At 42.3% G+C, this 72,089-nt stretch overlaps 1 protein-coding gene across 1 annotated transcript; it reads left to right on the top strand.

Annotated features, from left to right (window-relative positions):
• The first annotated feature begins 13,107 nt into the window (after positions 1–13,107).
• LOC126298049 (uncharacterized) lies at positions 13,108–54,538 on the top strand. Its single transcript, XM_049989370.1, has 6 exons — positions 13,108–13,243; positions 30,074–30,170; positions 31,351–31,431; positions 36,391–36,480; positions 36,600–36,701; positions 54,271–54,538. Exons 1-6 carry the CDS (start codon positions 13,137–13,139, stop codon positions 54,454–54,456), a joined length of 663 nt encoding a protein of 220 aa, XP_049845327.1. The 5' UTR covers positions 13,108–13,136; the 3' UTR covers positions 54,457–54,538.
• Positions 54,539–72,089: the final 17,551 nt, after the last annotated feature.

Below are 72,089 nucleotides of genomic sequence, written 5' to 3'. Positions count from 1 at the left end.
AGACGACTGACACGAGTGGCTCTGCTAGCAGTTTGAAATCGCCTGTAGCGCATCTCCTAGGCTCGTGACCATATCGGTTGGGCCCTAGACGACTGGTAAACCGTGTAGTGGTCAGGTGAGTCCCAATTTAAGTGGGTAAGAGCTGATGGTAGGGTTTTAGTGTGGAGCAGACTACACAAAGCCATGGATCTAACTTGTCAACAAGGCACTGTGCAAATTCCAAAATGGTGTGAGCTGTGTTTACATCGAAAGGACTGGGTCCTCTGGTCTATCAGAATCGATCTTTCACTGGAAATGGTTACGTTCGGCACTTGGAGACCATATGCAGCCTTTCATGGACTTCATGTTCCTGAACAACGATCGAATTGCCACTGGGCCCCAATTGTTGGTAATTGGTTTGAAGAACATTATGGACAATTTGAACGAATGATTTAGCCACCCAGATCGCCCGATATGAATCCCGTCGAACATTTTTGATATATTCGAGAGGTCAGTTTTTGCACAAATTAATCCACCAGCATCCCTTTCGCAGATATGGATGAGTATAGCGGCAGTATGGATTACTGTTTCTGCAGGGGATTGTCAACGACTTACTGAGTCCATGCCACTTCGAGCTGTTGCACTAAGCCTCGCGAAAAGAGGCCAGACACGATATTAGAAGGTATTCCATGACCTTTGTCATCTCATAGTTTCTCCTTGTTTGTTAAAAATAGGATTTTGATGACCTTTGTGCTATAATTGGGACAGTTTGGAGTCACCCATATAAGACCACATATCCTCTAATCAGAGTACAGTACTTAAATATTAGATCGCCTTTATAGGAAGTATTAGCACTCGTCTAATAAGTTCATTAAACTTGACAATTCTGTATGTATAAAACCAGCTGGTTTAACTTATTCGGGACCAGTACTGGTATTGTCATGACTCTCGGCTCATTTTAAAGACTCTTTTTCAGCGGAGAATGCACACTTTGTACTGCCACTCATTGGTCATGTCTTAAGTAACATATTCAGCCCCTCGGTAGGTATTAGTGTTGCTGTTTGGAGCTGAATACAGTTCTGCAGTAAATCAGTCCTCAATGTAATTGCGTCAATAATTATTAAGGTTTATTAGTGTTGTGCCACGAATAAGTACATGCATGGATTTGATGAATTCCTGTAAATTTCGTGGAGCTATCGCTGGAAGATAATACACTGCTGGCCATTAAAATTGATACACCAAAAAGAAATGCAGATGACAAGCGGGTATTCGTTGGACAAATATATTATACTAGAACTGACATGTGATTACATTTTCAAGCAATTTGGGTGCATAGATCCTGAGTAATCAGTACCCGGAACAACCACATCTGGCCATAATAACGGTCTTGATACGCCTGGGCATTAGGTCAAACAGAGCTTGGATAACATGTACAGGTGGAGCTGCCCATGTAGCTTCAACACGATACCACAGTTCATCAAGAGTAGTCACAGGCGTATTGTGACGAGCCAGTTGCTCAGCCACCATTGACCAGACGTTTTCAACTGATGAGAGATCTGGAGAATGTTCTGGCCAGGGCAGCAGTCGAACATTTTCTGTATCCAGAAAAGCCCGTACAGGACATGCAACATGCGGTCGTGCATAAAAAAAAATGGTTCAAATGACTCTGAGCACTATGGGACTTAACATCTGAGCTCATCAGTCCCCTACAACTTAGAACTACTTAAACCTAACTAACCTAAGGACATCACACACACCCATGCCCGAGGCAGGATTCGAACCTGCGACCGTAACGATCAAGCAGTTCCAGACTGTAGCGCCTAGAACCGCACGGGCACCCCAGCCGGCTACAGTACAAGGTTATTTCACATTTTAGAACGTGGCGGTTCCAGTGCGGTTCCAGACTAAAGTGCCTACAACCACACGGCCACACAGGCCGGCTCGTGAATTATCCTGCTGAAATGTAGGTTTTCGCAGGGATCGAATGAAGGGTATAGCCACGGGTCGTAACACATCTGAAATGTAACGTCCACTGTTCAGAGTGCCGTCAATGCGAACAAGAGGTGACCGAGACGTGTAACCAATGGCACCCCATGCCATCACGCCGGATGATACGCATGTATAAGGATGACGAATACACGCTTCCAATGTGCGTTCACCGCGATGTCGCCAAACACGGATGCGACCATCATGTTGCTGTAAACAGAAGCCGCATTCATCCGAAAAAATGACGTTTTGCCATTCGTGCACCCAGGTTCGTCGTTGAGTACACTATCGCAGGCGCTCCTGTCTGTGATGCAGCGTCAAGGGTAACCGCAGGCATGGTCTCCGAGCTGATAGTCCATGCTGCTGCAAACGTCGTCCAACTGTTCGTGCAGATGGTTTTTGTCCTGCAAACGTCCCCATCTGTTGACTCAGGGATAGAGACGTGGGTGCACGATCCGATATAGCCATGCGGATAAGATGCCTGATCACTGCTAGTGATACGAGGCCGTTGGGATCCAGCACGGCGTTCCGTATTAGCCCTCCTAAACGCACGGATTCCATATTCTGCTAACAGTCATTGTGTCTCGACCAACGCGAGCAGCAATGTCGCGATCGATAAACCGCAATCGTGATAGGCTACAATCCGACCATTATCAAAGTCGGAAACGTGACGGTACGCATTTCTCCTCCTTACACGAGGCACCACAACAACGTTTGACCAGGCTACGCCTGTCAGCTGCTGTTTGTGTATGAGAAATCGGTTGAAAACTTTCCTCATGTCAGCACGTTGTAGGTGTTGCCATGGGAGCCAACCTTGTGTGAATGCTCTGAAAAACTAATCATTTGCATATCACAGCATTTTCTTCCAGTCGGTTAGATTTCACGTCTGTAGCACGTCATCTTCGTGGCGTAGAAATTTTAACGGCCATTAGTGTAGTTAAGGGACCGATTGTCACATCGGACCGCAGGCACGGAAAATGCCGATATTTAGCAAAGTAATCTGCAAGTCAGGTTTACGACACCACTCGCAGGCGAGAAGGCATGGCCCAGCGGGCATTGTATACCAGTGTGATGAGGACAGCACAGGGCACTGACATGCGGTGAAGAACTCATATGGTTCCAATGGCTCTGAGCACTATGGGACTTAACATCTATGGCCATCAGTCCCCTAGAACTTAGACCTACTTAAACCTAACTAACCTAAGGACATCACACAACACCCAGCCATCACGAGGCAGAGAAAATCCCTGACCCCGCCGGGAATCGAACTCGGGAACCCGGGCATGGGAAGCGAGAACGCTACCGCGCCTCCACGAGATGCGGGCGAACTCATATGTTGCAGTTACAACAGTGCCTAGTGACTTGTGTGTAGGAGCCGAAAGCAGGCTGATAAAAGCTGACGTAATTATTAAATAGCACTCCACTTATCCCCTCCAGAGGAACTACGTCACAGGCTGAGGAAAACACGTATAAATAAGGGAGCCTGCAGACTCAAATGGAGGACAGTCGTGACTCCATTCTGTGTGCGTCTAGAACCGGAGAGATTGTGACCATTGTTTAACTTGCAAGCCAACCACTACGATATTTTGATGATGGATATCGGCTGCCAACTGGCCCTCTGAAACTACGACCAACCACAGCTGCATGGACGCGCCTTAGATTTGGTGGGGCGAGCCGCACCTCGGTGCAGCACCGGCGCGATGAGCGAGAGGGCTACTAGCCTCCGCTCTCTGCGTGATATCGTCTGGAGGGCAGCAAGCTCACGTCTGCAAGGCAGGGTTGGAGCGCGAACTCTTGGCCTCCCGGGTACAGAACTGTCTGCGGCCACTGACCGATATGCCCAAGGCGGACGGCCGGAGCTCCTAAGGCTCACAACGACGGCGGTCGGCTGTTGCCCTTCGGCACTCTCATGGGGTCCGGAAATTGCGCTTGTGGGCGCAGCCAGCCATGTCCCGGGCTACCGGCGCAGCCAACACGTGCGGGGCCGATTAGCCGTGGGGTGAGTAGGAGCTCTATGTCTGCAAGGCTGGGCGGACGGACGCCGACATAGCAGATTTCAGCATTGGCACTGGCACTGACCCCTGCACGCACGCCATGCTGCTCCATCAACGGGATCATCGGAAGGCCAGCTGTGTACCCCCGATACAATAGTGAGAGACACACTTGCCGGTGTTTCTCTGCACTCTTCAACGTGAGTCACCCCTCTCTCCCAAACCATAACTCTTGGTCGTTCCGACATATTAAAACCCCTGGGCTGAGAGGTTTGTGACAATTTGTCAGGAAGTGGTCGTTTCGCTTTCCAACACAATACATGGTGTCAGCAAGTGTTCATAAACGTCTAATACTAGGTTTTGGGGAGAGAGTTGGTTTTGGTGAGTGGTGAGTGAGGCAGTGGCACTTGCTGCAGATACCAGCTCAGCACAACGTGGTGTGTTTTATTTATATTATTCTTGAAGTTTGGTCTCATTGTCAGAGTTAGATGTGTGAGCTGAGGCACTCCATGTTTAGAGTTACTTTTGTGAAGCCACAGGAGCCCGTGGAGTTTTCTTTGTTTAGAGGTTATGGTGGACGTGTTAATTTAGTGCCAGTTTGCATTCTCCTGGGCACGAGTTACCGTGACCAGAGCTTGCAGCAGCTGTTTGTCCTATATGTAGGCTTACTGGTCATGTGTTAATTCGCTGGAGGAATTAATTTGTGATTACATTTTTGTGTGTAGGGTTAAATGGAAATTTGTGTTTTGCCTTTTAAAAAAATCAGTTGAATTAAAGCGGAAGCAGAGTACGCAAAATGGTAGCAACACGTGCTTCTACTTCAGATGAAATTGCTGCTTTAACTCAGCAAGTGCAAACGTTATCAGAGCAGTTTTAAGAAATGAAACAGAGAAATTTCGAACTTAATGGTGAGTTAAAGTTTCATAAAGTGTCACTATCAATCGCAATCAGTTTGAGGAAAGTAAGTCTGGGCTGACAGTGCCTTCTGTTCCTTATGATCAGGCGATGGACGCACTGATTAATTCCTTCTCGGGCAAGGCAACACAAGACGTGACAATTTTCATTAAGGATGTCAGAGACGCTACAGACGCACATAGGTGGTCAGATAAAGAAACCTTATTTGTTGCTAATATATTTTTGACGGGGGACGCCGAATTATATGTTGTCTACCACGGGCCAAGGAGTAAAGCTCATGCGCTCCAGAAGTGTGTCGCTGAAACGCGCCAGCGGTACCGAAAGCACAACAGCGCGTGAGTTTTTCGGGAGAACTTAAGTTCGCAACGTAACTGTGGAACGTATCTGTTGAAGCATTCATGGATAGTATACGTAAGCTAAATGTAAAGACATTTATACAGACCCAGAATGCAGAAGCTAATAGGGTACTGTTACAGGAGGCAGTAATAGAGCGGTGGATGTTTTTTGGATGGTATACCCTCTGAAATGTCACGAAGGGCACGGATGGAGAACCTGGAGGACCTTGAGTTAGCTCTTAGGAACGCAACGCTTACAGCAGAGGTGGATACGCCCACAAAGCAGAGAGTGGAGCACCGCTTCTCGCTTTTGAAGTCAAGAGTTATCGACGTGGTTGGGAGGGGCATGTAAGGAAGCAGTGTGCGCAACCAGAGTTACCTGTCTATTCAGAGGATTTACCGAGGCATGTCAGACGTTTGGAGGATTCTTTACTACATTACGATCGGTAAATTTGACTTTAAGTGTGAACATCTGCCATTTTGCACAAAACCAGGTAAACTGGTTCCCGGGTTCGATTCCCGAGGGGTCAGGGATTTTCTCTGCGTCGTGATGGCTGGGTGTTGTGTGATGTCCTTAAGTTAGTTAGATTTAAGTAGTTCTAACTTCGAGGGGACTGATGACCATAGCTGCTAAGTCCCATAGTGCTCAGAGCCATTGAACCAGGTAAACTATCTGGAGCACATGGTTAATGAGTGTGGTATACAGACTGATTCTCGTTTTGCAGATGCATTTCAAAATTATCCAATACCACAAACAACTAAGCAGGTAGTTATTCGTTGGCCGCTGTAAGAAATATAGGCGGTTCGTGAGGGACTTTGCGAGAACAGTCGGATTCTTGAACAGGCTACTGAAGAAGGGAACGAATTTCCACTGGTTGCAGGAATTTCAGGAGGTATTTGAAAATTTGAAAGAAATATTGGTTGCACATCCAGTTTAGTTTTTTTCCTGATTTCTAGAAAGAGCTGACCCTTTCGTGTGATGCTTCAAATGAGGTAGTCAGTTGTGTTTTGGGACATATGGTAGGTGGTCAGAAGAATCCGGTAGCTTATGCTTCATGGTAGTTTAACAAGACGGGGCATAACTATTCAAGAATGGTGAAAGAGATGTTGACAGCCACATATGGTATTACGCATTTTCGATGTTATCTGTATGGTACGAAGTCTAGGGTCGTGGCAGACCATGCCTCACTTAAATGGTTGCTTGGTTTGAAAGATCCATCTAGTAGATTAACTAGGTGGTCACTTAAGCTTTGTGAGTTTGAGTATGAGATAATTCATGAACCAAGGAAATCACATGCAAATACAGATTCATTAAGCCTCGGGGTAGCGATGTTAAGTACGCTAGAGAAGAACTTTGAAGAGCGACAGCTTCATTTTCATTTTCACTCCAACGTGAAAATTTACTGCACATACAGTTGCGATGATAATTTCACAAAATCCTACTGTCCTTAGATCGGCATTTTAAAGTAGAATCGACCAAAGAGTGCAATAAATTCTGTTGGATACGCACATTTATTAGCGCTGTATAGGTATGAGGTACTTTCCTCTGAAAATAGACTAATGAAGATGATGATGTTTGGTTTGTGGGGCGCTCAACTGCGTGGTTATCAGGGCCCGTACATTTCCCAATCTTTACTCAGACCAATCTCGCTTTTCAGGAATGAGGATGAAATGATGAGGGCAACACAAACACCCAGTCCCCGAGCAGAGAAAATCCTCAACCGGGCTGGTAATCGAACCCGGGACCCCAGGACCCAGAGGCAACAACATCAATCACTAGACCACGAGCTGTGGACAACATAGACTAAGACTTAACGATCGGAAGTATACACTTGTTTTCCTCTCGCTAAAGTATCGTTACTTGAGGTCTAAGACCATCGGTCAAACCATTTATCATTTGTACTGAAATGCGAAAACATGCGAGACTTACTGTCAGTTCTACAAAATAGCAATTACTGCTTAATAGTCTGTTTGCATGCATCACAGCGCCGATTCTGTACTTCACAGTACGAGGATCTTGATCACGACACCACAATGTCTCAAATTTGACACAAAATGGAGAATCAATCCTGTAATACAAGTCGAACAACAATTGCTCTATAAGTTTGAAAGATTTTCATGATCATAATCATAGCGGTTTGATATGTTTAACGCAATTTTACATATTAAATCGAACTTCATCTCTTAAGTAAATTATGCTTGCGCATCTAGCTGGTGATATGTAAGGAGCGATGAAAAAGTTTCAGTTCGAAGGCTGCACAGTTCAGAAACGGTATGCCAATCAGACAAAATAGCCGTGTGCATTGAGTCAACCATTCTGATGCTTAAGTATCTCCCACTTGAGTTGCGTGATTTCTGCATTACGACATTTGTCATATCGGGTCATGCTTCATCATGAAGCAGCAGGATCCCTTGACGCACCAGTTCTAGTTTTCAACAGACATGCTGTCCCATAAACAATCTTTATTCTCTGATGGATGCCTACCGGTGTTTGTCCTTCGTCAACCAAGAAAACAATAACAACACGTTGGTTCTATTTGGACGCATCTGGTAATAACGTCGCCATACTTCACGATACCGTCTTTACTACACGCTTGTCAGAAACATACGAATGCCACACTGCGAATAATTCCTTGCGTCCATGTCGGTGGTTGTACATCCGCATGAGAGTCGCGCTACTTTGACTGTATGATGCAGCAACCCCCTCAAACGGGAACCTTTGGATCGCCCTATATGTTTCAGTTCTCTGGAAGCCTTGAGAATTATTTCTGTGGGTACATGGATTGGACAAACATCTGATTGGTTGAAAGATACTGAAACGTGTCATTTTTAAAGCGCTATACAAAAATGTTTTGATCCTAGGAAGCCGTCTTTCATTTCGCTCGATATCTGTTGTCATTCGCCAGAAACAATATTCTAGAATTGTTCGTCTAGCGTCTTCTATGCCATTTTACTTTACAGTTCTAAAATTGTTCATCTGTCGTCTTCTATACCATTTTACTTTACAGTACATGGCATTTTCCGCGAACCATTCCACAAAACTGTCTTACATCCGCTTCTCCATTACTTAATGAACGCTAAGAACGATTTCACCGTATCTACAAAATGTTTTCATAATCACAATCGTAACGGTTTAATGTTTTTTGCGTAAATACACATGTTTAGCCGTACTATATTTCTCAAGTACATTATGTTTACGTAGATATATAACAGGTGATACAGTATCTCACAGCTGGGCATTCCCTGCATTTCATCTATACATGTAATTTATCCCAGAATAGGTTCACCAAACGTTGTAAGACCTTACTTAGTATTTATGCTTTGCTAACAACTCTGAATAAAAATGTTCAAATGTCAGGAATACTAGCCATTCCTGATAATAATCTTGTTGTTGTTGCTGCGGATTCAAGAACCGGGGTGGAAACAAAGGCATGTGATGTGCTTGCTCAAATACAAATGTGACGCTCAGATAATAAATCAGAAATCAAAAGGCCGTTTACACTATATATAAATTGATGAGAAATTTTATACCTTGGCAGGAAATTAAAAAACTGCGGGAGGTGCTTGTGAACAACGCTCATTGATTCATCTCAGTACTCAACTGGATGTTGAGCCCCATGTTACAGCGCTCAATTCACAGTCCTCTAGGAAACTGTGACACAAACATTATGTGGCCGTGCGGTTCTAGGCGATACACTCTGGAGCCGAGCGACCGCTGCGGTCGCAGGTTCGAATCTGCCTCAGGCATGGATGTGTGTGATATCCTTAGGTTAGTTAGGTTTAATTAGTTCTAAGTTCTAGACGACTGATGACCTCAGAAGTTAAGCCGCACAGTGCTCAGAGCTATTTGAACCAGAAACATTATGGGACCCGTTGTTGTCTCAGGCGTCAAACATTCCGGGCCACCACAGATTATCAAATGCGCCCGCAATGTCAGCTATAATCCCTACTACATACTTAATGCTACAGTTATCGACATTACTGAGAGCACAGTTAATTGCGTAGCCTATGAGTCTGCCCTTTCAGAAGTCGAAATGGCTATGGTTGAGGCCGTGTAGCTCCATATTAGACTGAAGTCTGCTATACAGCAAGCGCTTCTCTACTTTACTCAAGGCGCTAAGAAGACAGATTGGTCTGTAAGTCTTTGGAACCACTGAATCCTTACCCATGCTCTATTTAGTTTCACAGCATCTGCAGACTTCCACACTACTCGAATGCTAGCTTATCTTAGTGATTCCTTGAGTAGGTGTATGGCGTATGGAACAATTTTATTCTTTTCTTTCTATTATTCTTTGCTTTGTTTCATGAATTCACGCTGCAACTAAATTACTGAACGCACAGCAGCACCATTTCAGCGTCTTTTCTACACCACTGCTGTACACTATGCAGTTAAGTTGAAGACCAAAATCTTGAACCGCCTTTGTAATGTATTGACACCCTTGTTGAGTTTCTTAACGATTTGTGGAACATCGATTTATCACCATACCTGAAATATCCTCTGACTTCGACATGCCACAGGGCATAAAATATCAGTTTATAAACAGGGGTTTCCGTCGAAAAATGATCAGTATACCGACCTACTCCACGTATTAGAGTTGTGTTTGATGTCGGTAAACTGCAAGGTAATGAGCTCAACGCTTCACATACCAAACGTTCCGCCGGAGCAGTCCGTGAATCCACTTTACACTGACGGCACATGAGTTACATAACTGATTATGATACTAAACAAAATCTGGAGAAGCTTTCACACCAAACTGATAACCATTACAGTTCACTAGTTTCTCGACATCTTACGAAGTGTTTCGAACCTGGCGAAATTTTCTAGTAGGAAATTGACACGAACAGCCAGAGACAATGGGCTCAGCTGAATGAATTGGTTTCTCGTTTTACAATGTAGACATGCAAGCATGGATTGATAAGCGCAGTGTCAGATGCCATCTTGGGAGAAATCGTACCACGCTATGTTTAACTGTTGTTGCAGCTGACCTAGGCGTGTAGTCAATAACACAGAAAGAATTAGACGCTGTATCGTAAGACGTCACACCATACATAAAATTAAACAGTCCCAGGAGACATGACGCTAATATCATGTCACAAGTAGTATAGCCCTAATAGTGGCTTCAATTCGGCAAGAAATACCATAAGATTTTTCAGGTATGCCAATGGAGGTGAAGCCATTTATTGCTGAGTATATCAACTACAGGTAGCAACCTACAGTGACGTTTCATTCACTGTTCCAAATTATACGAAACATATTTTCAAGGGATTGAGATCGGGTGATTTGGCGGGCCAGTCGTGGTATAGTAGGGTATCTATGTATTTGTCAAAGAAGGGACATATGGGTGCAATCCTTTGATCACGGCTGCCGTTATCTTGGTATGTGGTAGAGTCCACAGCTACTGATCATCAGGACGTAGAAGAAAGAACAGTTGTCATCTCGCAAAATCGGGTGTACTCTCGTTGGTCTGTCTTTTTCCAACACGATATTTCAACGTCGTAGTTCCGCTTCTTCATTAGCTGTTTCCAGAAACTGGAGGATTCATACGTTCCTGCTTTGACAAATACTCAGGCATCCTATTGTACCGTGATGGCCCGATAATTTACCCGATCTTAATCCCTTGAAAAATGTTTGGTATAATTTGGAACAGCGAATGACACGTAGCCACAGTCTTAGGAAACATCTCATGAAGACGCCGAGCTACAATGTCGAAATATCGTGTTGGGAAGACGACGAACACCGGTAGTACACCCGAATCTACGAGATGATAACGAATCGCTGGAAAGTCTAAGAAATTGTGGCAACACTTGGTCACTGAAAGAGTTGAAACAAACATCCAAGTTCAGGATAACCTCAGTGAACCCAACTCACGGTACGAAAATCATCCCCAAGAAACCACAGAACAACATCCGGCCTGAACTACTCCAACCACACACAAGGCTGCCAGCGCACTCGAGAATCGCGACTCGTCGGACCACACTATACGTCTCTAGTAAACTACCGTCCACTTTCTGTATTGTTTAGCCCCCTGAAGATGTGCCGATTAATGTGCCACTATGATTAATAACCTTTTGCGAGATATCGGACTCGAGACGTCTACTCTATGAAGCTTTCTTCAGAGTTCACTACGGAAGTGACTGAAATGTATGTGTAATCTTATGCGACTTAACTGCTAAGGGCATCAGTTCCTAAGCTTACACACAACTTAACCTAAATTATCCTACGGACAAACACACACACCCATGCCCGAGGGAGGATTCGAACCTCCGCCCGGACCAGCTACACAGTCCATGACTGCAGCGCCCTAAGACCGCTCGGCTAATCCCGCGCGGCTACTGCGCGTATGAAACCGACAGTAATTGACAAGGCGTCACACTCGTCTCTCGTCTCTGCATTTTTACGACCACTGGGCCCACAGTGTGCGACATGGTAGAGAGAGATACAACATTCACTGCAGATACTTTGGCCAGTCCACGTTGATATACCAACAAATCGGGCAACTTCATTCACAGGATGGTTATCGGCCCAAACACGATAGCGCCTTCGTTCTACTATGTCACGTCTCCAGGTCGATCTATCTTACTGCGGCAATCGATGAAATCGACCGACATATGCACACTACTTCAGTGCCATGACCGGCGTGAGCGGTGTAGGGTCGCGTGACCGCCCGCTTCCAGTTCTAAACCATTTACAAACCTCCAAAGCGACCATAGCTCTCATTTGAGAATGCGAGGGCATGCTGAAAAGTAATGCCTCCGAATTTTTTATGTGAAAAATCTTAAAGCTTTTAAAATAAAACAGACGTTAGTAACATTCCTCATGTCTTCATGTCTACATATTTGCAGCCTTCTGCCGTTAGAGGGCTCCAAATTGTAGCGTATAACGGGTTGGTGTGTATGGGACTATGACGGTGTATGAGAAACAGCATGCTTTAATCGAGTTTCGAAATCGGAAAGTTCGTCCACACATGGAGCACCCTCTCCTTTAGCATGACAATGCCAGACCAGATACGAGCGTTGCGACCTCTTGAACAATCCGACGTGTTGGGTTCACTGTCATCGATAACCCTAGTCCACACAGTCCCTACTTGGACACATCCGATTTTCATCTGTTTAAAAAAAACTGAAAGAACACCTTCGAGGCCTTCACTTTGATAGTGATTAAGCGGTTCAATCAGAGATGAAGTTGTGGCTCCGTCGAAAAAATCGACTACAGTGACGGTATCATCAAAAATGGTTCAAATGGCTCTGAGCACTGTGGGACTTAACTTCTAAGGTCATAAGTCCCCTAGAACTTAGAACTACTTACACCTAACTAACCTAAGGACATCACACACATCCGTGCCCGAGGCGGGATGCGAACCTGCGACCGTAGCGGTCGCTCGATTCCAGACTGTAGCGCCCAGAACCTCTCGATCACCCTGGCCGACTGACGGTATCATCAAACTGGTCTTTTGTTGGGAGAAATGTGTTCGTCGCCAGGGTGACTCTGTTGAGAAATAAACATTTTGCCATGAAGAATAGAGTTATAGAATGTTAAAAGCGTTAGTTTATTTTAAAAAAAAAGCCATAAGAAATTCACTAGCATCGCTTTTCAGCACGCCCTGGTATTTTGCCCGGTGAGCTATGAGCATCGAAAATTTCACATGAGGAGGGTAGGATCCCAAGTGGTTCCTTAACCACTGCGCATTCTCGCTCCGTGTGAAAAATTGTCGTGAAGCGACAGGTAAGCGCAACGCAGAAGAACTGCGAGCGGCGTGGGAAATCCCTAGGCTCAAGGCTGTTGTAAGTGCAGGTAACGATGCGCGCGTGGTTTTTTCTGCGAACGCCGTGACGTCAGAGCGGAAGCTCTAGGCTATGCATCCGTGAGTGTGTGTGTGTGGCGGTATATAGCGGCAGCCGCTGGCGCGCGCGGCACCACACCGACCCAGCCATGGCCGTCGCACCTGTTCTGCTCGCCGTTGCCGTTGCGCTGCTCGCCGCTACCGACAGCGTTGCTGTGCCCCCCCACAGGCCTCCAGTCAACGCCTACACAACCAGGTATATACACGCCGAGGCTCCTCGAAGTCGCTACCTTTACATGGCAAACTCCGTAAACTGACTTCGCAAGTCCGCGGCTAGTTCCTCGTAGAAACGCTCCAGAATCATATTGTCTGTTCGATTCCGTCTCTGGACCATCGGCAGACATTTGCTTAATGATTTTGCTGACGTTTCGTCAGCACTACTGGATGGCATTGCAGTGCCAGACAATGGAGTGTGGCCTAACGTCAGAAAAATCGTTATAAAAACTTTGGGCGAAGATTCCGAAATGAAAGCAAACAGGCAATATGTAAGCAAGTGATCATCAAAGCTTCAACAGTTTTGCATTCCAAAAAGGATTCTGCAGATAGAATTTCGGTGACCAGATTTCCGTTTCCACAATCTGTGTTTGTCTCCGTGTCAGCGCCCTACTGAGTTTCAGTCGTGATTCTGATTAAATGGCTCTGAGCACTATTGGACTTAACATCTGTGGTTATCAGTCCCCTAGAACTTAGAACTACTTAAACCTAACTAACCTAAGGACATCACACACATCCATGCCCGAGGCAGGATTCGAACCTGCGACCGTAGCACTCGCGCGGCTCCGGACTGAGCGCCTAGAACCGCGAGACCACCGCGGCCGGTGTGATTCTGATGTCAGATTGCTATTTACCTGTTAAAGTGTCGCTTTAAGTACTGACCTAAAGAGGTCAGTTTCTTTTATTTAACTGCCTACTGTTTTTATACTTGTTCAGTAAAATAACTGATGGTGCCCGAAGTAGAGAGGATATAAAATACAGACTGTCAATTGCAAAAAAAAAAAAGTTTTTGAAAAAGAGAAACTTGTTGAAATTGTAAGAGTACAAATATCGATCCTATAACTGAAAGATCGAATCTACACCTTAGCTACAATGCAGCAGCATCGCTGACAGGGATGCCCCATCGTTCTAGAAAGAAAAGACTGGTTCCTGGAAATCTTTCGGTGCGAAGTAGGGAGGAAGCAGTAGAGCCTGAAAGCTGTAGGCCAGGTCCCGGCAGCTCGAGGTACGCGCATCGCATGTAAAAAGAAGTGAATTAGTTTTGTGGTATTGCGGAATATTGTTAGTAGACCCGGAACATGATTGCAGAGCAGATCGCTAGTGTATCAAAGAGATAACTTTGAAATCAGATTTAAATTTGGTATCGAGGGAATTGTTACGTAATGAAAAAACGATCGTGCAGTAATGAGTCACAATGGTAAACTCATACAGTTTCGTGATAAATAAGTAACTGCATTTGAAGAGTGAGTGGAATCAGAACCAATGTGGGCGTGTTATATGAATTCTAAGTGGAATAAAAGTAACTGTGTGGTACAATAGTTTTACAACCTCTTCGTTATTAATAATTTATTTTGTATGGTATGGAATCAGAGAACTGTGTGGGATAATACATAAGTTGTAAGTCAACTCAATGAGCAGAAGACAAACGACATTTAAACACTTTACTAAACATTTAACTCCGTGTCCCATGTCACATCATGTTTCGTTCTTCTGATTCTTCAGGAAGTCGGGATTGTACGTATTCTCAATAGCCTATGAATATCTTCATTGTCATTCGTTACTAAATCCTTTACTAATTAATACTGGACACACGTTCACAGATTAGCTACAATGGAATTGTTTGGATGTTGCGGCAGACAACAGCTGCAAACCATCATAGTTACCAAGACTACGACTTGTGCCGTTATTTATCGAACAAAACTAGGGAGCAAAGGAGCACTGAAACGGAGATAAACGGTAGTTATAGGTTTTATCGCAAATTTTCAAATATCGTAACTTGTGATTTTTTAAGGCTAAGTGAGGGGCTGGGATGGGGGGGGGGGGGGTGGCGGTTGGGGTAAGGATTGTATGGTGAAAGAGGTGCGTTCTAGAACCTAAAATTTATGTCAAACGTGAACCATAAACAATTCACACAAGAAGAGAATAGAAGCTTTTCAATTGTGTTGACACAGAAGAAGCTGAAGATTAGATGGACAGATGGAATAACTAACTAATTAGTAGTCGGCCGTTGTGGCCGAGCGGTTCTAGGCGCTTCAGTTTGGAACCGCTCAACCGCTACGGTCACAGGTTCGAATCCTGCCTCGGGCGTGGATGTGTGTGATGTCCTTAAGTTAGTTAGGTTTAAGTAGTTCTATGTTGTAGGGGACTGATGACCTCTGATGTCAAGTCCCATAGTGCTCAGAGCCATTTGAACTAATGAGGAGCTACTGCACCTAATTGGCGGGAAAAGAAATTTATGACACAACCGGACAAAAGTTGGGTTGGTTGACAGGACACATCCAGACGATCAAGGAATTGTTAATACGGTAAAAAGTGGAAGTGTGTGGGGTAAAAATTGTACAGGAAGCCAAAGGCTTCAGTACTGTTAGTACACTATATGATTAAAAGTACCCGGCTATCTGGCTGAAAATGACTTAAAAGTTCGTGGCGCTCTCCATCGGCAATGCTGGAATTCAGTATGGTGTTGGCCCACCCTTAGCCTTGATGACAGCTTCCACTCTCGCAGGCATACGTTCAGTCAGGTGCTGGAAGGTTTCTTGGGGAATGTCAACCAATTCTTCACGGAGTGCTGCACTGAGCAGATATACCGATGACAGCCGGTGAGGCCTGGCCCGAAGTCGGCTTTCTAAAACATCTTAAAGGTGTTTTATAGGATTGAGGTCAGGATTCTGTGCAGGCCAGTCCATTACAGGGATGTTACTGTCGTGTAACCACTCCGTCACAGTCCGTACATTATGAACAGGTGCTCGATCGTGTTGAAAGATGCAATCTCCATCCCCGAATTGCTATTCAACAGTGAGAAGCAAGAAGGTGCTTAAAACATCAATGTAGGCCTGTGCTGCGATAGTGCCACGCAAAACAACAAGGGGTGCAAGCCCCTCCACAAAAAACACGGGCACACCATAACACAACCGCATCCGAATTTTACTGTTGGCACTACATACGCTGGCAGATGACGTTCACCGGGCATTCGTCATACCCACACCCTGCCATCGGATCGCCACATTGTGTACCGTGATTCGTCACTCCACACAACGCTCTTCCACTGTTCAATCGTCCAACGTTTACGCTCCTTACACCAAGCGAGCCGAAGTTTGGCATTTACCGCCACGATGTGTGGCTTATGAGTAGCCGCTCGAGAAAGAAATCCAAGTTTTCTCAACTCACGTCTAACTGTCATAGTACTTGCAGTGGATCTTGATGTAGTTTGGAATTCCTGTGTGATGGTCTGGATAGATATCTGCCTGTTACATATTACGGCCTCATCAACTGTCAGAGGTTTCTGTCAGTCAACAGACGAGGTCGGCCCGTACTCTTTTGTGCTGTACGCGTTCCTTCGCGTTTCCACTTCACTGTCACATCGTAAACAGTGCATCTAAGGATGTTTAGGAGTGTGGAACTCTCGTGTACACACGTATGACACAAGTAACACCTAATCACCTGACCACGTACGAAGTCCGTGTGGCTCTCTCGCGATGTCCAATGACTACTGAGGCCACTGATACGGAATACCTGGCAGTAGATGACAGCACAGTGCACCTATTGTGACATACGTATGTTTTTGGGGGTGTCCGGATACTCTTGATCACATAGTGTAGGTTCAAATGGATGTACAGTAGGTGGGCAAAATTACGAAAACATGTTTCAACGTGAACGCAGATGATAGCCTAGCTCGAAAATTGCGCTGTTATATTTGACCACGAACAACACCTGTGCAATGCCCTCAATACGTTTCAAGTGTCAGTCGTGTTTGGAATAGTGGCCTGTGTAGTTGTGAGTGCATTCTATTGGAGCTAAGTGACTTCCAACTTGGCCAAATTGTTGATGCTCGTATGGTGGGCGCTTCTGTAGCTAAGCTAGCTGAAATATTTGATGTTTCAAAAGGCATCATATCGAAGATTTTTAAGGCGTACAGGGAAAGAGGAAAAACATCATCCGCTATGTCACAACGTGGACGAAATTATTTTTAGAATAGTCGTGACAGACGGTCATTGAAGAGGATTATTACGAAAAACAAGACGATGACAGCTGCGAAAGTCGCTGCAGAACTGAGTGTTGCACTCGCGAATCTTGTCAGAAGCAAAATAACACGAAGTGAGCTCAATAAGCAGGAAATTGCAGGGTGACTTGGAATTCTAAAACCAGTCATTACTGATACAAATGCCCGTAACAGGAAAATGTGGTGTCCAAGCAATAAAATCTGGCTATAGAGCAATGGAAGAATGTTATTTGGACGGGTGACTGTTGTTTTACACTATTTCGAACTTCTCGCCGAGTTTACGTACCAAGAATCAATCATGGTGGGATTAAGTGAAGATTTGGGTGGACATATCATAATATTTCATCTGCCCCATGGTTACTCTGCAAAGTCACACTACTACCAAGGTTTACCGGTGTGACCATTTTTGCTGGTCAGGTCCGTCCCATGGTACGATGTTTGTTACCCAATGGTGATGTTACAGGGGCCCTGTTCACACAGCTCGTATCGTCCAGGACTGGTTTTGTGAACACGTTAATGAATTTTCGTGTCTACCCTGACCGTCACAGTCACCTGATCTCAATATTATTGAGCCTTTGTGGTCTACTTTGGATAGAAGTGTGAATGATCGCTATCCATCACTATCTTTGTTGCCTGAACTTGACACTGTTTTTCGAGAAGAATATTATAACATTCCCTTGAAAACCATACAGGACCTGTATTTATGTATTCTGAGACGACTAGAAGGTGTTTTGAATGCCAACGGGTTTCTAACGCCGTATTAAAGATGGCAGTGTGTTCTTTTTGGTTTTACCATATTTTTCTCCAACACCCTGTAGGTTGCGGCACTTCAGCAAAGATGGAGAGGCTTGTATAAGATAGATTAGACTAGAGTGCTACATGAAACCAGTCTTAGAATTGAAGACCACAACAAAAATTGTCAAGAAGCACATTATTCTCTTTATGAGATGGAGATACACGAAACCTGGTAATCAACTGGCAGAAAATGTGGTGGCATACCCACCATTTACATGAATTTTCAATACGTTCATCCTGTGGTTGAAACTGATTTTCTGTCTGTGTTTACTTTCAAATCCACTATCGTGGAAATAGGGTTCTGCTTCGAAGAAACATAAGTTGTTCCTTAACACCTCTACATGTTTCGGTGAAGTTTCATCATCATCAGTGGTTCATTTTATTTTCTGTCAAATAATATATAAAAATATTACATGATAATATATGCAGTTTTGGGATAATGGGAATGGTATTCATAACATTTTTAATAAAACATATACTTTACTATTACTTATTGATGTTTGTGCAGCTCTCTTTTGTTTGCGGTGGTGGAGAGCGTTGTAGCTTGAGGATAATGTACTTAGCAACACATGCTTCTTGGTCGATGTTTCAATCTAATGACCGATTTCAGAATCAGCTGAATGAACAGGCACTAGTTACTGTGGAAGTTTCCAGCAAATTCTACTGTTTTTGTTATTGTGAGACTTAAGGTCGTGTTTCGTGCATCATCTATAAATATTCTGAAATCTGTACATGTAAGTGCTGTGTAATACATGGCGGTTCAAACACATTGTGCATGTCACTGGATAGACGAAAGTTCGAAGTTTTATATTCACACAGACACTATACCGTGCACTCAACATGAGCACCAAGCGTTGCTCGAGAAACATCAAAGCGATAGACCATTTCATTTTACACACAAATCAACGGGTCCCTGTTTAGAAAATCGACAGCTTCAACAATTGATTTCTTAGTCCTTGAAGGAAAGCTGCCATAGGTGGGACAAATTCTGTCTTACTTTCACAGCAAAAATCTCAAGGTGGGAGGTACGGTGACGTGGGAGCCCAAAAACAATGACCAAGATTTTGTCACTTCTTCAAATCCAACGGTTAGGCATGGCGTTGTTAAGATAACGCCTTGCACCAAGGTGAAAATGAAATCTTTATAATCTTCGCGAAGTTGAGGAAACACTCAGTTTTGCAGCATGTCGAGGCATGACTTTCGTGTCAAAGTTTCCTTCGCAAAAAGAAAGGTCCGTAAAATTTGTGAACAGAAACGGCACAAAATGCATCCAGTTCGGTGAGTGTCTCTGATGTTCGACGACGACACCAGGATTTTGTAACCCCGAATTCTTACATTATGGTGATTTACTTTATCCTATAGATGAAAACTTCGTTTTTTCCAAAAAGATGACTTGTTCGGAAAAAAGTGTCTTCTGTCATATCGTAGAGACTTGAAATGCAAAATTCGTACCTTCTGTTACGGTCGCTGGGACGCAATTGATGAGTTAACTGCAACTTGTAAGGCTTCATATACAGGTGTCGTTCCAGAACACGCCACACCGTTGTTTGGGAAAGTTCGTGTTTCTAGGCTGCCCGTCTTGTAGATATATGAGGGTTCCTTGAGAACGCATCTCGGATACACTCGACTTTTTCATCAGACGTGCGTGGCCTGCAAGCACTCTTCCCTTTACATGTGCAATCAGCTTCTAAGAATTTTTTATGCCAGTCATAAATCTGCTCATGCAGAGGCGGCTTCTTGCTGAATCGACGGCGGAATGTCCGTTGCACGTGAACAATGGACTGACTTCGCGAAAATTCCAACACACAAAATGATTTCTCTTGTGGTGTAGTCGTCATGTTGCTACAAACAAACAATAGTGCAGCTGTGTCGAAACTTTGAACTTTCCTCTATCCAGTGACATGCACAATGTGTTTCTATCTTTTGTAGTTTTCTGCAATAAACAACTGAAATCCGTTTTTCTTAATCGCCCGATAAATTAAAGATATTTGGAGACTAGTTTTAATTCTTCAGTTACAGAATTTTATAGTGAGTAAAATTATGTATCTTTTTAAAATTGTCCGTATTACGTGTGGGTGGACAAATTCTGCTTCATCGATCGTGCACCTTCCTGTGTCTTGAAACGGATGGACTTCCCCCATAAATCATGTAGTATTTGTAAATGAACTAAGACCCTTTAATTTCTTATCGCCATTATCAGTCTTGAAAATGAAAATGTATATTAATTTGCAGTAGCCTCTATTTCAAAATGTATTTAACTTGTATCTAGGTTTTGAGGATACTATACTTAATTTGAATTCACATATTGATTATTAATGTGCAGTAGAGCAGATAGACAGTTAAAAACTGTACTGACAATGTTTTTTCAGTTGCAACACACTAAAATTTCAGTGACACGTTTGTTCCTAGGTACATCATCACGTTGTACTGTGGAACATTTTTTTCACATTTGGGAAAACCTTACATTTCTGGGGTAATTTCTGTAATTTCAGAGCCGGCCGCGGTGGTCGTGCGGTTCTGGCGCTGCAGTCCGGAACCGCGGGACTGCTACGGTCGCAGGTTCGAATCCTGCCTCGGGCATGGTTGTGTGTGATGTCCTTAGGTTAGTTAGGTTTAAGTAGTTCTAAGTTCTAGGGGACTTACGACCTAAGATGTTTAGTCCCATAGTGCTCAGAGCCATTTGAACCATTTTTTGTAATTTCAGAAAAAAACTGCAAAGATTTTGACAAAGAGGATCGGGTTCTTGTAATAGGTAGAGCAGGGAACAGCCTAAAAAGGACAGAAATTACAGATTGACGGCTGAGGGTGACCTGGACGCGATAGGAGCAGTAACTACATAGACAAATGAGAGTTTCGTGGACGTCCTGTAGCGCCATGACGAGTCCTGGGTTAACTCTGCAATGAGCCATGTGAACACTGAGTTGACAAGCTGCTGCTGACTGAAATGAAAACTAAAATGAGTGCAGTGCCTGTTGCTACAGTTGTGACTGAGATATACAGACACGGCCTACACCGGAACAGGAGAGGAAAGATAGATTGGTTGGCTTCTTGCAGAAAATGTATGGGAGGCCACCATCACAAAACGCAAGATCCCTGTGGCTGTTGGTTTCAGCGAGGTATATTTCTCAGGTTAGAATCAGGTATCAGTAACCCTGTTTTTAACGACGTCAAAATCTCGCAAAAGAGCCCAAGAAATTGTGTAATAATGCATAGAAAAGTGAGGTTAGCTTTTTTTATCAAAACATTAGAGTGTGGATTAATAAGGCAGAAGAGCTTCTTGCCTGTTTGGAAAATTAGGGGGCTCTGAAAAGATCGACATCCTGTACATATCTGAGTAGCACATAACCACAAGGTTAGATAAGTTACGAATAAAAGATTACATTATTAGGATCCTTCTCATTCAGAACAAGTGTGGGAAAAAGGAGGAGTTGTTACACATACTTAAAACAGAACACAAGTTCAAAAACATTGAGACTGGGAGATTTTGTAATGATCAGGGCATAGAATTGGGTTCTTGTGAATTAATACTGAAAAATTGTTTTTTAACTATAACTGTGTACATATCCCACTGGGACATTTTGAACTGTCCATGAAGAATGTGGATTCCTTACTGTGTTATCTATCGGACAACAACAATCAGTTAATACTCTGTGGTTACATCAGCGTAGATTGTCTAAAGGATCCTGAAAGGAAATATAATTTAGAAATCTTATTTTGATCCAAAAATTTGATCTCAGCAATTGACTTTCCAGCACAGTGGGTAAAGCATTAGGACCATAATTGGTAACTTATCCTTGGTGAAGCCCAAAGAAGAAAATAGCAGTTTACCCACTAACAGATGCTCTGTCTGATCATGATGCACACTAGTTAGAATAAATAACATAGTGTCTTACAGTATGGATATTCCTCCATAAGAAACCTACTGGACAGATGTCAATAACTACCGATCAGCTTCACTGCTGACATATTTTTTCAACATTTTTGAAAAGATGGTGTGTTCTGGAATAGTATTGCACCTGAGCAACAATAATTTCCTCAGAAAATCACGGTTTTGATTGCAGAAGAACTGTTCTAATGAGAGTGGCATTTACATGTTCACTCACCACATTCAGCAACCATTAAATAGTAAAATAACACTGGCTGGTATTTTCTGCAACCTATCTGAAGAATTTGACTGCGTGAATCACAAAAGTCTCCTAGATAAATTGAAGCCTTGTAGGGTTGGTGCTATAGGCATCTAATGGATGTCGTATCTAACCAAAAGGATGGAAAAAGTAATTCAACCAGTGTAGTCCAGGGATATTGTCCTGATGGGAGAAATCACGTATGGGGTTCCCCAAGGCTCAGTGTTACGTCTCCTATTGTTTCCCTTATATGTAAACGATCTTCAGTCTCGTGATCAACAAACTGAATTAGTTCTTTTTGCGAATGACACTACTATTTTAATCAGTCCAAGCATCATATAGATACAGAAGAAACAGTAAACAGTGTTCTTAATTCTACAATGGTCGGGCAGGGTCTGTGAGACCCACTAGTCTTGTTTCACTAAATTTCTGTTTTTATAGTTGCTGATTTGACTGGAGCGCTCTGCTAGCTTCCTGAAACATCCGAGAGAAAGCGTTCACGTCGTGAATGAGGTTTTCCTTCGTTTATTCATTGCTTAGTTGGGCAGTCTTCTAAAAAGTGGGCGGATCTGTCAGACCCAGCCCGACCGTTTACGTTACTAATTTCTGCCAGTGCGATCCCATTTTTATATTGGTGTAGATCTATCATTTTTTACTTTGCGAACTATTTGTGATGTCCTAAAACCGGTTTACCGTTCTGAATAAATTACAATATAAAATGGCAAGAGAAAGTCTTTCAAACAATAAAATTTATAGGATCTTATATCATGATGAGAGCGAAGGAAGGCGATTGCGACGCCGGCCCAGACTTCGACCGCGATCAGGACGTTAATAGTGAAACAACTGGTGGTGAAGAGAGAGATTTTTTGCCTTCTGCCAGCACCGATACTCCTACTGTTGTTGACTCAAGTACAGCTCTGGCAACCTACTCAGGTACGTCAAATATGCACTTTTATAAAGGAAGGAACGGAGCACCTAAATGGATAAAAACTTGTTTCACACAAAGCGTTCGAACAATATGTCACGACATAGTTACTATGCAACTGCCTGGAAGTATTCGAGCACCGATGGATATACATCCTCCAGCAGGATCATGGCATTTATTTTTTAGCAATCCATTGATTGATTTAGTTCCCGAATGAACCAATATTCATATTGATTCAGTTACAAAAAGTATACAAGTGACCGAAATATGGCTAGGCCTACAAGCTTTGATGAACTAAAGCATATTATGACCTGCTTTACTTAGTTGAACATTGCATGGCGGTAAAACGAATATTGAAGACTTTTGGAATGAAGACGGGACCAGGATAGAAGTTTTTCGATCAAGTAAGTGATTGAAAAGGTTCAGGTTTTTGACTCGTTTCACCAGGTTTGACAACATCCATACTAGAGAAGAAAGAAACGCATAAGATAGTCTTGCTGCCATAATATCCATTCTTGATATGTTTGTCTCAAGCTGCATTGCATATTTTGCTCCATCAGAAAACGTTACTTTGCACGAAATGCTCCTTGCATACAGAGGCAGGAGCAAGTTCAGGATGTATATCCCAAATAAACCTGTCAAGTATGGGATCAGGGTTTTCAACCTTGCTTGTTCTAAAATGTACTACGTAAAACATTTCGAAGTCTATGGAGGTGCATAACCACATGGATCGTACTAAGTCAGTAATAAAACAGACGCTGTTGTCTTGCATCTTTTGGACCCAGCAAATGGGCCTGGAAGAAGTCTGACCACAGACTGTTTATTTCTTACCCAATCGTCAAAAAAGTACTACAAGAAAACAATTTTACTGTTGTCGGTAATTTAAAAAAGCATGAAATTCCATTTGAGCTAATACGCAAAAAATCTAAAAAGAGTAGTCATGTATGTCTGGATTTCAGGAAAACGTCACATTACTTTCATATGTACCAAAACGAAGCAAATCAGTACTGCTTGTGTCGTCAATTCAACGTGATGATGAAATTGATAGTGACAGGGGCGAAAAGAACAAAAACATGTATAGTAACGTACTACAACAAAACAACACATATAAAAACATAGCAGTATTGATGTCGTTGATGCTATGTGTGGTGAATATAATGTTGCTAGGGGCCTCTCTGTCTCTCGTTTCAGTTGTTGAAAACTGCAATTCTCAATGGCTACATTGTATTTAAAGGAAACAAAAACGTTTCAGTTAGAAGACAATACCTCAGAACAATAGGAAACTCTCTCACACACCATATTGGACGTCGTGTGCAACCCAGTCAGACTTCCCTCTCGAAGTTGTCAGGCTTGTTTGTAACCTCTCCGGCACCCAAGAAGGAAGAATAATTGAAGGTAAACAACCAGGGAAGAGGGGAAGAGCTACAAATTTAAGGACAGCAAAATTAAATATTTTTGCAGAGTTTGCAAGATGTGGTTATGCTTGGCGCACGCTGAATAGGTTTCCGGCGACTCTTTTGAAAAATGTTGAGAGGAAACGTTATTTGTCGCAAACTATTTTATATTCTGGGCAACCACAGCTCTTGAAAGCCATGATCTTTGGAAGAACTTCGCTGATAGCGGAGTTTTTCCTGACACTACACGTTATTTGTGATGGGCTTTGTAAACTTCTGAATGTGGAGAGCGAGGGATGTTTTGTAACTTGTATGCACATTCAAATTTTTCCAATTTGGGGAGTGAAGCTACATCTTGGTCTCCCTCCGGCCAATAGTATAGGGTGTCCAGCGAAGGAGTCCTTGATTTCAAAATTAAACCTCTCGAAAACTAAGATCGATCCACGAGTGCAACAAACGATGCGGCTACTGTGGAAGATGTAAGAATTTTATACAGAAGGTAAACAGAAGTTTCGGAGTAGAAAAGTTCTTCATTGTGCAGGTCTTATAGTAGCGGCGTGCATACTGAAATTCGCCCTGTGCAAGCAGTCTCTGTAACCAAATTACAATCTCTTCTAAATGACCATCACTTCCAGTACGGATATGGCGCAAACGAACAATGAAATTTGCCATCACATCCTATAGTATCTCAGCGAAAATGGATTCAGACGTCACCAAGGTCGCCGATTCAAGCTCGTCTAGCGTGATGGGATGTTACCAGTAGACAGTGGCTTTCAGTGTGCCCCACAAAAAGTAATAACAAGGAGTTATATGGGACGAATTGGAGGCCAATCCATCCATTCACCAGAAAATTTGCAATAATCCAATGTGGTGCTCGGTGCGATGTGGTCTAGTCCATCTTGTATGATACACGTAATACATGTTCGATCCTCCAACGCTAGCTGTGTGCCATAAATTGTTCTAAAATTGCAACTTACCTTTCACTAGTGATAAATTTTTGCATACAAAAAGGGCCAGTAATGTCTCTGCTGCATACCGCAGCCCATACGGTAACTTTGGGAGAATACAAGAATTTCGCTTCACTCATATGGGGATTTTTCGGAACCTCAGAATCACCAGTTTTCTTTATTCACCACTCCATTCAGGTGCAAGTGTGCTTCATCTGTGAACCAGATGCAGCCAACATCAAATCATTGTGATAATCTGATTCGCAAAGTCAGCCAACTATATCGCAGCTCGTACAGGTATCGCCTGGTGTCTTCGGTTTTTTTGAATAAAAACATTTGTAGGCTCTGTCTTAGTATTTTCTGCTTGCTGGAACGCTTCAAACCAATGTCTGCTACAGTTCTTCGGATTATAATGAATTATTCCAGAAACCATGGCGACTGTTTCAGAAATAGCTATTGTTAGCCGCGCTGTCTGTCCGTTGGAATTTGGCGCAGAGCTTGCGAATGGTTTTCGCGTCAAGTCCTTCTGGAACATCTAGCTGTGTTTGAAAACTGGGTGTTTGTGCTGTAGGTCTATGATCTATATCAACCAGATTAACACGTTGTTCAGTGGAATACTTGATACCAATCTCCTTTCAACGGAGGAACTGATAGCTCTTAGCTGCGGCGCAGTATTTATAAAAAAAATTGTGTGAAATCGTATGGGACTTAACTGCTAAGATCATCAGTCCCTAAGCTTACACACTACTTAACCTAAATTATTCTAAGGACTAACACACACACACACACATTCATGCCCGAGGGAGGACTCGAACATCCGCCGGGACCAGCCACACAGTCCATGACTGCAGCGCCTAAGACCCTCGGCTAACCCCGCGCGGCGGCGCAGTATTTACAGGAATTGTGTGTTTCGATTACAGCTTCATCTGTTAGCAGCTTTTCTCACTATTTCGAAATTTCTGTATAACTACCCAAGATGCTTCTCCAGGCGGGTGTAAAATGAATGTGCGCAACGGAAAATACTGAATGCGAAAATGAAGATTTGGCCCTGTGTGACTAACCCCTGCAGCAGAGCTGAGGACCTCTGACTGATGATATTATCTCCTCCTTCTTGCCCTTTAACATATAAATTACAACATAAACATAAATGAATAATTAAGGGCACAAGTAACTACAAATGATAAATGTTATTTCTGCTTATATATTTATTGTGGATTAATACTCCTTTATATATAACAATTGTTTATATATCAATGACCAATGGACATAAAGAGATACAAATGAATATCCTAACTAATATGATTGATCGACTGCCCAAATCTGACCCTTTTTATGGCTACGCGATCTAATATAAATAACGCGAAATGACTGGAATCACCTACGTACCAAACACTAGAAGACACTACTTTCAAAGATGACCTACAGTGGTGTGCAACCTCATTGGAAATAAAATTTACGTGATCACAGCTGTTTAGCTTTATAGCCCTAATAAGCCGGAGCAATTAAGCCATATCACCGTATGTACTGCGTCCGGTGCGTCGGAGTGATGGTTCTCACATACGTCTGCGACGGTGGAAGAAATCCAGCAAAAAAAAAAAAAAAAAAAAAAAAACCTCTTTCAAACACAAGGACGGCAGAAGGCGGTTCTCTGACTATTATGATCAAATACTGTCTTCTCCTCTCTGTGTTGTACAGAGAAGAAACGCGAGCTCCCAGTCACAAGGACGGAATTCAGATAACGTCTCTACGCGAGTATAAACAGAGGATGTGGTCTCAATCACTGAACGTTGCGTACTCAATGACGACTCCCTACCTGGAGGCGAGGTCCAAAATCGTATAAGTTCGCAACAGTACAGTGCCTAACCCTTCTAACTATAAAATCTCCTAAGAGCAAAGTCCGTCTGTGCCAATAAAAGCTGATCCTAAACGACCGTCAAACACAGGAGCTCAAACCGAAAGACCTCTTTCTTTCCACCGCTGGCTTCCCAGAAAAGCTCGGCTCCCCCCCCCCCCCCTCCCCCACCCCTCGTAAATGCTGAAGGTGAATCATATTCTCAAAACCACGGAATATTCTCCCTCTCTACAGATTCTTCTGAACGCCGACCAACCATATTTTAGTCTTTTGTCGTCCAGCGCGGAAATTTTGCGAGGAAATACCTATCCCTGTTAATTAGGAATTCATACAATGGCATGCTTCTCAGAGTAAAAACCCTCGGAAATAACTCCGCCTGAGTGATTTCCAAAGTAACGCTTCCTTGTTCCTCTGTGCTGGATCCAAGACTTTCAGAGTTTCCGGTTATCCTTCCGACATAGCTACAATAACGGCCAGCCGCCACTCTGTTGTGCTTCAGCGCTCAGGTGACCGACCGTCCGGCTTGGGCTACTTCCTCTGTTAAGCAGGACCAACACACCTGTGCGAGCTTTTCCACCCATGGACTGAGTTACGTCTGTCGTTTCATTTCCACTGGGGTTCCAACCTCTACTAGTATAGGCAATCATTCATTACGCCGTTTTGATAATAAAGTCACTCCATTACCTTTCATGCAATAAACGTTATCAACTATTTACAAGGTGTACGTGACAATGACATTGTTCTTTAAATATTAATATATACGATGGACAACCTATTACATGGTACCTAATTCTGTGTGTAAATCACGGCAAAGTATGTACATGAGTGCTTGTGAGGTACGAAATTATAGCCACCTTACAACTTCCTACACCTTTTACAATAAACATACCGTTTGTTGCAGACGTCTATCGATCTTAGTCTTGGAGATATTTAACTCTGAAAGCAGGGACTTCTTCGCTGTGTACTCTGTAGGCACAACTGGCTGTCTTTTTTGGGGGCGTTTCTATGATTAGCACCTATTTTCATTTATGCTTATTAGTCTGAAAGAAGACTGCTTCATTCTGATATGAGCTCATCAAACAAAAGGTTAGTCACATACTTAAAAAAAACACGTTTGGAGAACTGTAGATGGCGTACCCTTGGTGGCAGGTGGTCAAAAAAATGGCTCTGAGCACTATGCGACTTAACTTCTGAGGTCATCGGTCGCCTAGAACTTAGAACTAATTAAACCTAACTAACCTAAGGACATCACACTCATCGATGCCCGAGGCAGGATTCGAACCTGCGCTCGGCTCCAGACTGTAGCGCCTTAACCGCACGGCCGCTCCGGTCGGCAATTATTTGTTACTGTATTCACTTTCATGAGAATGTTATCAATAACTTTTTGTGACCAAACGTGTTTTTAAATTTATGTTTGTTGGTATTTCAAGTGCAGCTATTTTCTTGTATTGGTAAATTCTTTGAGTTTTGAAATTATCATGCATCATCTGATATGACTAGTCCGTTTTACCACTTATCTGGATGCGCATGTTCATACATACATATACTGCACAAGCTACTGTAAAGTGTGTGGCAGAGGGCTCTACCAGTTGGATTCCTCTCACACATGGATCAAGGAAAATGTGCTGTCGGCATACCTCCACACCATTACTTAATCTTAAATATATCCAGAGAAATTAAGAGCTTCTTTTACCAAATTAGTGGTTTTAAATAAAAGAGAACAACATGTCCGTTATTTTTGTACTGTTTCGTTATGGCTATTAATTTCTGTGAGATCAGGTGGATTGGATTTTTTGCAGAAACGTACTTTTTTCTCCAATTTTCTTTGACTACGAATATTTAAGGCTGCTGAAGACTGCTGGTGTTCATAAACATTTATCTTCAATAAAATACTATTTTTACCGTGGATTTCTTTGCCAAAGCGCAGTCACACTCCCAAAGCATCCAGCATGTGCTATATCTTCTCCACTATGTATTTTTCTTACTGACTGCACATTAGAAAGCAGGAAGTTAAAATCTCCATTAGACTATTTGCAGAAAGTTTCATATTTTCAAAGTGCTTCTGTTAGTAAGTCTGCTAATCAGTTTCTGTCACTACACACATCAACAACAAATTTCAACAGGAATCTCAAACACCTATAAAAAGTAAACTGAGCAACAAATTCATCTAAAAAAATAGGTTGTGAAGAGAAATTTACTTCTAACTGATTAATGCTTACATTGCTCTGCTTTTAGTAACACCACCTATTATCTTCGTCTCAGTTTCTTCAACTTCCTTAAAATACTGCCACACGACAGGTTTACAAAAGAAACTGCAGTAATTACAAATTTTGAATCGTTTTACGGTCTGCAGATCTACTGAATGACTCGATGGACAGCAGCGATCGCATATGTAGTGAAGGCTCTCACTATCCGGAGTTTGCTCCTCAATCCCACGGCGAATATCTCGTCTATCCTGCATTGGTGAGCAGTTGGTCTGTGGATCGTCGAACGCCGCTTGACAGGCATTTGTTGCAGACAGATTAGGGAATTACCACAGAGTTAGGTTTTAGCTTGTAGGTATTTTTCCTGTGTTTATGTGGAATTAGTTATCGCGTATATAAAATGTGTCACATAAGACCCGCTTTACCGTCTTGATGATTGTCAGTGATCAGCACAATAATTTTGTACCTCCTTTCCTGATAATAATGTATTTAATCTCTACAGGTGGTGTGCTCCTACCGGTGTGGCCAACAAAGTGCGTGATGTTAGTGATGCTTTGCTTTTGTGTTGGCAGCCCTCTGTTCGACGACCTGATGCAGCCGCTGTGCTCAGAATCGTCAACCGACGATGCGTGCTATGGGTGCTTCGCGCGCTACTCCAGAATGAAGCAGGTAGTGTATATAGTCTACGAGACACAAAAATTTGCCAGCTTTGTAAAAGAAAAAAATCGTGAGATATGTAACTGCCATAACTTATAGACAAAAAGTGAATCATTACAACGCGTCTTTAAAGAGATAATAACCTAAGCTATAATTAGTACCTTATCCTTTGTGTGATAACGAATATTTATTTACTTATTTTTTATTTATTTGGCATCATATGTGAGATTTGTCGTCTAGAGACTATGGAAAACTGAGCAAACTACTACAGAAAAAAGAAAAGGTACACTATTATACTACAATTCTACGGTACAAGTTTTGTTGCTACTGACGCTTACATGAAATTAAATCAAATCTATGCATATGGTAAAGGCAGACTCAAATGAATACGTCCAGTAAAATCACAGATGAACCGCTGTTGTGAACCACATCATCTGTCACTGGTTTCCCGTCGCTCAAGTGTCCCTAAACAACATTAGCTACAAACATGTAACGCCTAATAATCTAATAATCACCAAAAATGGTCTCGTGTGATATTTTAATTTTCTGAATCTTATTTATAAGAGCAGCACTGCAACGGTGCATCAATTTTGTATCCTGAAAACAGTCCATACATAACGACAACTGTCTCTAAATTAGCTGGTCTTCAACATAAAAAGACAGATAAACCTAAAAGATCATATTCCAGTTCCCAATTGTGACCACAGGTCACATCTAAGGTCAATGAGTATCTTATAGTGTCAAGTGTACCACGAAAGTATGTTTCATTCATCTAATGGGCGACACTGACCATCTAATAGGCGGACATACTACCGAAACACTTCAGTTACGGACATTGGCCTAGCAGAAAAACAATTTTTACTTACTCTTATTAAGCTATCTGAGCTCTTTGCGCACATAGCGTCTCCCAGCCACTCCGTTCTGTACTCAAGACTTACCTTGGTGTAGCTGAATCAGATTACATCGTCTCTTTCTTCTTCTTCTTCTTCTTCTTCTTCTTACTCCTCCTTTTTAGGGCAATTTTCGGCCACATAACCCGTTCGCGCTCCAAACACGTATCTCAGAAATGAAAGATTTCATTTCTCTTAATATTTAAGGTGAAATATACAGTCGTAGCTTCTTAAAGATAGCATAGAGAGCTGTGCTTTATAATCTTTTGAAAGCAGGACTATAACTGTGCTTTTAATTACAGACACCAGACGCATATGAAGAACTCAAAAAATGCACCACAAGGTACCTGAATGGCACAGCTTACGCAGAATGTCAGGCACTGGTGAGTCAATAGATTATTTACCTAATTGTAACAACACACAATGTTCACGCTATTTGACCTTTTATTGAGAATACATACGTAATCATGCAATTCCAAAGCACTAAGCGCTATTCCGCCCACGCACCCTCTATCGCCTTTTAATCACTTACTGCCACGCCTTGCCTTAGCTGTCCTCTAAATGCCGTCGATATGCAAGCTATCTTCAAAGTGTTTCAACTTTTACAATCACTAAAGTACATTACTGGCCATTCAAATTGCTACACCAAGAAGAAATCCAAATGGTAAACGGGTATTTTATGTACATATATATTGCACTAGAACTGACATGTGATAACATTTTCACGCAGTTTGGGTGCATAGATCCTGAGAAATCAGTATCCAGAACAACGACCTCTGGCCGTAATAACGGCCTTGATATGCCTGGGAATTTAGTCAAACAGAGCTTGGATGGCGTGTACAGGTACAGCTGCCCATGCAGCTTCAACACGATACTACAGTTAATCAAGAGTAGTGACCGGCGTATTGTGACAAGCCAGTTGCTCGGGCACCTTTGACCAGATGTTTTCAGTTGCTGAGAGATCTGGAGAATGTGCTGGCCAGGGCAGCAGTCGAACATTTTCTATATCCAGAAAGGCCCGTACAGGACCTGCAACATACGTTCGTGCATTATCCTGCTGAAATGTGAGGTTTGGCAGGGATCGAATGTAGGGTAGAGCCACGGGTCGTAACACATCTGAAATGTAACGTCCACTATTCAGAGTGCCGTCAATGCGAACAAGAGGTGACCGAGACGTGTAACCAAAGGCACCCCATACCATCACGCCGGGAGATACGCTAGTGTGGCGATGACGAATATATGTTTCCAAGGTGCGTTCACCGCGATGTCGCCAAACACGGATGTGAACATCATGAAGCTGTGAACAGAACTTGGATTCATCCGAAAGAATGACGTTTTGCCATTCGTGCACCCAGGTTCGTCGTTGAGTACATCATCGCAGGCGCTCCTGTCTGTGATGCAGCGTCAAGGGTAACCACAGCCATGGTTTCCGAGCTGATAGTCCATGCTGCTGCAAACGTCGTCGAACTGTTCGTGCAGATGGTTGTTGTCTTGCAAACGTCCGCATCTGTTGGCTCCGGTATCGAGACGTTGCCGCACGATCCGTTACAGCTATGCGGATAAGATGCCTGTCATCTCGACTGCTAGAGATACGAGGCTGTTGGTATCCAGCACGGCGCTCCGCATTACACTCCTGAACCCACCGATTCCATATTCTGCTAACAGTCATTGGATCTCGACCAACGCGAACAACAATGTCGCCATACGATAAACCGCAATCGCGATAGGCCACAATCCGACCTTTATCAAAGTCGGATACGTGACGGTACGCATTTCGCCTCCTTACACAAAGCATCACAACAACGTTCCCTCAGGCAATACCGGTCAACTGCTGTTTGTGTATGAGAAATCTGTGGGAAACTTTTCTCATGTCAGCACTTTGTAGTAGGTGTCGCCACTGGCCCCAACCTTGTGTGAATGCTCTGAAAAGCTAATCATTTGCATATCACAGCATCTTCATCCTGTTGGTTAAATTTCGCGTCTGTAGCACGTCATCTTGTTGGTGAAGCAATTTTAATGGCCAGTAATGTAGTTCGACGTTTATCCGTACTGAATCTTGTCCACAGTTGCTTGCAGTAATAGAGGAAATTAAATCCAAACGTCCCTTTCAGGCTTGAGAGGAAGCGATCTGTAAACGAGTAGAAAAACTGGTTTTTAATATCTCCAAAAATATTAATTTGCTTTGCACATTCTTGGTAGGTGCTACTTGTTGTAATGATTCTCTCCCTGTAAAGTAAGTAGAAAATGTTTGCTTTCTCCCACATTGCACGTGAGTGAACAGCACTGCAATACGTCTGTTTGCACTGTAAGAGAGACATCATCATGTTGTTGTTGTTGTTGTGGTCTTCAGTCCTGAGACTGGTTTGATGCAGCTCTCCATGCTCTCCTGTGCAAGCTTCTTCATCTCCCAGTACCTACTGCAACCTACATCCTTCTGAATCTGCTTAGTGTACTCATCTCTCGGTCTCCCTCTACGATTTTTACCCTCCACACTGCCCTCCAATGCTAAATTTGTGATCCCTTGATGCCTCAAAACATGTCCTACCAACCGATCCCTTCTTCTAGTCAAGTTGTGCCATAAACTTCTCTTCTCCCCAATCCTATTCAATACCTCCTCATTAGTTACGTGATCTATCCACCTTATCTTCAGTATTCTTCTGTAGAACCACGTTTCGAAAGCTTCTATTCTCTTCTTGTCCAAACTAGTTATAGTCCATGTTTCACTTCCATACATGGCTACACTCCAAACAAATATTTTCAGAAATGACTTCCTGACACCTAAATCTATATTCGATGTTAACAAATTTCTCTTCTTCAGAAACGCTTTCTTTGTCATTGCCAGTCTACATTTTATATCCTCTCTACTTCGACCATCATCAGTTATTTTACTTCCTAAATAGCAAAACTCCTTTACTACTTTAAGTGTCTCATTTCCTAATCTAATTCCCTCAGCATCACCCGATTTAATTGGACTACATTCCATTATCCTCGTTTTGCTTTTGTTGATGTTCATTTTATATCCTCCTTTCAAGACACTGTCCATTCCGTTCAACTGCTCTTCCAAGTCCTTTGCCGTCTCTGACAGAATTACAATGTCATCGGCGAACCTCAAAGTTTTTACTTCGTCTCCATGAATTTTAATACCTACTCCAAATTTTTATTTTGTTTCCTTTACTGCTTGCTCAATATACAGATTGAATAACATCGGGGAGAGGCTACAACCCTGTCTCACTCCTTTCCCAACCACTGCTTCCCTTTCATGCCCCTCGACTCTTATGACTGCCATCTCGTTTCTGTACAAATTGTAAATAGCCTTTCGCTCCCTGTATTTTACCCCTGCCACCTTTAGAATTTGAAAAAGAGTATTCCAGTCAACATTGTCAAAAGCTTTCTCTAAGTCTACAAATGCTAGAAACGTAGGTTTGCCTTTTCTTAATCTTTCTTCTAAGATAAGTCGTAAGGTCAGTATTGCCTCACGTGTTCCAACATTTCGACGGAATCCAAACTGATCCTCCCCGAGGTCCGCATCTATCAGTTTTTCCATTCGTCTGTAAAGAATTCGCGTTAGTATTTTGCAGCTGTGACTTATTAAACTGATAGTTCGGTAATTTTCACATCTGTCAGCACCTGCTTTCTTTGGGATTGGAATTATTATATTCTTCTTGAAGTCTGAGGGTATTTGGCCTGTCTCATACATCTTGCTCACCAGCTGGTAGAGTTTTGTCATGACTGGCTCTCCCAAGGCCGTCAGTAGTTCTAATGGAATGTTGTCTACTCCGGGGGCCTTGTTCCGACTCAGGTCTTTCAGTGCTCTGTCAAACTCTTCACGCAATATCGTATCACCCATTTCGTCTTCATCTACATCCTCTTCCATTTCCATAATATTGTCCTCAAGTACATCACCCTTGTATAAACCTTCTATATACTCCTTCCACCTTTCTGCCTTCCCTTCTTCGCTTAGAACTGGGTTGCCATCTGAGCTCTTGATATTCATACACGTGGTTCTCTTCTCTCCAAAGGTCTCTTTAATTTTCCTGTAGGCAGTATCTATCTTACCCCTAGTGAGATAAGCCTCTACATCCTTACATTTATCCTCTAGCCATCCCTGTTTAGCCATTTTGCACTTCCTCTCGATCTCATTTTTGAGACGTTTGAGGATTTCTAGCAGCCCTCGTCTTTTTACCTACTTTATCCTCTGCTGCCTTCACTACTTCATCCCTCAGAGCTACCCATTCTTCTTCTACTGTATTTCTTTCCCCTATTCCTGTCAATTGTTCCCTTATGCTCTCCCTGAAACTCTGTACAACCTCTGGTTCTTTCAGTTTATCCAGGTCCCATCTCCTTAATTTCCCACATTTTTGCAGTTTCTTCATATCATCATCATCATATGTTATAAAAAAGTAGTTAACTTGAAAATCCAGACAGTGTCTAGGGATCCTCGTCGTTTTGATTTCATCGTGAATTGTTTCTTAAGACAAGCTTGAAGCACCAGTTCCTGTTTTCAAAATATGTCCTCTTATTCCCCTTCAACGTAAAATAATCCACAATCACAAACACAGTGGAGAACCACAAGAAAACACGTATATCTAGAACGAACAAAAATACTTGAGATCAGTTTCATTATCTTTCTAAAACCCAGCCGTCCAAAGAGCTTCAGGTTATGTTAACCCTTTCAACAGCAAACTGAATCTGAGGCAACGGACGCCAAGCAAGGGTAGTATAAACCAAGCTAATTCTTCTCTAAGTTTCCAGGGTGTTCTGTCAGTCAAAACATTGCTTATGTAACTTCCGTTTATAGATTTAAGTTCAGTTTCAATTTATTAACTATTTTTCCTAAGTATTAATTCCTTTGAGGAGTTTTGAAAATAGCACGTGATGATAAAGCTTTATGTTATTGAAAGGAAATAATTAAATATTGGTTCAGTATAATAAATGATATAGTTTTGTTTTATTAACATTTGCTGCCATTTATTTGCAAACTAGAAATCATAGTGTAGCATCGCAGTATATTACAATATCGATATATAAACGAAAAATTATAGTTGTGGCAAATTTACTCCTGAGGACTACAAAACTTTGTAAACATCCGAAATCATGTATTACATAAATTATGAATGAAAGTTAGTTTAAATCTGTCCGGAATGTAGGTGGTATCGGAGATTTGTGTAACGGAGAAATTTTCTATCAGATTTTGATTTATTACGTTACCTAGTGTTTATTGACTTTCCTGTGAGCAATAACTTGATGTGAGAGACCAACGTGTTTTAATCTTACGTTATTGTAAGACTTTCACAGAATGTATGAATGAGACCTCTGCATTGCATTTTTCGTTCCATTTTCAGGTCGGAGATGCTAAAGTGCTTGAAGGTGGACTGTCGCCTGTATACTGCGATTTTGAAAAGTGCGTTAGAAAGCGAGACATGTTGCAGCTGGTAAGTGTGACGAACAGTAAGTTAGGCACATCTGTGCAGTAATTTATGAATAGTTGCTACTTTGTGAAATTATAAAAATTTCTGAAACGATTTTCTTCTTTTTTTCTTCCCTTTCTTAGGTCGATGCATGCGCCAAGCAGAACGATAATTCCAAAACTGAAGCGGAGAAGTACATACAAACAACATCCTGCCTTGCTGAAGAACTGAAGCGACGTAATTTTGTAAGTGCTTAGCTAAGGGGAAAAAAAAACCAGAGATGTATGTCAAAAATCAAACAATGTACAGGCCGTGTTGAATGGAATCTAAGAGTTGTGCACCGTTTTTCATGTAATCCGGTATTTATGAAGGTACTGGAGCCCTGCAACCGCGTGGCCCGCACGCTTCGGTGTGCGAGTGACAGTGCAAATACGATGGCGGAAGTGGAAGTTTCCGAAGACTACCGATGCTAATTGCAGCCGCGTGAGTGCATGTACACCAACCATACGGCTTACACAGCCGCGTGAGGCCTTGTCCGCTCACATACAGATTTCATGCGCCTACACTCACTTGCACATGGGTTGCAAATCTGCAGTGTGCACGTGCGCGATGCGCTTTGCTTAGCACGAGACTTGGGCGAAATTTATGCGGTTGACGGATAACGAATAGAAATAGAAATTACTATTCGTTATTCACGAATAAGAAATATTATTGGAAACATTATTCACTTATACGAACAATAACAATTCTTTACCGTTGTGGATAAAATCTGTTTAGAATAACAGATAAATTTGAAATGCAATTGTATTTATTGCTCAAATTCTTTGTCATTTATAAAACGAATGTACTTTACGTTTCTTTTAAGTTAGTTTCCAGAACAACCCTTTTTTAGAGGTGTCTCATGAGAAAGTTTATTTGATTTATGGAGGGTCACTGTTGCGACATTAAAGAAAATACGTTCTACACATGCAATGCACACCTGAATTCGTCTTTAATCATGATGTCGAACTATGACTTTCAGCTTTTGAGCTTAGAATCTTCTTTAGCAAAAATTGAGAAACCATCTGTTCTGCAATAGTTTTTGGCAAACAATACGTTGTGATTCCAATTTAACTTCACTTTTCAAATCACATTCCAAATAAAATCTTCTTTTTACATCATAATGTCATTAGAAACACATAACCCGATTTCTTTGACATTTATTTGGCTATTATATATCTGAAGTTTATTGTAAACCTCCCTTGGTCATGAACAGCAATAAAGGAACACTACTTATTTTTAAGTCGTGGATAAGACTGTGCTGCAGTAACTGCAATCGTCTCTTCACAACTTCAAGAGACAAAAGTTGCAAGTGTGGTACAATATTACGAATCCTTTTGTATTCTTGAATCCAGTGCCTCTCCCGAAATTTTTGAATCTCATATCTCTACGTAACGACATACACGAATGTTGTACCGAAAAACTATTCCACAATCTAACAGGAAACTTATTCAGAGCTAATCTTAAAAGCTCTTTGTATGACTTAATATATCCAGCAACATTCCATGAACGTTTTAGGAGACTTAAGATGAAACGTCTATTGATGTTAATAGGAACAGCTGAGATCTTGCTTGGTTCACTCATTTTGTAGCACTACAACCACGAATTACGTAATTTTACCAAGGAGACATGCATATCAAATAGTGTTAGCAATCTAAGAGAGGTGCTGAAGATTGAGAGATTCTGTCGTCTGCATTATAATCGTTGGCTGCTAACATACAGTTGTTGCTCATGTTAGTGGTGGGAGGAGGAGACGTAACTGGCAGGTGCAGGGACAATAGAAGGGGGCGAGTCGGTAAGGGCTTTACAGCACTAGGCAGGCCATCTGGGGTAGTCAATAAAAGATGACGTGTATTTTAGCCCGCGCACTAGGCTTCTGTAATTTCATGGCTCCACGCTGCCAGTTGTGAGTAGGCTGCCTCGTTGAAAACTCATGTGGCTCCCTTCAGTCTTCGTGCACTTGTCGAAGCAGCCAGACTTTTCATGCATCCTGAAATAAATTGCACGATGCCTTTCGAAAGTTGTAGGACCTGGGGAAATGTACAGTACTGCAGGGACGTACAATATGCCATCAAATTTATGGCCATCTCCTTCTGGCACATTATTTTGCAAAACACAGCGTGAATTTATTATGATAATTGAAAATTCTTCTCGAACGTCCACTGGGCGAGGAAAAATTCCCCGTTCTCCATTTATTTGAGAGAATGCAGTAAGTGTATCCTATATACCGCCTAGTCCGAGATAGTCGGTTTTTAGAGATTCTTCTATTGTTTAAGGCCTTTCAACATAAGGACAGATTAAATTTTCAGATATACTAAATGCCTTGACTCCGAAAATGACGCATGGCATCAGTACTCCCATGTTTGATATGTGGTTTTTCTCAGATATTCTTAAATTTGAATTAACCAGAGTTTCATGCAAAACTGATTGCGTTGGTGAGTCACTATATTTCCCATGTGCCCCAACACCTATGTAAGTGAACTAATGTTTTATAGATATAGTAAAGTGCATTTGTTATGAGAAAAAAAGGTATAACATATTCCACAACCATCTCGCTCAGCTGATCGGTCACGAATCACCGTTAGCTGGCTGACTAAATTGGCTACTCAACATTGCAGCTGCGCAGTGCTCTATTATGACCCAGGCTGCTGCGGTCGGCCGCCTATAAGCATTTTTACTTCTCATTTAAACACAGTATATCGTATAAAATTGTGCTGAACTTGAAGGACGGTTTCAGCTCTGCAGTGCTTTACACCCATCTCTGAACAGACTTTTGCAGCCAGTTAGAGGGGGTCTATACTTCAACACATACTCTACGGTGCATCTTGACTTGGTATTAATGTCATTCTGATAGGCGAAATAAGAGATAAGTGACCGAGAAAATGATAGTACCAACCGAGGATCGTACCCCAAGCCTAAGTTTTGTTGTCTGGAACTTAAGCCACTGGAACACAAAGGCACATTTATGGACAAACAGTTAATAAGTTATTTATCGAACAGAAACTACACTGAGCCAAGGAAACAAATACTAATTCTGTACAAGCAGTAAACAAAGAAAATATGGTGGGATTGTATGATATTCGTTATTTAATTTATAGATAATTTATTGGCGAATAAATTTGTTTCAATGATCTACTTTTTCAAATAATTGTCGTGACAGAAATCTGTTCGAACAATATCAATATCTTTTCACCATTACACCTTACACTTCCTTTCTCTTTTTGCATATATTATCAAATATAACGAGTCCTACTAGTTCATTTTATCGATTTACTCGCGAAAACCTACAGTGTAGCTGGATTGCAACTTTTTTGGTAATTATAAACAAAGTTAACAAAAAAGCATGGTATCACATTCCTCAACATAATTCTTTTTAATTTTTTCTGTTCAAAATATGTCTAAACGTCAGTAAGACTTCAGAAGCTAACTGAAAGCGAGCATTAATTTATCAGCTATTATTTCACGGAAATATACCTTCCCACAACTGAAACAATGACCTTCAACAACATTCAATATTCGGTTATAATTTTAATTTTCGTTATACTGTGGTAACACCTGGTGAATGTCAGGTGTGGAGCACACACCTTCTTCACAGAAAACGTGGAAAATGGGCAGCTGAAAGAAATTCCCCCCCCCCACCCCCCACCCCCATGAACCATGGACCTTGCCGTTGGTGGGGAGGATTGCGTGCCTCAGCGATACAGATAGCCGTACCGTAGGTACAACCACAACGGAGGGGTATCTGTTGAGAGGCCAGGCAAAAGTGTTGTTCCTGAAGAGGGGCAGCAGCCTTTTCAGTAGTTGCAAGGGCAACAGTCTGGTTAACTGACTGATCTGGCCTTGTAACAATAACCAAAACGACCTTGCTGTGTTGGTACTGCGAACGGCTGAAAGCAAGGGGAAACTACGGCCGTAATTTTTCCCGAGGGCATGCAGCTTTATTGCATGATTAAATGACGATGGCGTCCTCTTGGGTAAAATATTCCGGAGGTAAAATAGTCCCCCACTCGGATCTCCGGGCGGGGACTACTCAAGAGGATGTCGTTATCAGGAGAAAGAAAACTGGCGTTCTACGGATCGGAGTGGGTAGGTTAAAGTTAGATATAGTGGGAAGTAGTGAAGTTCGGTGGCAGGAGGAACAAGACTTCTGGTCAGGTGACTACAGGGTTATAAACACAAAATCAAATAGGGGTAATGGAGGAGTAGGTTTAATAATGAATAGGGAAATAGGAATGCGGGTAAGCTACTACAAACAGCATAGTGAACGCATTATTGTGGCCAAAATAGATACGAAGCCCACACCCAGTACAGTAGTACAAGTTTATATGTCAACTAGCTCTGCAGATGAGGAAGAAATTGAAGAAATGTATGATGAAATCAAAGAAATTATTCAGATAGTGAAGGGAGACGCAAATTTAATAGTCATGGGTGACTGGAATTTGATAGTAAGAAAAGGGAGAGAAGGAAGGGTAGTAGGTGAATATGGATTGTGGCTAAGAAATGAAAGAGGAAGCCTCCTGGTAGAATTTTGCACAGAGCATAACTTAATCATAGGTAACACTTGTTTTAAGAACCATGAAAGAAGGTTGTATACATGGAAGAATCCTGGAGATATTAAAAGGTATCAGATAGATAATATAATGGTAAGAGAGAGATTTAGGAACCAGGTTTTAAATTGTAAGACATTTCCAGGGGCAGATGTGGACTCTGACCACAATCTATTGGTTATGACCTGTAGATTAAAACTGAAGAAAGTGCAAAAAGGTGGAAATTTAAGGAGATGGGACCTGGATAAACTGAAAGAACCAGCGGTTGTACAGAGTTTCAGGGAGAACATAAGGGAACAATTGACAGGAATGGGGGAAAGAAATACAGTAGAAGAAGAATGGGTAGCTTTGAGGGATGAAGCAGTGAAGGCAGCAGAGGATCAAGTAGGTAAAAAGACGAGGACTAGTAGAAATCCTTGGGTAACAGAAGAAATATTGAATGTAATTGATGAAAGGAGAAAATATAAAAATGCAGTAAATGAAGCATGCAAAAAGGAATAGAAACGTCTAAAAAATGAGATCGACAGGAAGTTCAAAATGGCTAAGCAGGGATGGCTGGAGGACAAATGTAAGGATGTAGAGGCTTATCTCACTAAGGGTAAGATAGATACTGCCTACAGCAAAATCAAAGAGACCTTTGGAGATAAGAGAACCACTTGTATGAACATCAAGAGCTCAGATGGAAACCCAGTTCTGAGCAAAGAAGGGAAAGCAGAAAGGTGGAAGGAGTATATAGAGGGTCTATACAAGGGCGATGTACTTGAGGACAATATTATGGAAATGGAAGAGGATGTAGATGAAGATGAAATGGGAGATACGATACTGCGTGAAGAGTTTGACAGAGCGCTGAAAGACCTGAGTCGAAACAAGGCCCCGGGAGTAGACAACATTCCATTAGAACTACTGACGGCCTTGGGAGAGCCAGTCATGACAAAACTCTACCAGCTGGTGAGCAAGATGTATGAGACAGGCCAAATACCCTCAGACTTCAAGAAGAATATAATTATTCCAATCCCAAAGAAAGCAGGTGCTGACAGACGTGAAAATTACCGAACTATCAGTTTAATAAGTCACAGCTGCAAAATACTAACTCGAATTCTTTACAGACGAATGGAAAAACTGGTAGATGCGGACCTCGGGGAGGATCAGTTTGGATTACGTAGAAATGTTGGAACACGTGAGGCGATACTGACCTTACGACTTGTCTTAGAAGAAAGATTAAGAAAAGGCAAACCTACGTTTCTAGCATTTATAGACTTAGAGAAAGCTTTTGACAATGTTGACTAGAATACTCTCTTTCAAATTCTGAAGATGGCAGGGGTAAAATACAGGGAGTGAAAGGCTATTTACAATTTGTACAGAAACCAGATGGCAGTTATAAGAGTCGAGTGACATGAAAGGGAAGCAGTGGTTGGGAAAGGAGTGAGACAGGGTTGTAGCCTCTCCCCGATGTTATTCAATCTGTATATTGAGCAAGCAGTAAAGGAAACAAAATAAAAATTTGGAGTAGGTATTAAAATTCATGGAGAAGAAGTAAAAACTTTGAGGTTCGCCGATGACATTGTAATTCTGTCAGAGACGGCAAAGGACTTGGAAGAGCAGTTGAACGGAATGGACAGTGTCTTGAAAGGAGGATATAAGATGAACATCAACAAAAGCAAAACGAGGATAATGGAATGCAGTCAAATTAAATCGGGTGATGCTGAGGGAATTAGATTAGGAAATGAGACACTTAAAGTAGTAAAGGAGTTTTGCTATTTAGGAAGTAAAATAACTGATGATGGTCGAAGTACAGTGGATATAAAATGTAGACTGGCAATAGCAAGGAAAGCGTTTCTGAAGAAGAGAAATTTGTTAACATCGAATATAGATTTAGGTGTCAGGAAGTCGTTTCTGAAAGTATTTATATGGAGTGTAGCCATGTATGGAAGTGAAACATGGACGATAACTAGTTTGGACAAGAAGAGAATAGAAGCTTTCGAAATGTGGTGCTACAGAAGAATGCTGAAGATTAGATGGGTAGATCACATAACTAATGAGGAAGTATTGAATAGGATTGGGGAGAAGAGAAGTTTGTGGCACAACTTGACCAGAAGAAGGGATCGGTTGGTGGGACATGTTCTGAGGCATCAAGGGATCACCAATTTAGTATTGGAAGTTAGCGTGGAGGGTAAAAATCGTAGAGGGAGACCAAGAGATGTATACACTAAGCAGATTCAGAAGGATGTAGGTTGCAGTAGGTATTGGGAGATGAAGAAGCTTGCACAGGATAGAGTAGCATGGAGAGCTGCATCAAACCAGTCTCAGGACTGAAGACCACAACAACAACAACCGGTACATTAGCACAGCTACATTGTATCGAAGCTGAATAGGTAGAGTCCATGTTTCCCTACCCGCGTGGCAAGGACACGCAGTTGTTTCCCGTCATTTCGTGGGTGAGCGCCTCGTGATACCGAGTGAGTGAACTATCTAGTCACGTGCTTCCAAGTGCACGTGCAGAGCGAGTGATGTAGATGGATGCTACTCACGCAGATTCGCCACGCGGATGCAGTGCCCTAGAAGTGACGCTATTTTTCTTTAGCTCACAAAAACAATCTATAAGAACGTAATACTAACTAATTCATATTCAAAATGATCATATTATAAGAGTTTCATGGAACTGCTTGGGCTAATGATAGCAAGTTGGTCACAAAACGCGTGAAATGTCTCAGTCACTAACCAAGTTAAAGAGGGCAGAAGCTTTGACGACATCGTGCTTAATTACTGGCTAAGCAGAAAGCTAGAAGGGGACTTAAATTCTGCAAAGTACCTATACTGTCTGCAGGCAACGTTTCTGAATCCATGGAAAAGTACCGGACGTTTCCGATATTTCATAAAAAAATTTAAGATACCACAAAGAACTTTTCCGAAGAATAGTAGAAAGAAAAGCCGGCCGGAGTGGGCGAGCGGTTCTAGGCGCTAGTCTGGAACCGCGCGACCGCTACGGTCGCAGGTTCGAATCCTGCCTCGGGCATGGATGTGTGTGATGTCCTTAGGTTAGTTGGGTTTAAGTAGTTCTAAGTTCTAGGGGACTGATGACCTCAGCAGTTAAGTCCCATAGTGCTCAGGGACATTTGAACCATTTGAGTAGAAAGAAAAGGGTCTGTTGAACTGAGTAGACAAAAGTTACAATGGATATCTCGTTTGAAGGTGTTCCGTATCTGGCGTCCGAATGTTGCGGCTAGATGCGGCGTATACCGCTACTGTAGACACGATACCTGAGCTGTCTCTTACAGGCAGCTGTCTTGCGGACTTGGCAGCACGGACGAGTTTAACGAGTTAGAATGTTGGTTGGTAATTCGTTCAAGATTCGCAGGACATATCTTATCGGACATTACACAAGAATTCGGGTCTCCAAACTAAATAGTGTCTCCAATATCACACAGTCAGTGTTTCCACACGCATGAACCACCGCACAGGACAACAGCCACAACTAATTGACGAACGGACGTCACGTCGTCTAAAGAGAGCAATACAGGGCGATCGGTAGTATTGTGTAGAATAAAACGTAACTCATCTGAAAAGTCCTCCAGTTGCCACTCAGTGGACATCCTGCTGTCATACTGTCGTGCAAATTCCAGCCTTTGTCCCCGATAAACAGCCGTCAACATGGGTGTATGAACCAGGCGGCTACTGCAGAGTCCAATATGCAGCAACGTTGGCTGAACAGTCGCTGAAGGACACTGTTGGAAACCGCTTGGTTCATCTGGAAGGCCAGTTGCTCAACAGTTGCACGTTTATATGCCCGTACACATCTCTGCAGCCATCGTTCATCCCTGTCATCTATGGCCCATTGTGCACAACAGTTTCCTCGGCTTCGGTTTTGGATAGTGCCATTTTGCCATGCACGGTATATTTTAACCATCGTGGTGCGCGAAGAGTTTACAAACTTAGCCATTTCGTAAATGCTTCCACCCTTAGCCCGAAAGCCAACGATCATGTCTTTTGGACGTTAGATCAATCGCTCTGTTTCTAATTCACGACAGCAACTGCGATGCTTTCCGCATCTCTCCGACGTGCTTTACGAGGGGCGTTCAATAAGTACACTACTCGCCATTAATACGCCTGGGCATTGAATCAAACAGAGCTTGGATGGCGTGTACAGGCACAGCTGCCCATGCAGCTTCAACACGATACCACAGTTCATCGAGAGTAGTGACTGGCGTATTGTGACGAGCCAGTTCCTCGGCCACACAGTGACCAGATATTTTCAGTTGGTGAGAGATCTGGAGAATGTGCTGGCCAGGGCAACAATCGAACATTTTCTGTATCTAGAAAGGCCCGTATAGGAACTGCAACATGCGGTCGTGCATTATCCTGCTGAAATTTGGGCTTACGCAGGGATCGAATGAAGGGTACAGCCACGGGACGTAACACATCTGAAATGTAACGTCAACTGTTCAAAGTGCCGTCAGTGTGAACAAGAGGTGACCGAGACGTGTAACCAATGGCATCCCATACAATCACGCAGGGTGATACGCCAGTATGGCGATGACGAATATATGCTTCCAAGGTGCGTTCACCGCGATGTCGCCAAACACGGGTGTGAACATCATGAGGCTGTGAACAGAACCTGGATTCATCCGAAAAAATGACGTTTTGCCATTCGTGCACCCAGGTTCGTCGTTGAGTACATCACCGCAGGCGCTCCTGTCTGTGATGCAGCATGAAGGGTAACCGCAGCCATGGTCTCTGAGCTGATAGTCCATGCTGCTGCAAACGTCGTCGAACTGTTCGTGCAGATGGTTGTTTTCTTGCAGACGTCCCCATCTGGTGACTCAGGGATCGAGACGTGGCTACACGATCCGTTACAGCCATGCGGATAAGATGCCTGTCATCTCGACTGCTACTGATACGAGGCCGTTGGGATCCATCACGGCATTCCGTATTACCCTCCTGAATCCACCGATTCCATATTCTGCTAACAGTCATTGGATTTCGACCAACGCGACCAGAAATGTCGCGATACGATAAACCACAATCGCGATAGGCTACAATCCGACCTTTATCGAAGTCGAAAACGTGATGGTACCCATTTCTCCTCCTTTCACAAAGCATCGCACCAACGTTTCACCAGGCAACGCCGGTCAACTGCTGTTTGTGTATGAGCAATCGGTTGGAAACTTCCCTCATCTCAGCATGTTGTAGGTGTCGCCACCGGCGCCAGCCTTGTGTGAATGGTCTGAAAAGCTAATCATTTGCGTATCACTGCATCTTCTTCCTGTCGGTTAAATTTCCCGTCTGTAGCACTTCATCTTCGTGGTGTAGCAATTTTAATGGCCAGTGGTGTAATACAACCCATTTTCCTTTCTTCTGAAAGCAGATTGTTTTTATTCACGATTATTATACACCGTCTTATTCCCCACTCTTTTTGCTATAGAACCCATTTTTCAACGTAATCTCCGTTCAGTGTGAGGGCCATAACTTACTGGGAGGACTTGTATGCTGTCATGGTGCCACTCTAGCTGTCGACTTTAGAGCCAACGTCTTGCTGCATCAGTAACCTCCCCATAATCCTCATACTGCTTTCTGCGGAGTGCATCCCTCATTGGGCCAAACGGATGGAAGTCGGAAGGTGCAACATCGGAGCTGTAGGGTGGATCAGGAAGAATGTGAGTATCCCAATAAAGTCTCGTGAGCTCCTCTCAGTTGCGCAGACTTGTGTGAGGCCTTGCGTTGTCGTGGAGAATGAGAATTTCGCTTGCATTGTTCTGGCGACGAACACCTAGATTTGAACAAGCAGCGTAAGTAGCCGGCTGGTACGCGGGAGATCTGATAAGTTTGAGCGAGCTTATTGCTATGACGACAGACGCCTGGAGCAACGACTCTGTCTATGGCTCTGTTAGTGTCATCGTTTACTACTGTTCTTTAAACGGGAATTAAAGTAATACAGCGCAGCCATTTTAATCTTTAGAGTTGTCATCCAACTTTAAACGTTATCTTTATGTTATCTCATGATGCTCTTGTTCATTTGAAGACCGAAGCTTGTAAATAAAAAAATACAAAGAGCGACTTGTGGCTGTTTTCAAGAATTTATAAATTTGGTAGCATTATGAATTTGTTTAAAATGCCATTTTAATTTACCAATGCCTTTAATCTTTAATAATTGTGGAGACTAAAAATTTACCTTCCACCTTAGAACGCTCCCTATATAGTGGCAAGGAGTAGATTAATTTACAACCGAAATCAAGCAATCAGAATCAACCATATACCTACAGGTTAAAGTCTAAGCTGAAATTTTTTTCGGAGTTCACCTGCGTGAAAATTGAAATTTTAGAGCACATAGAAACGTGGAATTTTAGAAAGGTATGGTTAATATTAACTAAATTGTTAAGGTTTCACAAATAATTTCAGGTCTAGCTCCAGCTGCCATTCAGCACATCTAGTACACCTGACCTACCGTAATGGAAATAGCACACTGGACTCGCATTCGGGAGGACGACGGTTCAATCCCGCGTCCGGCCATCCTGATTTAGGTTTTCCGTGATTTCCCTAGATCACTTCAGGTCAATGCCGGGATGGTTCCTTAGAAAGGGCACGGCCGATTTCCTTCCCCATCCTTCCGTAATCCGAGCTTGTGCTCCGTCTCTAATGACCTCGTTGTCGACGGGACGTTAAACAGTTATCTCCTCCTCCTCCTCCTCCTCCTAATGGAAAGATCAGTTCGCGAATCCTTTGATAATACAGGAGAGCTAACAGCTTCAGGGCAGCCCAGTTGTGACATAACGTTAATGATCTCATCCCTCTTTTCATAGATACTCAGCAAATTAAATTTAACTGCCCAACAGAGGGTTCATCAAACCACCTTCACAATTCTCCATAATTCCAGTCTCGTATAGCGCGCGGAAAGAGCGAACACCTATATATGTCTTTCCGTACGAGCTCTGATTTCCCTTATTTTGTCATGGTGATGGTTTCACCCTACGGAGGTCGTTTTCAACAAAATATTTTCGCATTCTGAGAAGAATGTTGGTGATTGGAATTTACTGAGAAGATTCCGCCGCAACGAGAAACGCCATTGTTTTAATGATGTCGTCTCCAAATCCTGTATCATTTCAGTGACACTCTCTCCCCTCTTCGCGATAATACAAAACGAGCCGCCCTTCTTTGAGCTTTTTCGATGCCATGTGTCAGTCGCACCTGATGCGGATTCCACACCGCACAGCGGTACTCCAGAATAGGGCGGACAAGTGTAGTGTAAGCAGTCTCTTTAGGTGTTGCACCTTCTAAGTGCTCTGCCAATGAATCGCAGCGTTCGGTTTACTCTACCCCCAACATTATCTATGTGGTCGCTGAAATTTGGGTTATTTGTGATTGTAATCCCTTAGTATTTAGTTGAATTTACGACCTTTAGATTTGACTGATTTATCGTGTAACCGAAGTTTAACGGATTCCTTTTAGCACTCATGTAGATGACCTCACACTTTTCGTTAGTTAGTGTCAATTGACAATTTTCGCACCATACATATATCTTTTCTAAATCGTTTTGCCATTTCTTTTGATCTTCTGATGACTTTATTAGTCTATAAAGGACAGCGTCATCTGCAAACAATCTAAGACGGCTGCTCACGTTGTCTCCCTAATCATTTATATAGGTAAGGAACAGCAAAGGGCCTATAACACTACATTGGGGAACGCCAGAAATCACTTCTGTTTTACTTGATGACTTTGCGTCAACTACTTCGAACTGTGACCTCTCTGACAGGAAATCATGAATCCAGTCACACAACTGAAAGCACGCAATTTCACTACAAGTCGCTTGTGTGGTACAGTGTCAAAAGCCTTCTTTCAGAAATACGGAATCAATCGGAAATCCCTTGTCAATAGCACTCAAAACTTCATACGAGTAAAGAGCTAGTTGTATTTCCCAAGAACGATGTTTTCTAAATCCATGTTGACTGTGTTCAGTAGACCGTTTTCTTCGAGATAACTCATAATGTTCGGACACAATATATGTTCCAAAATCCTGCTGCATATCGACGTTAACGATATGGGCCTGTCATTTAGTGGATTACTCCTACCACCTTTCTTGAATATTGTTGTGACCTGTGCAACTTTCCAGTCTTTGGGTACGGATCTTTCGTCTTGCGAACGGTTGTATATGAGTGTTAAGTATGGAGCTAATGCATGAGCATACTTCGAAAGGAACCTAATTGGAATACAGTCTGGACCAGAAGACTTCCTTATATTAAGTAATTTAAGTTGATTCACTACTCCAAGGATATTTACTTCTACGTTACTCATGTTGGCAGCTGTTATTGATTCGAATTCTGGAATATTTACTTCGCCTTCTTTTGTGAAGCCATTTCGGAAGGCTGTGTTTAGTAACTCTGCTTTGTCAGCACTGTCTTCAATATTATCTCCATTGCTATCACGCAGGGAAGGCAGTGATTGTGTCTTGAGGCTAGCACACTTCACATTTCACGTACGACCAGAATCTCTTTGGATTTTCTGTCAGGTTTTGAGACAAAGTTTCGTTGTGGAAACTATTATAAGCATCTCGCATTGATGCGGGCTTCTGTAAAAGATCGCCAATCTTGGGGATTTGGCGTGTCTTTAAATTTGGCATGTTTGTTCCGGTGTTTCTCCAACAGTGTTCTGACCAATTTTGTGTACCAAAGAGGATCACATCCGTCGTTTATTAATTTATCTGATAAAAAAATCTCAATGGCTGCCGATACTATTTCTTGGAATTCAAGTCACATCTGGTCTACACATAAACTATTAATTTGGAAGGAGTGGAGATTGTCTCTCAGGAGGCGTCAATGAATTTTTATCTGGTTTTTTGAATAGGTATATTTTTCATTCACTTTTGGAGGATTTCGGGGTTATAATAATCAATCTCGCTACGTCAACCCTATTTTCACTAATCTCTGTATCCGTTTTGATGGTCGTTATTAACTCAGGATTATTTTTGCTAAGAGGTCAAGTGTGTTTTCAAAACAGTTTACCATTCGCGAGGGCTCATGAACTACTGCTCGAAATAATTTTCAGAGAATCCGTTTAGGGCAATTTCGGATAATGTTTTATGCGAAACAGAATGCTGTAAACAGAACCTGGATTCAACCGAAAAAATGACGTTTGGCCATTCGTGCACCTAGGTTCGTCGTTGAGTACTCCATCGCAGACGCTCCTGTCTAAGATGCAGCGTCAAGGGTAACCGCAGCCATGGTCTCCGAGCTGATAGTCCATGCTGCTGCAAACGTCGTCGAACTGTTCGTGCAGATGGTTGTTGTCTTGCAAAACGTCCGCATCTGTTGACTGAGGGATCGAGACGTGGCTACACGATCCGTTACAGCCATGCGGATAAGATGCCTGTCATCTCGACTGCTAGTAATACGAGGCCGTTGGGATCCAGCACGGCGTTCCGTATTACACTCACGAACCCACCGATTCCATATTCTGCTAACAGTCATTGGATCTCGACCAACGCGAGCGGCAATGTCGCGAAACGATTAACCGCAATCGTGATAGGTTTCAATCCGACCTTTATCAAAGTCGGAAACGCGATGGTACGCATTTCTCCTCCTTACACGAGGCACCACAACAACGTTTCACCAGGCAACGCCGGTCAATAAGAAATTGGTTGGAAACTTTCCTCATGTCAGCACGTTGTAGGTGTCGCTACCGGTGTCAACCTTGTGTGAATGCTCTGAAAAGCTAATCATTTGTATATCACAGCATCTCCTTCCTGTCCGTCAAATTTCGCGTCTGTAGCACCTCATCTTCGTGGTGTAGCAATTTTAATGGCCATTAGTGTAAATTTCGCTACTTGGTAGGGTCACCATGAAAAAAAGAGTGGTCGTATGACAATGAAACTTCATGTAAATATTTGTAAGGATACGCGGAAGAAGTAACGAATAAACCATTGAAAGAAACACATTTCAGTTTCCACATGGGAGGGTAACTTTTGTTAAATATATACCATGTTTACGCTCCAAATTACAAAAACGGTTCAAATGGCTCTGAGCACTATGGGACTTAACATCTGAGGTCATCAGTCCCCTAGAACTTAGAACTACTTAAACCTAACTAACCTAAGGACATCACACGCATCCATGCCCGAGGGAGGATTCGAACCTGCTACCGTAGCAGTCCAAATTACAGGTGTTACTCAATGTGACGACCATCTGCAACTACCACATCATGGAACCGCACAAGAGATACCATTTGACAACTGTCTGCAGCAATTTTCGAACGGTGGAGCAAGGAATTTTAAGCTGTCGTGACGCAGCTCGTGCACTGCTTGAAGATCGCATACTTGGTCCAGCGTTCTCAGCCATGGCAACAGTAACTTCTTTAAAATTTTGTGGCGTAGTCTCTCTCAGGAGCAATTTCCAAACCGCGAGTTAATTCGAAATTCCGAATCATATTCTTCAACCACAGTGTGTGGTTTATTCCTTTAACGCGTCGATACTTGAGAAGATCAGCGGTACTATATTGGAGTTATTTTGATAAAACAACTTCTGGAGTCAGTTCTTGCTCACCTTGTCCAGACCCATTTTGACTGCCGCTACAATGCACGCTGATGTTCGTGTTTCAACCCTACGTAGGTGCATTAGTACCAGCTCACAGTCTAAAAATCATTCCTATAAAGTTGGGTACTCAGACGGTGAATAGTTTCCCGTCTATACTGACTCAGGTGGAGAAAGTTTAATTATAGCCACCCTGTGTATTCGTCCTGAATGACTTGTATCAAAATTTTTTATGTAAAATCATTCGATCGAAATTAGTTACGTAGGTGACTGACCATTAACAAAAGAGAATCAAATAAGAAATTCGCAGACGAAGCAGATGTGTATACCTATGTTTCGCATTTAGAAACGTATTACGAAACGCAGACATTTACGGATGTTCAGCACCGGTATCGAAAAGTGCTAGCTTACTCTAAACATAAATAGATGTAGTCAAATGAGCTTAAACAGACGGAAAGATCCGATATCGTTTGACTACGCTATCACAAACAGCAGGTATGTGGGGGTTTCTGTCCCGAGTGATGTGAGGAGGGATGACCACATAAATCTGGGCACGAGGAATGCAGACGCCAGCGTCAAATTTGTTGGGAGAATCGTGAGGGAATGTGATTCACGCATGACGTGGCAAAGGTCGATTGCAAGACACTAGTTACACTAGTTACTGAATATTATCAGCCAGTCAGGGTCACTTGCTGTTGTTGTTGTCTGTAATGCAAACATTGTTTTGATGTAGCTCACCATGCTGTTGTATACGGTGAAAGCGTCTTCATATCTGAATAACTACTGCAACATGCATACATTCGAACCTGCTTACTGTATTCTTACCTTGGTCCTTCTCTACAATTTGTACCGTGCTCACTTCCCTCTATGTTCAAACTGACAATTTCTTGATGCCTCAGGATATGTCATATCAATCGATCACTTCTTTTAGTCAAGTACTGTCGTAATTTTCCTTTTTGCCCAGTTTGACTCAGTACCTCCTCACTAATTACTCGATCTATTCATTTAATCCTCTGCATCCTTCTGTAACAGCACATTTTAAAACCTTCTATCCTCTTCTTATCTGAACTGCTTATAGTCCATGTTTCGCTTCCGTACATGGCTACAATCCAGAAAAATACCTTCAGCGACTTCCTAATATTTAAATTTGTGTTCTCTGTCAACAGTTTTTTCTTTTCAGAAACGAATTTTTTACTATACCCAGTCTGAGGCGTCTTGTCACTGTTCGCGCGGCTCCCTCCGTCGGAGGTTAGAGTCCTCCCACGGGCATGGGTGTGTGTTGTCCTTAGCTTAAGTTGGTTGAAGTTCGATTAAGTAGTGTGTAAGCCTAGGGACCGATGACCTCAGTAGTCTGCTCCCATAAGAAGTTACCACAAATTTCCAATTTCCAGTTTGCATTTTATATTCTCTCTACTATGGCCATCATCAGTTATTTTGCTGCCCAAATATCAAAACTCATCCACTGTTGTAGTGTCTCATTTTGTTACCCGATTCTGATTTAGTTCGACTGTGTTCAGTTACCATTGTTTAACTTTTATTTATGTTCATATTGTAACAACTTTTCAGGACATTATCCATAACGTTCAAGTGCTCTTCCAAGTCATTTGCCATCTCTGAGAAAGCTACAGTGTCATCGGAAAACACTGAAGCTTTTATTTCTTCCCCTTGAACTTTAGTTTCCTTTACAAATTTCTTCTTAGTTTCTTAGGCTGCTTGTTCAGTGTACAGGTTGACTGACGTCGGGGTTAGGCTACATCCTTGTCTCATTCCGTCTTCAAGCACTGCTTACCCTTCATATCCTTCTACTCTTAAAACTGTAATTTGATTTCTTTACAGGTTTTAAATAACCTTTCGCTCTATGTATTTTATCTGTGATACCTTCAGAACTTCGAAGAGTCTCGTCTAAATGATGATTCCTTTAATGTACCATGCAAGTAAATAGTTTCATCATTGAGATGAAACATTGAGGCTGTGGACCCATACATGAAGAAATTATTCGAAGAGTGTATTTCGATCAGCATTATCAAAAGCTATCACTAAACATACAGATTCAATAAACGTAGGTTTTCCTTTCTTTAACCTGTCTTCTAAGTCGTAGTGTCAATATTACCTCACGTGTTCGTTCATTCCTCCGGAACACAAACTGATCATCCCTTCTACTAGTTTTTTTTCCTTTCTTCTTTAAATAATTCGTCTAAGTACTTTGCTTCCATGACATTCAACTGATGGTTCGGTATAACACCTACCAACACCTGTTTTCTCTAGAATTAAAGTTACTGCATTATTTTTTAAGTCTGTGGGTATTTCGCCTGTCTCATATATTTGCACACCAGTTGGAATTGCCTGGAGCACTTACCGAGTTGATTAACGTAAGACATAGAAAACTTTCAAATACGTGTTTCAAAATTCTTCACGGATTTGTCTGGTCTATGTGAGAGTGTCACACACTTGTTGAGGGAACAGTGGTTGAATATGCTACAAGAGTGACGTTATGCATCGCGAACAACCTTACTCTCAAATTTGAGAGGGCCCACTTTCCAAAATAAGTCGAGAACCACACAATGCCCTCATCATGCGTCAACGGTAAAATGACAGACATTCTGGCCCATACGGGACGTTGCCGACAGCCCTACGAGACTGGTGCCGTACGTGCATCGGACGGTAGATTGCGGAGTACAGATGTGCTGCTTGTAACACAGGTTGTCTGCTTTCAGCTGTCCGGGCCTCGGTACCCAGGCGGCTTCACAACCCCGAAGTCGTACGCGGTGTACGTGACGGAGGCTGGCGAGCTGCGTGTGATGTCGACGTACTGGGGCAACGACCAATACAGCTGCGAGCCATGGCATTCCCCATTGGGGTCCCCTGGCGCCCCAGCTGGAGGGTCCGTAGGAGCCTTCTGATCGCATTAACGATAATAGCTCAAAAAAAATTTCCTTCATGTAAAATAAAATTCTTATCCAACAATTAAAACACCTAATAATACTCTGTGTACGTTTTATTTCTATCCACAAAATTTTAACCTTTGTATTTAGTGTAATTTATGGCAGCTCTGAAACTTTATGGTCGACTAGATGTGGTTTTCACAGGTGTTGCTCTTACCTACTGAGCTGATCCGCAATAACTACAGCGAGCAGCATACGTTACGGAGGATCGATAAAAGACAGCCGGCCGCTGTGACCGAGCGGTTCTAGGCGCTTCAGTCCGGAACCGCGCTGCTGCTACTGTCGCAGGTTGGAATCCTGCCTCGGGCATGGATGTGTGTGATGTCCTTAGGTTAGTCAGGTTTAAGTAGTTCTAAGTCTAGTGGACTGATGACCTCAGATGTTAAGTTCCATATTGCTTAAAGCCAATTGAACCATTTTTGATAAAAGAGAATATTGATATAGTGTTAGTTAATTCCAGGAGTGACCACGGAACGGTTGCAGAACTATACCGGATCAGAATAACAATTGAGTGACTGCCTGTTGTTTGCTGGGGAGCTGCGTTAGTAACAACCAGCCACAAAACGAGATCGGTCCCCCCTTCTGTTTTGTATGCCGTTGACATACCACTCTTGCAACGAAGATTATGTCCGCTAACATAACAGCTGGATTCAGTTTCGTCATGTGCTTTTTCACTTTGTGTTTATAATACTCAAAAGAACGTTCGCAGCTAAAAGCGGAAGTGAGAGTTATAATGCAATTAGGAGTGTGCCAAACAAAATTCCTTGATGAAGTTCGATCTTCGGTCATTATTTGTTGTGAAGTGGGGAAGTGATGGTGAATTTAAGTTTCGTGCATTAGTTAACTGTTAGCCATCTACGCCACATCTCCGACTCGCAGTATGCTGTTGTGCGCTGAAAGTACAATAAATCCAATGAATTTTTGTAAACTGCTTATTCTGAAGCAAGAAGCAAAGCAAATGCAAATTTATGTTCCAGTAGCAGGGGGTCTTTGAAGGCAAAAACTTAGCACCACAGGCACTCTACTTAATTGGTGACTCATCTTTAAATACACACCACTTCTTTCGCTATCAACCAGTTGGTTAAGGTCCAACTACATATAGCCAAGTGTGATTCGTATTAGTTTCAGATCAAACTTCTATCCGGATTCTGAATTTGTATGTGGACTCTCTTAGTTGCGGTCAGCTGGAACGCCCCATCAGAAAACACGACAGTTCTACGTGACAACACGAACTTCCGCAAAATATAGCAATCAGTTCCATGTGACCCCTAAGTTCTAAATAGAAAACAACTGAAACAAAAAATTACAGGGAAAGGAAGCTAAATGAGAGTAAGCAAGCGATATGAGAGCAGGGAAGCGCAGCACACAGCTTAGCAGTTACTTTTAGAAGGGAAGAATACGTGCAGTCAGGTGTTCTGTGAAGCCGGATGGGTAAGGTCACGTATGTCAATTTCCAGTCTGAAATATCAATGCAGCCAGGTGTCGTACTGGCGCTAGAGAGTGCCTTCGCATCTGTCGTAGCTTTGGTGTTAAAATGTCTTTCCTTCAATTCTTACAAACGTATACTTTTGCTTATAAACGCTAATAATATCCGCACGCTATGCACTAGGCACAGATTTGCCGTCTGAAACCACCTGTTAATAGAATAAAACGCGAAATTCCGATCGGTATGTATATCATAAAAATAGACTTAACGACAGTGGTGAAGGCGCGTTTACATTCAGAAACAATACGATAATATCTAATGTTGTTAATACAGAACCGATGTGAAATACACTGATCAGCCAAATTCTCATGACCACCTGCATAGCAACTTGGAACGAAATGCATCACCAATTCTGCGTATCTGGCATCGGAGAGTTTGTGGTAGTTTTGTGGAGGTATGTGGTATTAGATGTCTGCGCAAAATTTATGTAATTCGCGTTAATAACGGGTCGCTGATTTGTGTACACTGTGATGGCGCCCGATAGCGACCGACATGTGTTATACAGAATTTACGTCAGGCGAATTTTGTCGCCGAGACATCAACGTGAATTCACTATAACGCTCTTCAAACCACTGTAGCATGGTTCTGGCTTCGAGATATGGCCAGTTATACGTCTGAAAGATGACGTCGCCATCAGAGAGGACGTCAGTAGTGGGCCAAGGTTCGTTTCAGCGCATTTTGTTAGTATCGGTTGCCAACATCAGGAGTAGGAATTCACTCGGGGGCAAACCTATTTTGATCCTTTGATTGGCAGGTCATTAACCTATTGTTATCTTTGGTTGACACATCTTTAACCTATTGTTCTGCTAAAAGTATATTTCCTTTTGATTGACAGGTCCTTAAATTATTGTTGCTCCACCTCCTCCCCCTTCCCCCTCCCCTTAGAAAACCGCCAAGCCACCCTCCACATTGCTGCAGATACACTTTCAAGTTATTATTGGAATAGACCTTTTCACTCTTATCATTTCGATTGACCACTTAATTAAATTGATCATTTAATTAACACCTCCCCTCTGGAAACCCCCATTCCTGGAAATTTGCTGGAAAAGTTGATCGGTCATTCGGAGGGCATTCGATTGCAGTGAATGGAATATTGTTTAAACAGTTTAGACAATGTATAGAATAACTGTTTAATTATTTATGGCTGTGTATGGAGTATAGTTTATTTATTTAGTTGAAGAATTTGTCAGTAAATCGATTGCAGTGTATGGAATATTGTTTAAACAATTTAGACAATGTATGGAATATTGTTTATTTAAGCAATTTAGGGGATTCAAGGCAGTGTATTGAATATAGTTTATTTATTAATTTAAAGAATTTTGTAGGAAATCGATCCCCCACCACCACAACCCTCTCCCCCCTCCCCACTCCCCCTCCCCTCCGCTACCTGGAAATTGGCGGTTCTGTGTTGAAGAGGAAGGATATCACGAAGTGAAGTTCAGGGGTATTTTTTTTAGTTATAAAAAATTCAGTTTGCAGGGGTTGGATTTCTCTTGCTCATCATTCTCTGATGTGTGGAAAGATATAGGTCTTGCAAGAAGTAATTGCATGGGGCAAACATGTTACATATCTTAATGTTTGGCACTGCACTCTGAGTTTCTTAACGTAATGTTCGGTCGTTTCTTGGCACATAACCTATTGTTCTGTTAAGTGGTTTTCCAAATAACCTCCATTCTCTTAAAGTATTGTACCGCCTTTGAAATGCAAATAAGTAATTAGTTATGTTGTCCCACCATTTTATGGTACACTTTTCGAATATTATGCGCTTTTAAATGTCATTTCCTGGGCACTCTTCTTTGTTGTCCACTCCCACCCTTTAAACTATTGTACCGCAATTTCCATAAAAATTAAGCAAATTAATTATGCAGATTAACATAGTGTTCTGCACTTAACCTGCTGCTCTGCTCCATGTCACCCACCCACCCGGTCACATCCTCCCCTTAAGTATAGTACTGCTAACATCACATTGATATAAAAAATTTATACAAATTAATTATGAAAATTAATTAAATCGATATCCTTCACATGTATGGGGTAGTTTTTTTAATTCCCAGCATTCTATTAGTAGGGGAAATCGATGTAATGTAGTTTAAACAAAATATCGCTAGTAAAAAACACAAACCGCCACCCGACGCCCGACGCCCGACCCCGACGACTCCGCACATGCTGCCAGGAGTCGGGAAGCACCGGCGGCCCTTGCGAAGTCACGATCGCTGGGGCACGAGCCACGGCTCTCACGCCGCCAGCAGCCAGCAGGTGAAAGTAGCGTCTATTTTTAGGGTATACAGTTAGAATTCTTCGATGTTATACTGATGTCTCATGTCTTTGTAAGTAACAGCTAAGTTCCCCTCTGGAAGCACTACACAAATCTTTAACAATGCTTCCCAGAACAGTACAGGTTGCATTCTTAATAGCAATCCTAACAGGACAACGAGGTGCGCCTAGCCGCGCACGTGTTTACCATTGCTGACGCAATGATGAATAGCCTTTGTACCTGTGGTCCAGTGAAGACCTAATTGTCGAGCAACTCACCATCTCAAGCGCCGGTAAAAGGTTGTCTGTGTTATACGAACGTCACAGGTCTATCTAAATAAGAGCCAAGTCTTCCTCTGGATGCACTATAGAAATCTTCTGCAATGCTTTCAGAAACTGTTAACGTAAATAGTCCACAATAACACCAAGTGGAATCTTCCTCATGCTCCTAACAGCAACGCCTGTCCGTCACATATCAGCCCCTCACGGAAATCGTAAAGTGTCGCAGAGACAGTTAACGGTCGCTTTTGTAGGAGCTTTCGTGATGTCTCAGCTTGTATGCATGGAAATTCTTACCCAAACATGAGCTGTTTACGAAAATAGCTCTGAAAAACACAGAATTCATTCAGTTTGATGGTGATAACGAGACATGCCGTGCTACTCTTCCTTGAAATCGTGATTTCCTGCTTTCAATAAACATCTCTGAAAAGACAAACGTTCTCACTGCTATGTAGAGGATCCTATATCCCAGTACAAAGAATGTCTTGTGAATGAATAGAGCATTCTGATTGGCTCTTACTGAATTTACCCCCAACCTACAGCTGCTTCTCGTGCAGGAGCACTGTACACCATTTTTTTCTGCAGATGAGGCTTCCATCGGAAAAACTGTATTGTACAGATTGCCATACTGCACTGACAGTAAAATCCTGCAAAAGTGGCCTACAGATCGTCAAATATGGAAAGACACTTCCTCAATTACACTGCTCTGCCACGGTCGACAGAATCTTGAATATTTCAACATGAAACTGATCTCCACGTACAATATCAATGTAGTAAACACAAAATTCGTACCCTGAGCCATACAAAATCATCACTTCTGCTTCCTACATATAGCTATCGACCAACAGACACTGTGGTACAAAGGGTGGGTCGGTTCCCCTGTGCACAATGGCGTCACTGTTTCTGGCTCTGACCTGCTAACTTGCTTGCTTTCTACATCAATCTCCCGATTCGAGGAATACAAGAACATAGGTATTTCATATGGTTTACGGAAATATCATATCATTTTCGCCATACGTCTCGATATCAAGCATTTAGCAGTATGCTACTGATCACTTGCACAGTATAATTCCGAAGATATAGACTGGAAAGTATTTCTCTAGAAACCCGAAACTTTAGCTTGATGCAGCGTGCTGTAATCCACTGAGTAACTAGAAACTCATCTCTTCTGCGAAAACCTTTATATGAACATTAGAGAAAAATAGAGGGAACTGATATTTCCACTCACGAATACCAATGGCGATGATGTAACAGATTCCAAATCAGCAATTTAATTTACAAAGTCAGCTAAGGTATTTCTGATGTCTAGAGAACCAGTAAACATGTGTTCCACCCGTCTTTCACCTGCTAGATGCACACAACACACAACACAATCGATCTTCTCTCAACCAAATAAAGTTGAGAAATGCGCAGAAGCAGTCAATCTGACAATTTACATGAGAGGGAATAATGGTCAGGTGCAAACACACGTCCATGTAGAATCTTCTAAAAAATCCACGGAGAACACACGCGATCATGAAGGCTGTCCAACACATAATCAGTATTAGTTCACTATTCTAGAGCACGACATGGTTAGGTCAGCTACATTCCTGTACCGCAACAAGTCTTTCCATTTGGACAGCTCCTGCCATTAGTGGGAAACGTGAATCATTCCCGCCACAGACCATCGCCGCCGCGCCAAGCACCCCTAGACAGAATCGTCCTAGGAAATCAGCCACATATGTATTTTATCACTGTCGTTTAATTAAATATTATGATGATGGTCTCAATTGGAAGACATTCGACAATGAGCGAAGTATCGGAGATACCCCTGCTGACGCCAGTGGCTCTAGAAATAGAGATATCTGTATCATTTTTATGACTTGACATACTTTTCCCTTTGCTATTACAGTATTCCACGTCGAATCCATACCTTCCTTACGACTGGACATAGTCATTTGCTTTGCACATGTCGGAACACACCCACATATTACAATAAGCCTGATGCTCAAGGCCAACCTATCACGCATCCCCTACTACCAAGTATAATACCTTGCCAATCACTGATTTCAGACGATATGAAAAAATACTAAGCGAAATTCAGCGATGGATGGATATGTCTCAGAAGTTTTTCTTGCGAGTGGTACCACAGTGTCTTAGAAAGATGTAATCGCCTTATAAGCTGACAGATGGTAAAAATACGATCACAATGACCATGTTACTGTCACAAGCGGTCTTGGTTCTACAGGCGCCCACAAGTATCCATGCTAAAAGCTGTTGTTGTTTTTGTTGTGGTCTGCAGTCCTGAGACTGGTTTGATGCAGCTCTCCATGCTACTCTACCCTGTGCATGCTTCTTCATCTCCCAGTACCTACTGCAAACTACATCCTTCTGTATCTGTTTAGTGTATTCATGTCTTGGTCTCCCTCTACGATTTTTACTCTCCACGCTGCCCTCCAATACCAAATTAGTGATCCCTTGATGCCTCAAAACATGTCCTAACAACCGATCCCTTCTTCTGGTCAAGTTGTGACACAAACTCCTCTTCTCCCCAATCCTCTTCAATACCTCCTCATTAGTTATATGATCTACCCATGTAATCTTCAGCGTTCTTCTGTAGCACCACATTTCGAAAGCTTCTATTCTCTTCTTGTCCAAACTAGTTATCGTCCACGTTTCACTTTCATGCATGGCTACACTCCATACAAATACTTTCAGGAACGACTTCCTGACACTTAAATCTATACTCGATGTTAACAAATTTCTTTTCAGAAACGCTTTCCTTGCCATTGCCAGTCAACATTTTATATCCTCTCCTAAAAGCTATACTGGCTTTATAAATCGGGATATTGCATTACCTCCGACCAAATACCACAACACTGAATACAGGCGGTGATCGCCAGAATGTATATTATCAGACCAACAGTGCGCATAGAGGTGACATGGAAACCCACGTAACAGAACAATAGGTTAAGTGCCAAGAAAGGTACGTGCATTACGTTAAGAAATCCAGTGTGCAGTGGCGAACATTAGGATATGCAACATGTTTTCCCGATGCAATTACTTCTTACAAGACCTACATCTTCTCAAACAGCAAAGAATGATGAACAAAAGAAATCTAACCAGCACAAACTGAGTTTTTTATACATAAGTAATATACCCTTGAATTTCGCTTCGTGAGATTCTTCCTCTTCACCACAGAGCTGCCAATTTCCTGGTAGAGGAGGGGAGGGGGAGAGGAGAAGGGGAGATGGGATTGTGGTGTTGGGGATAGATTTGCTTCAAAATTCTTTTAATTAATAATTACACTATATTCCATACATTGCCTTGAGTCCCCTAAATTTCTGAAATAAACAATATTCCACACATTGTCTGAATTGTTTAAACAATATTCCATACACTGCAATCGGTTTCCTGACAAATTCTGTAACTAAATAAATAAACTATATTCCATACACTGCTATAAATAATTAAACAATATTCCATACATTGCCTAACTTGTTTAACCAATATTCCATTCACTACACTCGAATTCCCTCCAAATGACCAATCAACTGAGTCTTTTTCCAGCAAATATCTGGGAGGTTGGGTTACCAGAGGGGGAGGTGTTAATTAAGTGATCAATTTAATTAAGTAGCCAATGAAATTGATCAGAGTGAGGGGAGCTATTCCAATAACTCTGACCTGAAAGTGTACCTGTAGCAGCCTCTGGGAGGGGCTTGGTTGGAAGTTTCCTGAGGGATGGGGGAAGGCGGGTGGGGGAACAATAGATTACGGACCTGTCAGTCCAAAGAAAGTATACTTTTAGTAGAACAATAGGTTAAGGACGTGTCAGTCAAAGGAGAACAATAAGTTAATAACCTGACTATCAAAGGAGAACAACAGGTTTGCCCCTGAGTGCAATCCTGCCCCTGATTTAGGCACCCAGCACTAACGAAATACACTGAAACGAATCTTGCCCCACTACTGACATCACAAAGCAATGCAGGTGGTTTAGAGCTGTCAATGTGTCTTCGATTACCATCGCAGGTCCCATGCAGACGCAGGAGGATGTCTCCCATAGCATACTACTACTCTTACTAGCCTGTGTCTGAGATGCACTGCACGTTTAGAGCTGCCTTTCACCTTACCCTGTTAGTGGAGGCCATCATCGACCTAGTGTAGCAAACGTGAATCACTCAAAGAGCCGACATGTTTCCATTGACCTACAGTCGAATCCCGATTGTCCTGTGGCCACTGTAATCGTAATTGATGATGTCATTGGGTCAACATGTGAACACTAGTAGTAGAACAATGGGAGCCTGTGCATTTTGTTTGTACAGGTTATATACATTCAAGGGTAGACTTCATTGACTTATGACCCCCTGGGAATTAATATACTTATGACCCCCTAAGTATAATGAGTCCTTCTGGGAAACCCCCACCCATCCCCCTCCCCACCCCTTAACCTATTGTTATGTTAATTGATTTATGACGCCCTGGGGTTAAACTGTCCTTCTCAGAAGCCCCCCACATGCCCTCCCTCCACCTCCACCAGCCTTCTGGGAAATCTCCAACCCTTCCTTCCTCCTCCCGCTGATACAAGCATTCTTTCGATATCAAATTAAATGAATAATTTATTAAATCGAGAAATTAATTATTTGATAAATTAATTAAACCCTCCCCTTCTGGAAAATCCCACAACACCCCCCTCCATTCCTCCACTTCCGCACCCCTCCTCCACCTGGAAATAGGTGGGAAAAACACTCAGTGTGTGCTGGAGTACAAGGATCTCACAACACGAAATTCAAATCAGCATCAGTAATATACAGATACGTATTCTGTATTTAATCGGTTTTCAGGAAACAGGGCTTTCCCAGATGGGTAGAGCTCACATCTGTCTCCTTTTGCAAAACGTAATAACTTTAAGCACTGGGAAACTGAATGAGTTGCGGTATATTAGCCTCTGTGTTCGATCGGCCACACATGGGCCTGCTCTGCACGTCTCTGAGGTCGGATCCCTACTGAGGCCCTAGTTCCATGTGCTGACAGATGCTGGGCAGTGTGCCAAGAGCTGAGAGCTCTGTTTGCTGTGGAGATCTGCAGCCTAATGGCATGTATGTGTCAGCATGTGCCTCTAGTGTCGCCACACGGAACTATCATGAGACTGTGCGTATGCAGAGTGTCTGTCCACTACACTTACTGCATGCAGAGGAAACCCTTGTTGGGTTCCTCACAGCCAACCACCGGGAAATTGCTGTGGGAGGCCCCACAGCCAGCCACTGGGTGCATCGGAGTTAATGCATGCATTTCAGCTCTCTCAAGTGGCTGCTTACTGTCGAACAAAGCACCATGTGGCAGCAACCCTTTGTTATTTGATACCTGGGAAACCACCTCCACTATCTGTCAAGTTGCTACTTCGTGTTTGTGCGTGAACCATGATGTCCAACCATGCAGTTGGAGGTTTCATACCTCCTCACAATACCATGTTCATATTGGATAATACTAAATCACTGAAGATATATAAACCCTAAACCCTCTGCTGTTATCCTCATTCCGCTATCGTCCATGGCTACATTAGTTTGATTGTCAGTTTGCCCGTTTCTGTGTTAGAGTGCTTGCAAGATGAAACTTTTTTTCTAGCAGCACCAGCAGCACCAGTGGCAGTGACAAAGGCCTGAGGCAAGGAGAGGTATGCATATTATATATTTAATTTCATACCATGAGGTCGGATTATGTAGTGTATGTTTTCGTAAAAAAGTGTTGAAGTATTAAATCACTGTGTGTTCAGATATAGAAGTATACTTTCGTAAAAAAAGTTTCATAGCATCAACAAACACTGTTCAAATTTTTCTATAATAAATTTTTTCATATTTAGGTTTCATAGCATGAGATCGGATTTCTGTGTTAAGTTTTTCCTTGTTGTTTAAGTATACATCCACCAAATTGTTGACCAGATGTAAGTGAGAAGTTGCAGCAGCAACAGCATCATAAGTATATATATATTTGTCTTTGTACTATTGTGTGTATAGTTAATATGTTGTTGTTAGACATATTCTTTTGGAAAAATTTCATTATATACATAATATGATGTTTCAGGCAAATATTTTGTTGTTATTGTAGATGATTTCGATGAGCTAGAGCAAGAAGGGACAAAAGTTATGATGCTATCCACATCACAGTTATTGTGTAAGTAGATAATCGTTCATCAAATTTTTTCTATGTTTTTGTATGTGTATGTTCTTTTTATTAAATAAATATGGTGCTGTTGTAGGTGATGTAGGGGAACTTGATTGATGGATTCATGGTGGTGCAGACAAGGAGATGTGAGATGCCAGATGCCCTGAGGGATATGTCATGGAGCCAAAGCGAGAGAGGAAATTTGTTCATGTACTTATTGTACTTACAAGTAACCAGTGTTCTTTCTTTCCTTGCAGCAGCAGTCGATGTCTCGTACATTGTATATTTCTCACTATTCTTTCTCTACATCACTATTTTCCATGCAGTACGCAGTGGTATGGGTACTGGGCACAGTGAAGAAACCACTATCAAGACATGGTCTGTGCAGCACGCTCCACTATGTAAGACAGATCTTGTTGCTACGTGAGAAGCCGCCATCATGCAAGCAAAAGCAGCCACCCCTGCCAGCTGCGCTGTAGCGTCCATGGGCCAACCTCCCACTGTCAACTGGCTCAGGATTGTGGCAACAACTATTGAGGAGTGAATCCCATTCACTTGGATCCAGAGTCCAGCAGGAGGGTACCGAGACCCTGTAGGGTTTCTGGAAATGGTGCTCCTCAAGGCTGTTAAGTATGTGTGGTATCTCGCCATTAAATGAAGTGCTGTGTTGTGCATCGAACTGTCCCACCCCAGCAAAGAGGCCTCTGGCGTTGAAGAGCCAAGCCTTCACTGCCTTTGGGGGGACGATGGCACAATAATGCAAGCTCATCAATCATCGAGTGGTTTCGTGAGTTTACCTTGAGTGCTATAATGGACCAGTTTCCCTAGATGGTAGTTAGAGGGTCAACACTCAGCTGAATACAGCACCTTAACTTCCATACATATATCTGTGATGCTGTAAATGCAGAGTCCAGCTTTATCACGCTTCCTAAGAAAAAGCTGATAGGAAGGCATGTATTAATGTCAAAAAATAAAACTGGCTAGGCTTGTTTTGCACAGTCCATCTTAGCTCACAAAAGAAATTACATCAAAGATCCACAGCACACATCTCGATATGGTAGATACCTTGACATTCATAAGTGCTATAACTTTGATGCTATCAAGTTACCCATAAAGATCCAGGGCATAACTAAATTTCAGGTGCATACTACTAGAATATCGGTTCATATTTATGGCCTGGAGAACTTCAATTAAGATGAGCAAAAGAAGTATATAGTTGTTGGAGCCCTCCATTTCTCAAAATTTGCTGCTGAACATTAGATGCATGTAAATATGCTGCTATTCTCAGATGAGAAAAATAAAGAGAAAAGCAGTTATCACTACGGTTGGGTCAGGGACATGTTCCACCTGCTTTTATTCCAAATTAGTAAACACAGGTGTAAAAATTGTATTTGCTTAAGGTGCTTCAAGGCCACGCTGAATGCGTCCTTGCTCCTGTGACCCACAATGAAGGTGACTCTACAATCTTGCATACTACCTTCACAGAAAAACACTATATGCAGCAGCACACCAAGTTGCATCATCCTATTATTCGAGTCTTAAGCGCTACAAACCTATGTCGTGGATAATCCTACAGTTCAGCTTTCACTGAGGTTGAAAAACTTTCATAGGAGGTTGATAAGCTTTATTGTGTCAATGTTCCCATGACCAGATCTAAGAAGAATAAAGATCTGTACTATAATTCGGTTGAGTGCCATATTTGTGGCTTACTGTTAGACAGAAAAGCACAAACATCTCATAGAGACCAATGACATCTTACACTGAAGTTCCACGGCACAGATCACAACACATGCAATTTGAAGTATCCGTTATTGCCACACATACCTGTTTCCTTTCATAATTGAAGTGGATCTGATGCTCACTTTCTTTTTAAGCACTTCGCTGACTTCGGCTGGGAGAAAAATTAGGTCAATGTCCTACCTGAGAGTGTCGAGAAATACACTTCACTCTCCAAACAAATGTCTCTCAGAATTACGCACCACTTCCTCCGTTTTATGCAGGCACTACTGCAGGAACTTGTTGAAAGTCGACATGTGAAGGATTCGCACATCAACTGAGCTGAGTTTCCAGATGAGTAAAAGTTTCAACTCTAGGAAGGGGCTTTCTCCATACGAGTACCATTATAGTATGGGAAAACTCAACAAAACCGGGCTACCCGATATAATTGCATTCTCCAGCAACCTTACAGGTGAAGATATAATGGATGCAGAGTTTGAGGATGCTGTGAATGTCTGCAAGAATCCAACATCTACACTTTAGGAGAGTACACACAGTTTTATATGGAGTCAGACGTGCACTTGCTTACAAAAATTCTGGAGAAGTTCTGGAGTTTATTCATGACCACATATTTCCTGGATCCCACCTTTTGTTACACAGCACCTGGACTCTTCTGAGACCCTGTGCTCAAGAAAACAAATCACAGCATCTGACTACTGACTGATGCTGAGGTGCGTCTTTTTCTTGAGTGAGGGTCCCATGGGGGACTTTGTCAGAGTGCCCATAGGCATGCCAAGGAACTCACACATGGTGACAGCGTCAGTGCATCCCTTGATTCGAGTTACATCATGTGCTTGAATGTCAATGAGTTACACAAGCACACTATGCAACAATCGGTGTCAATTAAGGAGTTTTGATGGGTGCCCAAACCCTAATGCTAGGGATTAGGTGAAAAAATCGAGAGTAATGCAGCTTATTCTGATGTATTGCATGCCGTGGAGGCAGAATTCACATATTGTGTCAGTTTGCATGATGCACGAGCTGATTTGCCGCTGTGTCCCGAGCAACTACTTCCATGAGGAGGTTCCACCCCAAAACTAATTACAGTGCTGGAGAATAAGTGGAGATACATTATTCACTATCTTAATCTCCAGCAGGCTGGAACCGCGCGACCGCTACGGTCGCAGGTTCGAATCCTACCTCGGGCATGGATGTGTGTGATGTCCTTAGGTTAGTTACGTTTTAGTAGTTCTAATTTGTAGGGGACTGATGACCTCAGCTGTTAAGTCTAACAGTGCTGAGAGCAATTTGAACTATTTAATCTCCAGCAGTGTCTCCGATTGGAACGAGGCTAGTTAGAATACCTGAGCTGTCTCCTAGTTAAAGGAGTATATAGCTTTGAATCGACACTGAAGGCTCCTATGATGTGTGACTTTAACAAAGATCTTTAAAATTAATAAAAAATTCAGTTTTTTGTAAAACAATAGATAATTTGAGGGATCATCGTGAAATTTTGATAAGAACCAATGACATGAGCGTTATGGCGGAAGAAAATGCATCGACCGACCAAATTTTGAATGAGTCACAATATTCAATCAGAAATTTGTTGCTGTGGAGATGGCAAAGGTTGCTGTAGAGTTCACGAAATCTGTCTGTTTGGGATGTGCGTATAAGACTATCCAAAACTCCAAATGTACCGATTCCCATTATCAGTTTACGAACACTCGTTTCACTGATCCTAAATTGCTTTATATGGATAGAGACACCTCCACGTATTTGGTGATAAACGGCAGTCCATATTAAGTAATGAGGTGTCTCCGTGAAGAATTCGACACATCTTCATACATGGCTGATAAATCTTACGATATTGTTCCATAGAAGAAACATGAGGTAAATAGGTCAGTGATTGTGGAGTCTATGTGTATGCGAGCATAAGTGTATGCATATAGCACATTGGAAGGTGCACCCAGGGGCGGGCTAACGGTGTGCATTTTGTGCCATCGAGAGCCCTCTCTATCGAAGACTGTTTGCAGTGTCTGCAGAGCAGTATTTATGGTGCTTGGTGCTCCACTGCAGACCCAACATATGGTGCGGCAAACTAGTATTCAATCGAGACGACATGGTACATCGCAGTGCAATCTTAAGTCAGCCTGTCGCCATATGACGATGAAAGTGTCATTTGTGATGATGGGATTGAAACTCTGCCATACTAATACTATTCATTTTTTGGGAGAGACCGGTCTATCCGGTAGAAGAGCTATTGGCCTTTTTCTTTAAATTTATGAATAGTCCTAGTACTTTCATGTAGGGTAAGGGTATGGTGTTTTTCCGTTGGTTGTTGCTTCCATCATGCGGTTATCTCTGCTTCCTTCGCGTAGCTGCTCCTGGGAGTTCTTGGCGTTCTTCACTGTTCTTGCAATAGGCTCAGCACAACCAACCAGTGAACCCATTGCTGAGAGACCTGCGTGGACTGGAGTGAGGAAGGGGATAATTCTGTGTGATCTCTTGAGTATCGGCAGAACCGGGTTTGCTTTATCTGGTCGTTTATGTTTCAGGGCACTCTTAGTTGCGTACATCGCTGTCAGGATATGGTATTTGAGACACCCCTTCTTCTTTATCATCGTTGTCTTCTTCCTCTTCTTCTCCTTCTTCAGTGCACAATGTGCAGTGTTCATAACCAGCTAGAAATTCACACCCAAGCCCAACTTAATTTTCGCACAGAAATGCTGGAATGTGCTGCCCTATACCAGTATCCTTTCTCGCATGTACTGCCTTGGCTTTATCAGCTAACATTCGATCTGCAGCAGGTCGTCTTTGGAGAACTTTATGTTTTGCATATGCAATGTCATGTTCCAAATACACCTCGTCAAGCAAGTTAATTCTCTTATCACCACAAGCCAAACGTTTTTGAAGCTTTGTAACGGATCCACACTAATTATACCCTGGAATGTGCAATTCGGCTGGAAGTTTGTCGAGAGCACCACCATGTCCTATAATGCGTCTTCTATCGTACATGTTATGCTACTGTGCTGTATGTGCTCCGTGCACCCCATTATATAACAAATCGTCAGCGCCAATTCAGCTGCTATATGTCGCAGGAAAACCAAACCACTTAACTACTCCTCTATTGCCTCGACGTCTAATGACACACATTATGAGAAACTTGTGATTCTGAGCTCTGCTGCATTTCCTCGGTGTAAAAGCATTCTGAAACTGCAGTGCCACTGCTATCCTTTAAGATGAAAGTTCTGGGATTTGTTATCTGAAAACAGTGAACATCTTACTCAACCAGTTTGAGAGATGTGACTTCTCAAATGCTATCTTATGCTTTGAGATACATACCAAATTTCATAATTTTAATTCGATGGTACACCATATCCATGACTCCATTATCATGAACATTGATTGGCCACATTTTATTGTACAATGTTTGCTTCAGTTATACCGTGCAATTATTTCTCGAAGGATATTTGTCCATTTGTATGAGCCACGAAGATTGAAATACGTCCACATTCGACCTTTTATTGTTCAGTTCAGACATTCCATGATAACGCGCCTTCGGGTGGGTGAATGTTTAGCAGTGATATATTCCATACTGCTGCATCACAGCCTTTAAATGCCTATTGTAAATCTCTCCACTGTGATCAATTCGGAGATTATCCAGGCACTGATCCATTGCTGCATGCAACAAATGCTAAAACGATTCCGCCATACCTCTTCCCATCTCTGTCTTGACAGGTAATGCCCAGGCGAATTCGAAGTATGTATCAGTAACCCTTATGATATCTTTAGATTCATTATTCTCATGTGAGTATTCCCTCGAATCTACAAGATCAGCCTGTCACAAGTCATCCTTATCTTTAATCATAGCTTGCCTACGAAGCTATGTTTTCTGTGCTGTGTTGTACAGTTCTTGAACTACCGTCTCCATATTCATTCGATTATACCTCTGTCTATAAGCTCTGAAATTACTGAGACAACGTCATTCGAATGGGCAGTACTGCTCCACAGCAGCTGATGCCATGAACAGTAGTATTCGGCCTATTATCTCATTGGGTCATCATAGTATATACACTGAGGTGGCTGATTGCTGACTCTTTATGTTCGAAAGACCACTGCTGTACCAGCCTTCGATTGATAACGGTTTTATAATGTATGTATTTCTCACGGTGTTGGTTTCCTCCCTTTCTGTGTACAGTGTTCAATTGTAGTATTTCACCATACATCTCAAGATCTTTGGCTGAAAATTTTACTGTGTTTAAGGGTATCCGGAAAATGAGGTTCAGCAGACCTGGTGTTCTTTGAAATTCACTGTCGCCTATCTGTACTGTTTTTCCCATTGAAACTTACAGGCTGCGTGGTCTACATGTATAGTTTTCCACACTGACACCAAATATTTCTTCTATCCTAGCATCTCTGTGACCGATAGTGAAACCAGCAATAGCATCATTATCATCGATGTGCAATTTCACTGGGGGTTCTAAAGCGATTCACTAAGTAGTTTAAAGGTTTCTCTCAGTGTCTGCTCTCGATCCAAATTTCCTAACCTTAGCAGCCAAAACTTCTCTCGAGCAGCCTTCTGTGCAGCAATGACCATATGCTTAGTCGCCATCTTGTTATATACTAAGCGGGTTGCTCCATAGCCTGCGCCTTATATACATTTCCCTCAATCTTTACAGTTAATTCGTGTACTTTCTTTTCAGTTCCATCAACCTTTACAGTTGAGTCATCTACTTTCTTTCTCAGAATGATACAGGTGTGTGTCTTTAGGTCCTTAACCCTAGCACCTAATTCACTGATCAATCTCAGAAGGGTCTGGTCATACATCTCTAGCTCTCTAACTTTATGTTCGAAAGACTGAAATTTTCCATCCACATGCAGACGCATTCTCTGTCTATGCACTCCTATCTCCTTGGGCTGAGTGCCTAACAACCATGCAAACTTGTCCGTGGTGCAGTGTATACTAACATACTCATCACTTTTTTTCACTGGAAGTTCCGTCTATCCCTAAGGTCATTCATTTTTCTCGATTTATCAATAACGAGAAACATGTACAGTGTGTGTTTCTAGAGATATACACATATCCGTACATAATCATTGAATGGATTGTTAGTTCCTACGTGCAGCTCGTGAAGGTGTTTTAAATTCAGATTGCCTTGTTTTAAAGTTTTAATGATATTTGCATTATCCCTCACCAACTGTTTAGGAATTTTGGAATATGTCTGACTCAAGTAAAATATATCGACCCCCATATGACGACCAGAACAGAATTACCGTAGAATTTGACCATGGTTTTCCACAGCAACTTCGTCACATATCAACGTTGTTTGGCTTTACTTTTTGTTATGTTTGCTGTATGTTACACCATCTACACCCAGCAGTATCTTTTGCAGCAGCTGGTACTCTGGTTGAACCAGAGTTCTTGAAAATATGCATACAAGCTCAAAGTGGACTCTTTCTGCAGTTGGAACTAAAATTATCACTTTTATATTATCAGGGAGGAATATTCTGTGTTTCTTCTCCTGGTCTTCTTCCGCACCATCACAGAACCAGTAAATTACAACAACGTCCTGAAGCTTCATCCACCCTGTCATAATGTTGACAATGTCAGGTCTTAGTGTGCAATAGGCTTTTATAGAAAAACGGACACTTGTAATAATAATAATAATAATAATAATATGTGTAGCCACTATAGTGCAATCGCCTTGCCAACTGAGCT

The sequence above is a fragment of the Schistocerca gregaria genome, chromosome X (genome assembly GCF_023897955.1).
Source record: "Schistocerca gregaria isolate iqSchGreg1 chromosome X, iqSchGreg1.2, whole genome shotgun sequence".
Taxonomy (NCBI): Eukaryota; Metazoa; Arthropoda; class Insecta; order Orthoptera; family Acrididae; genus Schistocerca; species Schistocerca gregaria.
The sequence above is the reverse complement of the archived record's forward strand: the minus strand, read 5'-3'. Positions and strand labels throughout refer to the sequence as shown.

What these genes read in the sequence shown, in the direction of transcription:
- LOC126298049 (XM_049989370.1), top strand. Translation starts at nt 13,137, where the DNA reads ATGGCCGTCGCACCTGTTCTGCTCGCCGTTGCCGTTGCGCTGCTCGCC. An exon ending in AGCGAGACATGTTGCAGCTG is followed by an intron (nt 36,481 to 36,599) that starts GTAAGTGTGACG and finishes TCCCTTTCTTAG; the next exon opens with GTCGATGCATGCGCCAAGCA. An exon ending in AACTGAAGCGACGTAATTTT is followed by an intron (nt 36,702 to 54,270) that starts GTAAGTGCTTAG and finishes GTCTGCTTTCAG; the next exon opens with CTGTCCGGGCCTCGGTACCC.